The sequence below is a fragment of the Zootoca vivipara genome, chromosome 9 (assembly GCF_965207765.1).
Source record: "Zootoca vivipara chromosome 9, rZooViv2.hap1.1, whole genome shotgun sequence".
In the NCBI taxonomy this organism is placed as follows: Eukaryota; Metazoa; Chordata; class Lepidosauria; order Squamata; family Lacertidae; genus Zootoca; species Zootoca vivipara.
Window position 1 is genome coordinate 29,668,673 of NC_142592.1, and position 72,089 is coordinate 29,740,761.

A 72,089-nucleotide genomic window follows, 5' to 3' on the forward strand; every position below is an offset into this window, starting at 1 on the left:
CTTAAAGCCGGTTGCTGAGAAACACATCTGAGGAGTGTGCTCGCGTTCGGTTTTGGGTTGCTGGACATTTTGGTAAATGGACTATTTAGAAGTGTCCACCTATTCAGAAATCATTGCCTCACTCTGAACCGACTTTGCCCTCTGTGATAGCAGTGTGTAACCAAGTCTGTTTGAGTGTGTGGCGGTTGTGAAATCACATTTGCTGTGTGATATTTGATTGCCTAGCATCATCAAGACAACATTGCCTTCACTATGACTGTGTTTGCCTCAGTGACAGCCGCAACATTAACCAGACCAAATTCACTGCTGAACTTCATGAAAATACAATATGGATGTTTCAGCACAAACATTCTGTGTTGTTTCCAAATGAGCAGCAAATCTGTCCTCATGTAGCATCATGATCCTGTTTGTCTCCTGTGGCAACACTTGAAAGGGACGCAGCAGTCCTGTTTACAGTTATGAACAATTAAACTCATTGATTCCTCTGCTCATTGGCAGAACACAAGGACAACAGGAAGGATAATAAAAACTGAACATGCTGTTCAGTTTGGCTAACGCAAACCAATATCTGTTGAAGCCATTAGTGATTTTAAAATGGAAAACTGTACTCAGAAAATATAAATCTTCAGACATATACTCCCCTATCAAAATAACTGTGTGCAGATAAGTACTGTCCTTAGAGTTAGGGAATAAAGCTGGGGTTTTTTTTGGTCTATTTCTGTTTGAATTTTTCTCCCAAGTAGATTCAAACACATAACAGATACTGCGCTGAAAATCTATGAACACAGAAGTGAGAAAGAAGATGCCAAACATTTAGAAAGGCACAAAGAAAAATGGAACTTAAAAAATGATAAGGTTTAGCTCATTTTTGTGCTCTTTCTCATGTCTTCAGTTATGTCAGTAGTTCCATGACTTCACGTGAATGATATCCCACTAGTATTTTGTTTTCAACCTCTGTCTGTTAGATTTCAGTTTGGAAAGTGCATGCAGAAGGAGGTAGGGAAGCTATTTGTAATTTTATAATAGTTGTGATTGTTCAAGGGTTTATTTTCATGTTCTTTCTGTCAGGATCCCTTCATTTTCATGTGCACAGCTTCTCTCACAACCATTTTGATATTTGCAGTTGTTCTTTGATGTGTGTATAAATCCAGAAATGTGTCATTCTGAGAAAATGCACACTGCAAAACATGGCTTTGTGTGCATTTACCTTAAGCAATGAAGACGGCTTTGAATTCCTTGCTGTTCCCTTGTAGGTAGTTTAATCAGGAGAGCACCTACGTTTTGCGGCTATACATATTCATAGCTTGCTGCTTTTCTTTCAATGACAATTTTTTTTTGTCTGCATAGAATTCTCATTCTATGTTCCTCATCTTATTTTGGTTAGTTCAATAGCCTTTTCTGAATCTTACATTATATTTTCAACCGGAGAGTGTGCAAAACCACCTTGAAATATTCTGTTAGGACTTCTTTTCTCCTTTTAGCCCCTGTCAAATATGAATTATACATCTTCTTCTTTGCCGATCACTCGTAGCTGAGTAAGATTGTCTTCCATGAACATGATCTTAACAGTGAGTCCATAAGTGACTGTGGAAGCCAATTCTGGATCCACACTTCCTTCCACAGTGGGACACAGGTTTCCAGGCAGGACATGATCATGGTGAGGGTTTGCCAAAGGTGCTTTCCTCTTAGCATGTTTCTCCCTTTCATCCTGAGTTTGAGCGTTTTCAAAGTCCATGACACCTTTGGTAAAGGCTGTTCTCCAATTGGAGCTCTCGCAGGCCAGTATTGCCCAGTTGTCGGGGTTTAGACTACATTTTTTATATTTGCCTTGAGAGAGTCTTTAAACCTCTTTTGTTGACCACCAGCATTACGCTTTCCATTTTTAAGTTTGGAATAGAGTAGTTGCGTTCAAAGACAGTCCTCAGGCATCTGCACAACATGACCAGTCCAACGAAGCTGATGTCGAAGAATCATTGCTTCTACACTGGTGATCTTTGCATCTTCCAGTACACTGACCTTAGTTCACCTGTCCTCCCAAGTGATGTGTAAAATTATTCAGAGACACCATTGATGGAATCTTTCAAGGAGATGGAAATGGCATTCATAAGTGGTCCATGTTTCAGAAGCATACAGTAAGGTTGGTAGTACAATAGCTTTGTAAATGAGCATTTTGGTCTCCCTGTGAATGTCCTGTCAGTCATACTGTTTGAGTGACTTTGCCATCACCTCCACACCTGAATTCTTTCAAAATAGCCCAACCTTGATTTGAGCATAACGATTCTTCTTGAGTCCCTTTGAGACCCTAGAAGTCCCAATAAGACCCTAACCATGAAAGCAAAAGTCTATCCTCTGGGCATTCCTACATTTTTGCTGATCCTTTAACATGGGGGAACCTTATACCAAGTCTAATTATTGGTATAATAGTTACTATCTATGCTGCTTGGCATTGGCTCTCCCGGGCTTCAGACAGGAATCTGTCCTGGCTCTACCTGAAGATGCTGGGGGAGGGCTAAACCTGCACACAAAGCAGATGCTTTATATCACTGAGCTACACCTAGATACCTATACAATTCAGACTTCCATTTTTTAGCAGACAGTAACAGAAGCCAAGCAAACTGGCAGTGCAGAGAAGCAAGCTGTCTCTTTCTGCCCTTACCCTTCATACAGAAACAGCTGAGAAAAATAGAGATGATGTATCCTTGGAAGGGACATGGCTATCCTTGGAGAAGGAAGAAGGAGGGCTTGAGGACAAGCATAGTGAGCTGCATCCTGGTTCCTTTCCTTGTTTTAACTTAAACCAGGTGTGGTGCAATATGACACAAGAAGCAAGTCCCACAGAGATCAATAGGGCTTTCTCCTACATAAGTGTACATCCTTAACTTGTGGGATGATAGAATTTGTAATCTGTTAACACAATTTTCTAGTAGAGGGTATTAGTTCTTGTTCCCCAGGCAGGCGCATTATGTGACCCATGAGAGCAGCAAAATAACTAGACCGCACAACACTGATGGGATAAAATCAAGCCAAATCTTTATTGACAGCAGCAGGCAGGGTAAGGGTTGGTGAGACATTAGGGCTGGGATCGGTTCACCATTTCACAAGCCCCCATTGATGGAATTGGTCTGTCAGGTTTGGACCACCCCAAAACGTTTCCATGAGAGTTGTCCGGTGTTGAACCTTGCCATGGGTGACCAGGGTGCAGATTCCAACCTGGCAGATACCCCAACCCAAGTTTTGGGGTGCTACGGTCAATTTTCCCCTCAGGCCCCTTTTGTCCCGTCCCCCCATTGACCTTGCCCAATGCTATTCCTTCAAACAACATTCTTCCACCTAACAAAGAAAGGCCATAATTTCACTGAGGGAAAGGGGTGAACCCAACCAAGTGCCAATCAGGTTGAGAGAGAGAATTCATTTCTGGCCTTGTCAACCAACGTCCCAAAATTGCTCAGTGAAGCCTCTAACCCAAGGGTGGGTGGGAAGGAAGCTCTTGAGGCTAAATTGCCCTGAGCTCAAGGGAAAACAGCCTTCTATAGCCCCCCCCCCTTGTAAGAGCTCATGGGATGGCTTTTTCTCAAAAGCCCATCACACAGACAAGATACTGGGCAAAACCTTGCCCAGCATTTTGCTCCAATCTATGGGCCCCTGCTCTGCCGAGCAAAGGCACCCCATGCTTATTGGACACAGAACGAGGCATATTAAACTGCTCCTCATTCTTGGTGCCTGTTCTTTAACCCAGAAACGTAACAATCTGTTTCAGTGCTTTTGTTTCCTCCCTAAACAACTGCAAAACTGTTATGGGATAAGCAAAGTTACGGAAGGTGTTTCTGCTGCTTTTTTTACACTCTCTATTTTAAACAGTGTTTTGTGAAGATTTCCCACTAGATGTCTCGTGGGATAGCAGAGAATATCTGCTTCTTGTAACACTCAATATTTTTGTAAAGTAGGATACAAAGGCCGTTGACCCCGACAGTGGGACTTGGCTAATGTGTACAAGCAAACAAGCTGGCAGCTTTTGACCTGATTCTGTGTATTAAAAAATTCCTTTTTGACTTTAGAAAACTTGTCCTAGGTACGTAAATACAAAATAAAATAAAATAAGGAAAACCATTGTGGGCAGTGCGACCTGAGTATAAAGTGTATATATAGACCCTACCCAACTCAGTCTGAGACAGATTTGCAGAAGAAATCTCAGAGGTGGAAATGGAGTCTGGGGAGGGAGGTAAAAAAAATAGAGGCTTGTCGGAGAAAGCCAGCAAGATGTCCTCCCTTCTAAACGCTTTGACCTGAATGTTTTGACAGTTGAAATCTCAATTGTAGATTTGCATCTGTGCTTTCAGTATCAAACCCACTATGTTTTAGAAAGGTTAACATATGCTGTGAGACAGCTGCTCCTCCTTAGTGAAATGAGTAAACTTGGGTATGTAAATATGAAGCAACCGTAAAAGGAGGAACATCTAAAAAGGGCTAAAGAAATTGGAAGGGCTGTATAGAAGACAAAACAAAAGCAAAATAAGCTTTTCTCAAGTGGAGCTTTGAGCTGCATATTCAGACTAGAGCCAAGCATAAGAACTTGCATTGTGGCCCAAGACTAAACTGATGCTATTGAAACTATCAGGACTGCTTTCCTAAGGCTTCTCAACAGAGATGAGAGAGCAATTTGCTTCATATTGTATTTGAAGGCAAACTTCCATAAGTCACACTTCCTGAAGCAATATGCAAGCCAAAGTTGCACACTTCTCTGAATTTTGCAAAGCTGTTCCTTGGTTAGTATTTGATTACAAATGCATACATATATTTGTGAAAATAACAAAGAAAAATGCATCACTTTAGGGGAAATCGCTTGCAAAAATTTGCATGGAAATGCTAACGGGTTTTTATTTATTTTTAATTGCAAACGGATGTGAAAATGTGGAGAATCAAACTGGAGAAACTGAAATTCATAGCTTTGCCTGTCCCCATACTCCAATCAACTGAGCTACAAACTATAGGGAGGATAACTGATGGGTGTATACACACCTGTGGGCTGAGGCTCTTTGGACCCCCTCAATGTTTTATTTTTGGAGGGGGCCGGGGCCCCCAATTATTCAAAGCATATACGAATCTGGGCATGAAGTGATGTCAGGACATCACGTTGGGCCCCCTCAATGGTATTTAGAAGATGCCGCCTCTGAATGAGTGGGCTTATATGTGATTCAGAAACCCATAAATATATGTCTATATTTTTATATCATAAAGAATAGTACTTTTCTGTCTTTTACATCCACGTGGCATAAATATATTCATACAGCCAAATGGGCAAGAGTTTGTCAAAACACAAACACAACCGAATAATGCATTAAAACATAAATATTTTAGCAGTAGCTAAAGTTGGGAGAATCTTAAAATGCAATTTTTTCCCTCACAGATGCTGAGCAATCATTCTGGTTTCTTCTCTCCCCACCTACCCCACCCCCACCCCCGCTTACTGCAGTGAAACTGGAGTCCTCAGGGAATGCTCCGCTTTGCTCTGTTGGCAGTTCTTGATCCTTACACACTCAAGTCTGAAATCCTGATCCCCTGAACTACAAGCTCTTCTGGGTATAAATGTTGACAGGCATAGCTGCCAAGTTTTCCCTTTTCTCGCGAGGAAGCCTATTCAGCATAAGGGAAAATCCCTTAAAAAAAGGGATAACTTGGCAGCTATGTTGACAGGCCTGCAGGAAATATGTTACTATCCCACTCTCCAGAACAGGAGAGACCCAACTATTCTGCTCCAACTGCTTTAGCATCCCTTCCTTCCTCTTATGCGTTTCAGTGGCTGGGTGTGTGGACACCCAGTTTCCATACCCATAAGAGCACCAGGCTTCTTTGTCTAATTCTGTCACCCCAAGTGCTGTCTCTAACACTGTTGCCAAAATTAATGGGGACTTGAGGGGGGCAGAAAATTATATTGCATGCCCAGGCAGAGACCCCCCCCCCCAACCCCGAGGGACCACCAAAATGAATGAATAACTCATGACAACGTGTTATGGAATTAAAATTGGCTACAACTTTCAGATGTAGGAAGACCTTGGCTTAGGCATTGGGCATGTATCCCTCCCAGCCCCCCAGCTGGGTGACTGAGGCACATCAGGGTTAATCGGATATGAGGAGGAGGCTGTCACGGTCCAGTCGGCGGGCGGTTGAAGCCCTGACTGAGGACGTCAGGACCAGAGGCAAGATGGTGATTTAGAAGCAGGAACAGGTGCAGGGCTGAGGGTCCAGCAGCAGGCAGTCCTAGGGTCAAGGAGAAAGGCAGAGGCGAAGGTCTGGGAGTCAAGGAGCAAGGCGTTGGCAAGGCAAAGATCCAAGGGTCGAGGATCAAGGCATCGGCAAGGCAAGGGTCCAAGGAGCGAGAGGCCAGAGGCAACCAGGCAGGGGTAGCATTGCTGTGGCAAAGAGCTGAAGGGAAATGCTGAGCTTGTATCCCTCCCAGCTCCTGCCACCAGGTGCAGTGAGGTATCAAGTGGCCTCACCTGAGTGACTACTCCTTGCCTCTCCAGCTGAGGTCTTCGCCTGAGTGGCCACTCCTTGCTTCTCCAGCACAAGCTGAGGCAGGCCCCAGTTCTGCAAAGCACTACAGGCCCCAGAGCCTGACTCCTGCCCATACATAGGCACTGCAAGATGTCTGTTTACGGAGCCCTACACAGGGGAGTTCACTGACAACCTTTCAGTGTATGGCCAGTGACTCCCTTCACACAAACCCCTTTAACGGGGAACCCGGTGGGGTGAGTCACCACTTCACACACACCCCAATTAGGGAAGATAGACTAAAAGTTTTCACCCAAGGCCTAAAACTGCCAAAGTTGTGACAATTGCTACGGGGGAGGCAAAACCTGCGGAGCAGGGAAAATTCCTTCCCAGCTCTTTAAGAGCAACCATCATAAGACCATAGCAATGCCCGCTGACCAGGAAGGAAAATGATTAACCTGCATTCAAGCATTAGACAAAAGGAGAGTTGGGAGGGTGAAGCTCCGGAGCCGACTACATGCTTTGCTGCTGGATCTGCCCCCTTAAATTTACCTCAAGTGGGCCAGAGTGAAGCCTGCCCACTCACGGTCCGCTCGGCTGGCCCTGCCACTACCAAAGGCACTGATTGGATTGAACCTGGGTTTGGCGGGAACCCCCAATGACTGCGACTTCAGAGAGGTGGGCCAGCACAACCAGCTGGTAAGTCTCATGTGGCTCGGGGGTGCTGCGTACAGTCCCGCAAAGGGTGCCCGCAATCGGAGGTGCGAGCATTCATTGGGAGGCAGGTGGGTGGAGCAGGTTCCTGGGGCAGGAATTAGCCACCTCTGGTTTAGTAGCTTAATATCCCTCTCTTAATATCCCTCTGAGAGCCAGTGTGGTGTAGTGGTTAAGAGAGGTAGACTTGTAATCTGGGGAACCAAGTTCACATCTCCACTCCTCCACATGCAGATGCTGGGTGACCTTGGGCTAGTCACACTTCTTTGAAGTCTCTCAGCCCCACCCACCTCACAGAGTGTTTGTTGTGGGGGAGGAAGGGAAAGGAGAATGTTAGCCGCTTTGAGACTCCTTCAGGTAGTGATAAAGCGGGATATCAAATCCAAATTATTATTCTTATTATTCTCTTATTCAACAAGCTGCAGCACTGGAAATAAGCTGGTATGGCTGCCTTATTCTTAAAAGGGGTTCTTTTTCCAATAATTCTTCACATGCAGGGGACACTGCAGGTCTCTTGTGGAGCTTGGAAGAACTAGAGCTCCCCACTTCACCTCTCTTTCCCAACTCAGGCGGCATATAAAAATATGAAAATTCAAAAGTGACAATCTGAATTGGCTCTCACATTGTAATCACCTCCTCACCTGAATGCAGAGAAGATGCCCGTTTGGGGGGTACAGGAAGAAGAAACCCCAATTTAGATGTTGGGGATTGTGTGTGTGTGTGTGTGTGTGTGTGTGTGTGTGTGTGTGTGTGTGTGTGTGTATACGCGGCCCTGGCCCTGTATACCTGAAGGAGCGTCTCCACCCCCATCGTTCAACCCGGACACTAAGGTCCAGTGCCGAGGGCCTTCTCGGTAGTGGCACCTGCCCTGTGGAACGCCCTCCCAGCAGATGTCAAGGAAATAAGCAACTATATGACATTTAGAAGACATCTGAAGGCAGCTCTGTTTAGGGAAGTTTTTAATGACTGATGTTCTAATGTATTTTTAATCTTTTGTTGGAAGCAGCCCAGAGTGGCTGGGGAAACCCAGCCAGATGGGCAGGGTATAAATGAATTATTGTTATTATTATTATTATTATTATTATTATTATTATTATTATTATTATTCGTGTGTGTGTGTATTTGTGACCAATTTCCAATTCGTAAAAGCAAACTGTTTGACTGAGAAATCCATAGGAGACTGTTGACAAGTCTTTAACATTAATTTAAATCTTTGTTGGCAGATGAGTTCCAAATAGATAGAAAAGGAATATTTTTCATTCAATACAAAATTCTGTCATTATACATATACTGCCTTCCATGCATTTCACTTCCCCTTCACAACTACCAGACAATTCCCTGAAAGCAGTTTTGACACTAATTAAAGTTGTGTCTGTATAGCGAGGCAGAGAAGCAGATCTATGTAAATATCATTAATGTGCATAACGGGAGCCAACTTTGCATTTTCTGATTATTGGCTTTTGGGGTTGTTAGCACATTAATCTAGCCTCCTTTTTATGTTTCTATGAATCCAGTTCACTGTTATTTGCATCTATGAAGTATGATTAATTAACTAATGTGTTTGTATAAAGAAATCAAGTCCAAATTAAACACTTACGACCAAATTGCATTTTCAGCTATGAGTTCATCCAGCAGGAATTAAACATATCTAACATAGGGTAGAATGTTTGTACTTCCATAAGCAAAGCAAAACAAAATCAGATTATTTTTGGGTGCTTACGTTAATTTTGTTAATTACTTTTAATTTTCTTAAGCATTATTTAACAAGATAAAAAATACAGGACATAGAATGCTTTTCAGTGAATCCATTGTTATTTATTGGCTCAAAAATAGTGCCATTTTAAAATCTCTCAAAAATGATGGATCCATTTTTGGCAAAATACAATATGCTATAATTTTAGCTCTTTACTTAGGAAATCTTCGTTTACTGAAAGCAACCTTTAAATCAAATGTATCCATTTAACCCATTATAATCTTGTATGACTAGAAGCAGCTTATTCACTGGTGTTTGGTGGCTTATTCCTATTATTAATAATAATTACACTCCTCTGCTTGCTGGTTTGGCACAATTTTGTTCTGTTTTTCAAAACGGGATTCTTCCCGTACTGGAAACAGTAAAATGGCCAAACCTCTGTGTTTACCCAGACATGATTTGGCCTTAAATTCCAAGGCGCTCTATATCCTGTTGGATAGCAACAGCAGAAACAAACTTTGTGTGCTTCTCCTTTGCTTGCTTCTGTCCTTTTGATGATTTATGGGCACTGTAGCCAGCCTCATCAGCCTCTTTTTCTTCCCCTTGGAGTCTTAAGTGGCAGTCTTTTCTCACACTGTATGCCCCAACTTGCCACAACGATAACATGCATTCTTCCTGCAGTGTAGAAGCTGTGGCACATGTACTGCTGTTTAGCAATAGTATACATTCATTCAGCCTTTGGCACAATTTTGCCCTGAAAAATAGGTTACTTTCCACAAATATGAAATCGTGTTATCCCCTTATATATGATATTAATTGGAATGTTGCACTCCTCTGTATAGTGAGCCGGTGTGTATAAATTAGAACTGGAGCGCTGCAGCTTTGAACATTAAAATCCATGTTATTAGCAGGCATTGAAAATACTACCTGAGGCGAAACTTTAGATTCTCAATACTTTGCAAGGGTTAAATAAAACACACAGGCCAATAAAATACTGTATGTGGAAGGGTGGGAGTCATAGGTTGAGTGTTGGTGTGTGGAGGAGCTGCCTCTGACAGCTGGAGGCACAACACATCAGTACTTTGGAAGAGATGGCTCTGATCTCCATCAAACCTGTTGTCAAAATAAAAGGGTTGGTGTTCATAGAGATTGTCCATCATGTTTAACCCAGCAGGGGGTCAGAGTTTTCCAAGGCAGAGAGCCAACTGGAACCAAAACTTGACATAGAAAACAGTAATCAATTTCCCCAGACCCCTTATCACGACAAGCTGTGAAGGATGTAGGCTCTTATTTGTTTCCACCTTCCAGAGGAATCTGGTTAGTGTGGCAGGGGACAGAATTCCACAGCAAGGCTGCCAAGTTCATATAGGTCTGCTTACAAGCAAGCAGTGCATTGCATGATAGGCTGACGTGCGGATCTGTTTGTGCCTAACAAGACCATCTTTCAACCTCTTGAAAGTTGTCTTGAAGGTTTTCCTTCAGACAGCTTTGAGCTAGTTTTGTCCTAGGGATGAATGGAAGAGCTCCAAATAAGGCAGAGTTTTGTTCATTTAGCTTATAAAAAAGGCATTATGGGGCCCATTTTATTAATGCCATCTATGCTTCACCCAAAAAAGGGCAATTTCATATTGTCATACCCAGGTGACCAGGATGATACAGAGTTTCCCCAAGTTGACTTCGCCACTGTTGTTGTTTAGTTAGTCGTTTAGTCGTGTCCGACTCTTTGTGACCCCATGGACCAGAACACACCAGGCATTCCTGTCTTCCACTGCCTCCCGCAGTTTGGTCAGACTCATGTTCATAGCTTCAAGAACGCTGTCCAACCATCTCGTCCTCTGTCGCCCCCTTCTCCTTGTGCCCTTAATCTTTCCCAACATCAGGATCTTTTCCAGCACCATAATTCAAAAGCATCAATTCTTCGGCAATCAGCCTTCTTTGTGGTCCAGCTCTCACTTCCATACATCACTACTGGGAAAACCATAACTTTAACTATACAGACATTAGTTGGCAAAGTGATGGTTACTACCCTGTCCCCAGTTTCCAAAGGGTGACACTGCAACACTACCATCCTAACCTCATGACTGGTCTCATGTTGCCCTGTATTTGGCCTTTTTCACAGTATAAGCAAGACACAAAAAGAAAGGAGGAACAAAACAACAATTAGACTGGTAAATGAGTAACAGGAAAATGATTTGATCATGGCATCACCACAAGATGCAATCCTGTTCTGCCTTGGATTAATGATGCCTCACATTGGGAGAGGTTTTCAAATTGCTATTATTTTGAAATTCAGTGAGCACACACACACACACAGGAAAAGGCAGGTGTCGCAGGCAGACAAAAAACTAAAGTAAATAAGTCATTAGGATCAAAAAGCTAATCCCAAATAAAAAATATTTTTTCAATATTTGGAATTAACAGTATACTATTATAATACACTTTGCCATTAGCAAGTTTGTTCTCTAAGGTGCTACTGGACAATTTTTTAATTTTGTTATTTATTTTGACTGTGTCAGACAAACATGGCTACCTGCCTGAATCTAGAATCATGGTATGACTACCGTTTTAAAACTCTAATTAAACATTAGCCCTGCTTGGGATGCTGTATGTGCAAGACCCCCCTGCTTTGGGCAAAGCATTGAGCTCGGTGACCTTGAAGGTGCTTTTCAACTTTAGTATTCTATGACTATAGGCTGATAGACACAGGACACACAGAGAGTAAGAGGGTGGGAGAGAATTGTGCGCAAATAGGGGGGGTTATATAAATCTACCACAGCTTGCATTTTATTTTGTTTTCCTACAGAATCTCTCCCCCCCCCCCCGACATGGAAGCCAATATTTTTTTAGCATGAAAAACATCTTGTATGTCAGTGAAATATAAAACTAGTTTTTGAACTCCTGCAAGAGCCAATTCAGACAGAAGGTGAGGTGGACTGCTTGGGATCATAGCATTCGTATGGCTCACAGAATTCTGCATTAGCTACAGCCAACTCTCGTGCCTCGAATGGTTAAAAAAGAAGAAGAAGAAGAGAGAGAGAGAGCACTCTCCGGTAATCATAAGACACGCTTTCTGATCTGGACAGCATCGTTTCCTTGGAATAAGGCAAGGCCAGGCACAGCCTTGGCAACTCAAAGGAAATGCTTCATTGGAGATATTCTATTCTCTACAAAGCAGAAAAGGGAAAGAATTTCGAAAATATCTCCCAAGCCAAAATGTCAGTCGCAAACATTAATACCAATGTGCTTCATCCAAACTAGGTCTGGACACATTATATCCTGATTTCACTTTTGTGACTCCATGAATGTGCGGCTGTGGTTTGGGGCTGGCTAGCTGTTCTAATTTGTGTTCAACTGACCATAGCCTTAAGGGATTTTCTGATAGATGGAGGTTGCTGGAGCACAGAATCTCCATTTATTTCCTCCCTCTTGCCTTGCCAAGCAGCCTATAAAGGAGGGGATGGCAAAGAGCTCGTTGCGTCATTCAAAACACTTCTCTGTGCAACACAAGCTACTTGAAGCTTTTCCCGTGAACGTGCAGGTTAAAAAAAGAAAAAGTCTTTCTACTGCTGTCAAGGATTCTGCTCCTTATTTACTTTGTAGTATAATAATAATAATACTAAAGTTCAAACTGTTTAGGTCTCTTCAGACTACAAGACCTATATGCCTCTCTTTTGTTTTTGCCTCAGGTCTACTGAGCTGGAAAACAGGCATCAGCACAGCGCAAGAGAAGCAAGGAGCTGGTTGAGCTCCTCTCAAAGGCATGCCAGAAAACCTACAGCCTTTGCCACCTTTTCTTCAAGTGTTTGTTTCCAGCATAGTGAAATTCTAATGCCTGGGTGTCCCCTATCAACAGATATTCTCGATGTCTCATGTGCTGCTCTCAATGTCTGTTGCCATTCACACCATACATCCCAAGCACATGATTTCCCCCAAAGAATTGTGGGAACTGCTTCTCAGGGCTAAAATGCCCAGCACTCTTAAGAAACTACACTTCCCAACGTCTGTTTTTGAAAACTGTTGTGTCCCCGAGTATATTTCTACTTCAGAGAAAATGTCCATCCAAGTCCCTCAAGTCTATTATCTTGTTATAGCTGTGTTTAGCATAGATGATAGATGATAGATAGATAGATAGATAGATAGATAGATGATAGATAGATAGATAGATGATAGATAGATAGATAGATAGATAGATAGATAGATAGATAGATAGATTTTATATAAATGGAAACCATCATATTAGCCAATAGGTCCTGATATGCTACTCCTACTACTAGGTATTGTTTATGAAAACCCTGTTCCAAATTTATATTTATTTATATTCATGCTTATATGAATGTTTATATACCACCCTTCACCCCATGGTTGCAGGGCTGTGTACAGAAATAAAACAAGCTTAATTCAGAAAAAAATGCCAAACTTTAGTTATAACTGCATTAAAAAAGCAACATCACAAAACAACAGTACTGTTCATTTATTTAATACTGCTAGTAATTAAGTGTTTGCAATCCAGCTCTCCATGTTGGGGCAGAGGACAGTGTCCTTTTATATTCAAGGAGAGATAAATGCTCCTTCTCCTTAAAATATAAGGAGAGATAAATGTTCCAGTTCCATAATGGAATCAGCTTTCCCTTTCCTGAGAAATATACTAGGAACAGTCAAGGACAACTATTAAAAGCTGTTAGATTGCAAAGAGAGCTAACATTCTATTTAAGTCCTCTCTCCAAGTTTCCTGTCGAGAATTAAATGGGGTCAATAAATGATTAGGCAACTTGTGGATGCCTGGAAGCAGGTAACTGTTCAGGTTGAGCTGCAACGGCCATCATCCCCGAACAGTACTGGCCATGGTGGCTGGAACTGCTGGGAATTAGGGCCCACAATGCACCTTTTGCATCCCTGCCATACGGAGTGGAAAAGCCCACTCGTTTATCCATATTGGTCCATGATTTTGTTATGGTTTCAACTTGTATTGAGGGGCTAGAAACTTGATAAATAGAAAGTCTGGACCAGTCCCATAGGTGTGGGGCTGTGAGTGTGAGACATGCCTAAGACCTTCCGGTCTGACAATGGTAATGTTCCCATGATAAATAGTGGCAGAGAGTTAGACCTCGCCATTGGTATCTGGGCTTTGGCACATGCCTGCCTGTTGTAACTGATATCCATTTGAAAGCTGCTTTGAATTCCTAAAAATGTGCATTGTGTGGGGGCAAATAACTCCATTCGCACTGCTGATTGCCCTTCTGCCTTGCTATCCCTAGGATTAAGGGGCGGGGGAGGCAGGATTTAAATACATTTCTGAAGTGGCCACAGAACATCTGCATGCCACCACTGATGGCAATTTGGTCAGTTTGGTTTCCATCCAGTTAGGCAAGCCAAGCCACCGAGGTGCCAGAAATTTGCAAGTGTGTGGTTCCCAAACCAATATTTCAACACATTCTGCAAAAACTATTGTACAGGATGAGAATATAAATTCAGCATCGCACAGTGATGGTGATTCATTATTACAGTGTTGCTTTCTCTTTTTTGTACAAAAAGAGTTACATTTTGCAAAACCGCAGCAGCATACAGAACATATTATCTAGACCTCTACAGTCTATGCCTAATGTTCGTGCATTGTTGAGAAGTTTAGAAGACTGTATTATGCATGCAGATGTGACACAGCTCATTAAAGATCAAAAGGTTTTGGGTTATTAAGTCAATTTGCTGGTACAAAAACTACCAGGCAGTTTTGCATTCAGAACTGAACTTTCGCAATACACCATTCGGAAGCAAGAGGTGAGACTAGTTGCTGCCTATAAATAGTTGAGCTTTGCAGTCTTACAGCACTGCTCTCTTGTGTGCTGCCAGCACAATCGTGTACATCCAAGCACTGATTAACATGAGCAACCTGACTAAAACATGCCTATATATTAGGAAATGTGGGTGCCAAGCATCAGTGCTTAATTCTGATTTTATTCCGGTTGAAATTTCCATTTAAAGCCTATCTGGGACAGATAATTTAACATGATTTATAAATATTGCCCAATATATATGTGGAAATTCTATATTTTACTGCAACACTCAACCCTGCATTTTTATTTTTTTAAAAAAGGTTTTAGGGAATGAAATTGGGGGAGCGAAGGGAGGTAAAAAAAAAATCACATTAAACAGGTAGTAGCAGATAGATTTAGCAACCTTTTGTAAAGTGCATAAAGCACATTTCTAAAATGCATTTCACAGGACATCTTTAGACTTTCCAATGAAAAATTCATGAACTTGGTAGATGAATGAATACTGCACTTCACCGCCAGACATTCAAGAATTACAATTATGGGGCACGTATACAAAACTAGGTAGATACTGTAGGCAAGTTACTTACATTCTCTATGTGCCTTTGGACAAATGAACGGTTGGGACCTAATTCACACTTAAATCCAGCAACGTTTAGGTTCCTAACTGGTATTTACGTCTTTGAAAGCACAGCAAATACTCTATTATCTGACATTTGCTTATCTAGATGTTGACATTAAGCAGCAGCAATCCCACACCAAAGTTATTTAGGTATTATTGGATATGACTAAACATAAATACTAGCTCTCTGTATACCCCAAATTATGAGACAAATCGGGGTTATTGGGGGAAGGTTCTCACATTTCCAAGTTGGATCACACTATTAACAAGCTTCCCTGAGTCCAGTCTGAGACTCCTTGCACTTCTCAGTGGCTCTGTAGCCAAATGTAACTGGTTACTTCTTCTGAGAAATGAGACCAAGCTGACTACAGAAATGCCTAGAGCTCATGAGGTGAGGCTATCTTTTATTTTGACAGACAGGTCCAATCGGAGTTAGTTATTTTCCTAATATTGGATGTGGACAGGTATCTATGCCTTCCTCTATGCAATGACCTTAGGACTACAGGGTCCTTTGCAAGCTACAACTGCAAGTCAGGTGGGTATCAGATGTTCTATATTACAATGGTTCCATCGCAAACTACCGGGCCAAGTCCAGACAGCATCACTGGTGGAGTGTTCTTTGGGCCATTGGCACCCGAACTACAGGGATCCAGGGGCACTGTTCTGTCACCAATGTTATTTAGCAGCTATATGAAACCTTTGGGAGTGGTCTTCAGGAGTTTTGGAGTGAGGTGTCATCGGGACATACCATCTAAATGGGGGCTGGCTGTTCAAGCCCTGGATACAGTGGTGAACTGGATGAGGGCTAGGCCTGGGCAATTTAGTGATATATCACTGAGAACCGTTCTGAAATCTACATTGTGATAACCGGTTCAAAATATCTGCCCCGGTGATAGCCTGCACGAGGCCAATGCTTTTGTCTGTTGCCCTGCTGCTCAGCTCTCTCCTGTCTCCTGCAGGGAGCAGCAAACCACAGAGTAGGTGCAGATTTGGAACTTTTCTCTGTCAACACTGCTATGCAGGCGGTAGCAAAAATCACATGAGAAAAACCAGCTGATGCCTGGCACGGCGTGGGGTGGGAGAAGCAAGGAGGAAAAAGAGAGTGGTAGAGCCTGCAGGGCTGATTTAAAGGGACGTTCATTGCATCTCAATTAATTAGGAGGAAGAGGAAGAGGAGGCGGGGGGGCATGAAAAAATGGTAAAGGACCCCTGGACAAATTCGACTATGGGGTGAGGCACTCATTTTCACTTTCAGGCCGAGGGACCTGGCGTTTGTCCACAGACAGCTTTTCTGGGTCATGTGGCGAGCATGACTAAACAGCTTCTGGCGCAATAGAACACCGTGACGAGTGCCAGAGCGCATAGAAATGCTGTTTATCTCCCCGCTGTGGCGGTGCCTATTTATCTATTTGCACTGGAGTGCTTTCAAACTGCTAGGGACAGAACAACAGGAGCTCAACCCCCCCCCCCCCGGATTCGAACTGCTGACTTTACGATTGGGAAACCCAAGAGACTCAGTGATTTAGACCACAGCACACGCCCCTTGGGGGGCATGAAGCAAGATGTGAGAAGCAAGATCAGTTGTGCATAGGAGAGGCAGGAAAAGCAGCAACACCGCAAGCCATAGTAGGGTCTCTCTCTCTCTCTCTCTCTCTCTCTCTCTCTCTCTCTCTCTCTTAGCTAGGTGGGTGCAGTAGGTGCGGTCTGCCCCAGGTGTCCCCACTGAGGGGGTGACAAAATGGTGGGCGGCACTCACCACAGGGCCTGCAGCATGCCCGAGCCACTCCTCTCTCCTGGGAGTGACGCAGTGGCTTGAGCGCCCACAGGCTCCACACTGTCCCAAACAGTCCACCTGTTGTCTCCCCCTCAGCTGTAGGGTGGCTGAGTGGGAGGAGACAGGCAGACTCCTCAGAGGCCCCACGGTGCCCCCATGGGCAGCTGGCCCTGCCCCCGGGCACAGGGCACACCCGCTACCACCCCAGATGCCCAATCGACTTGCTCCATCGCTGTAGCTAGCTAGCTATTTAAATGCCTTTCCTTTTGCTGAATGAAAGAAAGGCATCAAAAAGATTTAATTGGAGCGTTATTCTCTCCAGAAGAGGGGAGAAGTGAAAGGCAATGCTTGATCTGGCATAGTGATTAGGGAGGTTCATTCAGGGATTCATTAACAGAAAAAGAGGAGGGAGTTCCTAATAGCCCGGGCGCTAGGAAGCGGAGGCATGGCTGCACCCTGCGAGTTCCTATGGCTGGAGCACCAGCAGTAAGGAGGAACAGAGCCCGCTTTCCATGCCTTGCGCAGGCGGGAGCCAATGCTTCGGAGGGTGGCTCCTCATAGCCGCCATTTGCATGACAAGAGGCAATCGTCAATGTGAGCTGGAGCTGGTGGCTTTCAGAAGCGCCCCGGGCCTCCTTGTTTGCGTTTGTTTGCTGCTGTTTGATGCATTTCTCCTCAAACCAAATCCATCCAATTCGAAAACGTACACTCATGTGATGTGATGTAACCATTCAACAGGTGAAGATGGCAGAAGTTGTCCACATTACTGCCCTGACCTGCACTACTAGCTGAACTTGAGCTCTCTGGAGAAATGACAGAGTCCTTTGGGAAGACGGGCATGATACAAATGCAAGAAGCAAATAAATGGATGCAACAAATGAGTAAAACAATAAAAAATATAATTAAAACCATTTAAAGAAGTGCCCCTTAAATCAGGGCTTTTTTGTATGCGTTATTGGCAGCATTGACAGAAATATACATATGTTTCAAGATGCTTGTCTTCCACTTTCTGTTGCATATTAACCTTCATAAAGGATGCAGTTCCAGACAATATCTGTGTCACTAATGAAAATGATCTGAATATCTGGGGGGTTCCCCCCCCTAATGCCATGCTGCTAAATAACTATTATAAGTCCAAACAGATTTTTTAGTACTAAACTTCTGTTTGCCTTGCAGTCAGGATTGAACACAATTGAATCTAGTTGCAGTATTCCCCAAAGCTCTCTCTGAAGGCTGCTACAATTTCTACTCCCCCCTTTTTTATTATCAAAAGCCTCTTTAAACTGAACATTTCATTGATAATACAAGAGTCAGACATGTATTGTTAGGTCAGAATTGGGCTGATTTTGCCATTCCATGCCGCACAGATATCCGTACTAATTAAGGAAGTCTCAAGTGGTTCCAATTGGAAAGTACTGTGATTCTCAATTAAAGCAGAAGAAAAGCAAATAACTCTTCACTCACTGAGGGATGAAATGGGTCCTGGGAAAATTAAAATTTCAGAATTGCAATATCCTGTCACTCATGAAGAAAGCTAATTCTCCTATCAGTTGTATTTTATTGTGGCTCTCATCTGAAACGAGGAAAGAATGCATTTTTTGATAATAACTAATATCAATCAGGAATAATTACAAAGAAGTATGAGTACATTAGCATTGCCTCCTGCCAGCACTGAAGTGAGAAATTGCTACATAGGAAGGGTGGGGGGGAAGGATGGCGTTTATGTGTCTGTGTGAGTACAACAGTAGCAAGCTCGATATGTACAGGGGAACAAGACTGCAGGGAAAGTTTTAAAAAATCAATTTGCTTTTGTTTCCAGTTCCAAACTGTTCTTCTGCTGGCAAACATGAAGGAACAAACATGTCCTTTAGGAGGAAACTTCATTTACACTTGACAATGTGAGTTCGGCAAAACACCACTTGGTTTAAGTCTTTGCTACTGGTTTATAGAAGTTGGCTCTGGGGACTCAAATAAAAGGACTTCAACTTGCTTCATATCTGTAGGCAGTTGGCTAAAGTAACTCTCTTTTTCAGGGAACCTTTGGGGCTCTCTGATTGTTGTTTGGGGAAGCGTTCGCCGCAGTCTCAGCTGTATTTTTCAGCTCATTTTTATTTGATGCCCTGTATTGTTTCTTCGGGCTTTATATTACTGTTTTCACTTGTATTTTTAAATGCAGATTGCAAGCTGCCTTGTAGATCTGCCAGGACAAAAGGTGGTGTGAATAATACCCAGTGGATGAATCCCCTAACAAGAACACATATACAAAATTGGCACTTCTTTAGCCAGCAGTGAAGCAATATAGGAGGACTGTTGTCTTTTGAAAAAGAAATAAAAGCTTCTCCTGCCACTGTGATTATGCTCAGCTATCTGCAGGCAAATATCTTTATCAGGCATCTAGGTTTGCTGCTACCAAAAACAAACACTGGATCTACTCCTGTGCATTTAATAGCAACCTAACACAGATAAATTTAACAGGCAATTATTATTTTCTGGCACGGAAAGAAAATGGTAAGAAAAGCTTCACCTGCTGGAGTTGTTTGTGTTGTGAAAAAGGAAGGTCAGGAAAAATCTGGACAGAACTATACAACACACACCAGTTGACTGGAGTTATATTTACTATGAATCATAGCCACAATCTTTCCTACTGTGGTGAAATGCATTGTCTTCCTATTTAAAATATAGTATTTATTTCTGAATTTGCACCTGTAAGTATAAATTAGCATAGGCAATTTTTGCCCCGATAGGTGGTACCTTTTTGTGCTCTTTTTTCATGGTGTGTTTCTTCTTTTTTGGAATTGCTTAAGTAGTGACCTTAAGTAGTGAGAAGGTGCTTAAGAGAGCCACCATGTCTGCTACCCATGGCTCCACCAACAGATGTTGCAGGGAACAGTGGAGAACTTATTTTACATCTAGCTCCCTCCATACGACGAAGGGATAACTCAGCTCCTAGGTGATCTGATTGTCCCAAATGAGTGCCCTTGCAGATTTCCATGTAATCAGTTATGACCATTACTGGTCTTAATCACTAGCATGTTTTGCAATTTGATTTAAATAAACTTGTCATCTGTTTAATCACAGTTATCGAAGACAGCCTCTATATTTATTTCTGCCTTCAACTTGATCTTGTAAAACTGAGTAGGCAGGTCATGAGTCAGTGGACAGAATCATTTGCATCGTTTCTTCTGCTTGCACCTCCAAACCTGCAAAATTGTCTTTATGTGGTTGTTGGGATTTGATGGGCTCTGGAAATCATAAAATGTGAACCTTTTATCCTACCCATTTTTACATGCAAAGCAAAATGTAAGCAGGAAACTGCATTAAAGCAGGAAAACATCACACAGACTAAATATTTGGCAAGACTGAAGAATAGCAGAAGGAGAAACAGGTTGGAGTGTGGCTGGATGTGGGAATCCAAGTATTCGAGCATGTATGTGATATTCATGGATTACAGAAGAGCAAACATTTTTTTAAAAAAATGAAACAGGAAAGGTAAGCAACTTATAATTATTCTTTGGTGCAATGGTGACATCTCCAACCAGTCAAAGTGCCATGCTCCTTGTTAATTATGCTGTCATTGGAGCCCCTATCAACGTATTTATAGCTTTGCACTTTACTGTCACTGTACTGATGAATTATTCATTGCACCTTGAACATATTGTTCTTTGATTCATCAGACTGTGCTAAAAAGGTGCAAGAGTCAAACACAAGTCTGGGTTTCCCCAGACTCCACTCACCTGGTGGCACTAAAAGAGCTCACTTCCCAAAGAAGCAGGTGGTTGTTCACCCCGCAAAATGGCATGAGCTCTGGAGGCCAAGACCGATCACCTTTTACCTCTGGAATACTTTCTCTGTGAAATCACACAATATTCAACTCTAGAATCAATGGAAACTGAATACTTTTGGGTTCGTCGCCCCCCCCCAATAAACAAGCTAGAACTATTGCATATGCACCTGAAAACTTTCTTGAGAAACTGGTTTCGCTATAAAAATAAAATCTCATTGAAGATTTACTCCACAGTGTGTTTGTTCATTTGAAAACAGATGTAGGTGGTTGCTGCTAAGTGATGTTGTGGGTGGACATTTAAACAAGATTGCAATCACTACTTCCTTCATCATTCACCCGGGACATGCACAAGGAGAAAAATGTATGGATGACCTAATCAAGTGCGTGTCAAGTGATCACCCTTGTATATAGCAGGATCTAGACTCAATCAACATTGACAGCAGCTTGTTGAGGATGAAAATGAAGGCTCCTGAATCAAGAAAAACTACATTTTTGTGCTACAAATGGATTGGGGTATGTTCAGCCTATGTCTGTTGTATCAGATATGGGAGTACCCAGCATAGCTGAAGGTAAATAGATTGAACCTGATCACTGCCTGCATGGGAGGCTATTGGAAGGGTGCCACACATATATTCCCCTTTCCTTTTGGAAATGAACCTAAGTGCAATAAATAAAATAAACAGAATAACTAAACCTCTTGGCTTTCCTGTCATTTTCCAAATATTTGGAAGCCTGCTGAGTCAGAGGGCCTGTGTTGCAAAATGGTTGCGTCTCTGAGGTAAAGTTTTTATGTTAAAAATGTATACGTGGTTGGATGTAAAGGGTTAACTGTCTGTAAACTGTCATGAGTGTCTGCTGGGATTATGGTGGGTCAGCGGTGGGGCCTGTATGATAGTTAAGCTGTCACTGTTTCCAATGTGTCATACTAGACAGAGGTTTCTTTCTACTTCAGTAGGAACCAAGGCTTCAAAAACTGGTAGACTGGAATAAATCAGGCTGAAGCAGAATGTTCACTAACTATTGGATCATAATTATGGGTCGATGTGGAGGCAGAATTTCATGCAAATTAAAATTATTGGGCTCCATATTGAGTGGGAGTTTGTGTGGCTGTTGGTCGCCCGAAGGAAAAGCTGGAAGGAGACAATGAGGAATCTAAGAAGTACAGCTCACAGCCCAGAGTCAGCAGGATTGTTGAGAACCTGAAGCAATGGTGGTTGCAAAGGGGAAAAGCCTGCAAGACTGCAGAGGAAAAAGGCTGTGGACCTGAGTGAAGACTCCAAGTATAGTTTTCAGTGCTTGGTTGGTGAATGCTGGTTGAGAAGGAGCGATATAGCCAAGTTGGGTTGTAGGTTTGAGTAGGGGGAGGCACTCATAACTATCCTCTTCTGTTGAGACTAATGGTATACAGGCGACTCACAGCTTTAGTGCATTTAACATGTGCAAATTCAGCTTTATGTGCCTGAAAAGATTTTAAAAATGGGCAGGCATCCAGGGGTGGACAGAACTGGCAATCCCCTTTTGCCACTACACTCACCATGGGAGAGCATTCGGAGGTGCAGGGAGGGCGTACTTTGACTATAAGCAGATTTTGGCTTTATGAACTATCCCTGGAATATAACCCCCATGTAAGTTGAGAGTTGTGTTTGCTGTATTGTATTTGCTGTACTGCTGTATTGTATTTGTTTAAAGGGACAGTAACTGTATAATGTAAACACTCTTATTCAAAGCAACTGTAACAAAGTGAGGCATACCTACAAACATCACCATCTGTTTATATTAATAATTACATTTAGATCAATAACTTTTAAATATAATATGATTATTTTGTTTTTGCCTTCTGTCTGGATCTCTGTGTTGTTTTGTCCTGTGCTTAACCATGGCTACTGATGGATAGACTGAAACAGAAAATAGATGGTTTTGAGAATCATGGTGGCAGCAGTAACAAATTAATAAGAAAAAAAATGGTAGGTCATAGCTAAGGAAAAGCTTAAGTGTGAGACACTAATCCATAACAATAAATAAAGAAGGAGTGGAGGGGTTCTTCACAGACTGTCATGAAAACAGATATTCATGTAACAAATCTTATCTGCATAATATACTAAAATAAATTTTGGTACAGCTGTGACCTATAAGGTCCAACTCATGTGCCATGATAGGAATTGCCTTTAATGCTTTAATTCCAAATATCAGTTTGCTGTTTATTACAAAGCGTGTGAAGGGCAAATGCTTGTTTCCATTCAGTTTAATCAATCCCTGACCCCAAATAATGCAACCGCTTCACTAGATTAAACATTTCAAATGATTTGCACTGCAGACATGAGCAGAAAAGAGATTGCTTGCATCACATTGAATTTCCATGGCACAGTGTTGAGATTATCTTCTTTATCTGTCTCTATGTACAATGAAAATTCAGTAAGGACACTAATACGTTCTCTGTAAACATGAAGCTATTCGTTTAGGAAAGAGCTGAGGAGAAAATGAAGAGGGTGAGATTTGTCAACATACCAGTCTTGAATTATTAAATTTCAGTGTAGGTACTTTCTATTTTTTATTTTATAATAAAACTCAGTCTCATGATGCAAGTAACCACAAATACAGTCATGTGCATCCAATAAACTTCGATGTTTCCTTTTCCTTGCATGTAGCAATGAGCTGCAAAAGGATTGACCAAGTGAAGTCTAGCAGTGCCTGCACTGAGCAGATTCACACCCATCCTCCAGCCTAGCCAGCATTACAAATGGGATGGCATCGCTCCTTTTGGAAAGGTAATATGTGTGGCAGATGACACCATCTGGTTGTATGAACCTTGCCCAACATACTTGACCAAAGCCCTTTTTGAACAGTAAACCAAGAAGAAATTGAACCTGCATGGACATCATTGTGGTGGCCAGGCAGGGCCATCTTAAGCATATCCAGCGCCGTGGCACAAAGGTCCCTCCGGTGCCCCCTCCCTTTCCCAAAATTTAGCCTGGGGTGGAGGCCGCCGTTGGGCCTGCCTGACTACAGCCCACTGCCGGAGCTCTCGCTGCTGCCCAGTGGCCCAAGGAGCAGGAGGCAGTTGCCACGCCACCGCGGGCACTGGTGATGTGGACGAGGCCCCTCGGGAGCCGCTGCCGCCACCAACGCTCCCGCCGCTCCCTCAGGCGACAGTGGCTCGGTGGGCAAGGGATTCCCATGGCCGAGGGAGAGGAGGAGGCGGTGGCGGAGGAGCCATAGGGCTTAGTGGCTCATTGCACCCCGCCAATGCTGGGGCGCCCCTGAGAGGCTGGCACCCTGGCGCAACGAGCCAATAGCTCCTATGGGAAGGATGTCTCTGTGGCCAGGCCCACCACAACCTACATTAATTGAGTAGTGCCATTGAAATCAGTGGGTTTAAGTTAGTCATGGTGAACTTAAGGGCATTGACTATAATGGGTCTCTTCTAGTAGTGTGACTTCACTGAATGCAACTCATTTGTTTTAAGGTTGCAATAGAGGCTATGCATCCAGCATATGGCACTCTTCTCACAATCAGGAACTCTGCCCTGGCTTTGCAGACCTAGCAATTGAATGTGGAGAACCTATGCATATATACTTGTATGTAAACAAACTCTCTTAATAAGCAGACACCAAGTTGCATAGGCTACACGTATGCTATGATGCCACCCCTCTGCCCTGTACACATTCGTTTCCTTCAGGTATAACATTTGAAAAGGGTGTTGAAAAAGGACAGTTGAAACAATGCACACACTTGGAGGGCAGATTAGAATTACAGCTCCAAATTTCAGCCAAGCCCCTGTGTAAATGGTAATTTCCAGTTAACAGATGAAAAGATTTATATTATTACAGTGGTACCTCGGTTTAAGTACACAATTGGTTCCGGAAGTCTGTACTTAACCTGAAGCGTACTTAACCTGAAGCGAACTTTCCCATTGAAAGTAATGGAAAGTGGATTAATCCGTTCCAGACAGGTCCGCGGAGTACTTAAACTGAAAGTACTCAAACCGAAGCTTACTTAAACCGAGGTATGACTGTAATTCATTTTAGTTCCTTTACCTATTGTCTTAGGCAGTATATATTTGATAGGCTATCAATATGCACATAGCACATAGCTGCCAAGTATCCCGTATCCGCCAGGAAAATCCATTTTTTCTTACCGTTTCCCGGCGGTCTCTCATTTAGCGAAAAATCTCGGTATTGTCCCTTAAATCGGGATACTTGGCAGCTATGAGTGGAGGAGAATTACCCGGCCATTTTTCTGGTGCCGCTTGCCCTTCTATGGGCACCATAAAATGGCGGCGCCGGCGCCGGCAGTCGCTTCCGCGCATGACCTGAAGTTGCGTGACGCGACTTCCAGTGGCGCTTTGCCCTTCTATGGGCATCAGAAAATGGCGGCACCAGCGCCGGAAGTCACTTTTACGTGTTTCCGGTCATGCGCGGAAGCGACTTCCGGCGCTGGCGCCACCATTGGCTGATTCTGCTTCCTCCTGGAGCCTGATTGGTCTTTTCCTACAGGCCAATCAGTTGTTGTACCAGCCTAATAGGCTGATTAGCTTCTTCCTGGAGCCTGATTGGTCTTCTCCTGCAAGCCAAACAGTTGTTGCATTCTAGGATCCTACTTGCCTATTGTTCTAGGATCCAAGCTTAGTACATAACAGTATCCATCTGCCATGTCCTGACATACCCCCTAAAGAGAAAAAATGTCTAGGCCTCAGACACAGCAGCCGGAATAAGGTAGCTATGAAGATATGAAGAGCCTCCAATTTGGTCACGGGAATGATGTGAGGAACTTTAAATCAGCTCCTTAAAATAGATGAAATAGACTAGCATAAGATAGGAGAGATGCAATGGAGACTGTAGGAGAGGTTTTTTGGGGTTTTTTTTTTTTAACCAAGTCCCTCTATGGAACCAACCCTTGGTAATTTCGATAAATAATGAGCTGTGAATTTATGGAAGAAAATACAGGCTGAAGAGCCATAAGGTATCCTGATATCATAAGATATTCCATAAATCTATTCCACTGCCTTCATGCTTTTCTCATAAAGCTTCAAATTTATGACTCTCCCTTTTGCTCCAGAGGACTCCTACCCTCGTACCCTGGAGCAGGGAAAATGCTTTGAAAACGGAAATGGTCCTTTACACGACTTTACTAGGGTGCACAAATCTGAAAGCATGCAAAGTACTCCTCGGGATACAATAACTTAAATTATCTACCATAATTTTTCCTAATCTTAATGAATCCCCTAGATGTCAAGGTGTCCGCTGTTAAACTAGCAAGACATATTTATCTAATGTGTAAATATGACTGTGTGTGATATTCAGCAATTAACTCATTTGGTGGCCTTGGGAAACTCATAATTTCATTCACCTGGTTAGGTTTATTGTCTCGTTTCAGCTGCAAAGGCCCTCAAAGCAGTTTACTATAAAAGCATCATAAAAATAATTTAAAAAGTGTATCATAGCCGCCACCCCCAACCTACCTGTAATACAATAATTAATAGGCCTACCTCATGAGAGCTGAGCAGAAGCAAAATACACCTCAAACTGAAGAATCCAAGTCTGTGCTCTGGAACGCAGAGCATTAAATCAGACTAAGAAGTCCATCTTCGCATCGCAGCAGCCATGAAAGCCATTAAGTGGATTGTGACAAGGCTCCCCAAAACACATTCTTCTCCCGTATGTGAATATCAAGATCCTCTTTGGACAAGATGTTTGCTCCTGTTAAATGAAGTGAGGTGTGCAGCTACCATGAAGAGGGCCTTTTTGGTATTGGCATACCGGTTATGGAATGGCTTTCCCTGAGAAGCTTCCCTGGTGCTTGCTGTGTGGTCTTTTGTGTGCCACTCAAAAGTATTTTTGTTTACCCAAAACTTTTAAACAAAATATGTAGTCTGGGTATCTATTTTTTTTTCAAATTGGTTTTTAATTTTTGGGATGCAGTGAGTTCTCTCCTTTAGGGTGTGTATATGTTGATAGATAGATAGATAGATAGATAGATAGATAGATAGATAGATATAGAGATATATGCCCACACAGAGCGTATAAAGTCTTTTTTTAATTGTACACAGCACAAAAAACATTGCCATGTTATAAATATACAAACACTTATCTGATGAAGTGGACTGTATACTTCAAATCCAAGGGCTGCTGCCTCTTGGATTTGGGTGACTGTTCAGGCTTGTGTGGGTGTTTGTTTCTGGCTGTGACCTTGTTTGTTTCTGGCTGTGACCTTTCACCTAGAAGTGTGAGTCAGGAAGTTCAGGTGATTAGCTGTGGGCGGAGCTAGTCAGAGCTTGGAGTGCAGCGACTGAGGAAGGAGCAGAAGGGCTGCTGCCTCTTGGATTTGGGTGACTGTTCAGGCTTGTGTGGGTGTTTGTTTCTGGCTGTGACCTTGTTTGTTTCTGGCTGTGACCTTTCACCTAGAAGTGTGAGTCAGGAAGTTCAGGTGATTAGCTGTGGGCGGAGCTAGTCAGAGCTTGGAGTGCAGCGACTGAGGAAGGAGCAGAAGGGCTGCTGCCTCTTGGATTTGGGTGACTGTTTAGGCTTGTGAGGGTGTTTGTTTCTGGCTGTGACCTTGTTTGTTTCTGGCTGTGACCTTTCACCTAGAAGTGTGAGTCAGGAAGTTCAGGTGATTAGCTGTGGGCGGAGCTAGTCAGAGCTTGGAGTGCAGCGACTGAGGAAGGAGCAGAAGGGCTGCTGCCTCTTGGATTTGGGTGACTGTTCAGGCTTGTGTGGGTGTTTGTTTCTGGCTGTGACCTTGTTTGTTTCTGGCTGTGACCTTTCACCTAGAAGTGTGAGTCAGGAAGTTCAGGTGATTAGCTGTGGGCGGAGCTAGTCAGAGCTTGGAGTGCAGCGACTGAGGAAGGAGCAGAAGGGCTGCTGCCTCTTGGATTTGGGTGACTGTTCAGGCTTGTGTGGGTGTTTGTTTCTGGCTGTGACCTTGTTTGTTTCTGGCTGTGACCTTTCACCTAGAAGTGTGAGTCAGGAAGTTCAGGTGATTAGCTGTGGGCGGAGCTAGTCAGAGCTTGGAGTGCAGCGACTGAGGAAGGAGCAGAAGGGCTGCTGCCTCTTGGATTTGGGTGACTGTTTAGGCTTGTGAGGGTGTTTGTTTCTGGCTGTGACCTTGTTTGTTTCTGGCTGTGACCTTTCACCTAGAAGTGTGAGTCAGGAAGTTCAGGTGATTAGCTGTGGGCGGAGCTAGTCAGAGCTTGGAGTGCAGCGACTGAGGAAGGAGCAGAAGGGCTGCTGCCTCTTGGATTTGGGTGACTGTTCAGGCTTGTGTGGGTGTTTGTTTCTGGCTGTGACCTTGTTTGTTTCTGGCTGTGACCTTTCACCTAGAAGTGTGAGTCAGGAAGTTCAGGTGATTAGCTGTGGGCGGAGCTAGTCAGAGCTTGGAGTGCAGCGACTGAGGAAGGAGCAGAAGGGCTGCTGCCTCTTGGATTTGGGTGACTGTTCAGGCTTGTGTGGGTGTTTGTTTCTGGCTGTGACCTTTCACCTAGAAGTGTGAGTCAGGAAGAGCTTGAAGTGCTCATGGAAGACGAGAAACTGACTCCACCTGAGGATCTCTCCCTCATCACAGTTGATGAGGAATATGAAGACGAGCAACCAAGTCAGTCCTCTGGGAATATGCAGGTAACCTTGGAAGGGACAGCACATGGAAGAATCCCAACCAAGCCTATGAAGAGGCGAGTAGTGGTGATTGGGGATTCCCTACTGAGGGGTACAGAAGCAGTAATCTGTGGGCCTGACAAGATGTCTCGAGAGGTGTGCTGTCTACCTGGGGCCAAGATCAAAGATGTAACAGAACGGCTGCAAGGAATCATAAAACCCACCGACAAATACCCCTTCCTTTTGGTGCATGTGGGAACCAACGACATGGCCCAGGGAGAGAGGGAAAAATAGGGGAAGTGAACAACTGGCTTCGCAAATGGTGCAAACAGGAACGGTTTGGATTCCTAGATCACGGTCTGCAGTTTCTTGAAGATGGACTTCTGGCAAGTGATGGACTGCACCTCACAAAAGTTGGGAGGAATGTTTTTGCCACGAAACTCAAAAACCTCATCAGGAGGGCTTTAAACTGACTTATGTGGGGGAGGGAGACAGTGGTCCTGAAGGTAGGAGTCTATCAAATGCTGAAGATGATCATCCGAATGTCAAGGACCAAATGGAGCAAGCAGCATGCAGACCTAGTGGTGGGACGAAAATATCCTTAAATAAGAGACATGGGGGAATGATCAACGGTCTTCAATGTCTGTATACTAATGCACAGAGCATGGGAAATAAACAAGATGAACTTGAGCTCTTGGTACAGCAAACTAAATATGACATAATAGGCATCACTGAAACCTGGTGGGATGAGTCTCATGACTGGAATGTAGTAATAGAGGGATACAATCTATTTAAGAGAAATAGACCAAACAGGAAAGGAGGAGGAGTAGCTTTATATGTTAGGGATATGTATACCTGTGAAGAGATCCAGGATTTAAAACTTCAAAGCCAAATTGAGAGTATCTGGGTCAAAATTAAGGGAGAGAAAAACAACAGTGATCTCATTGTGGGAGTTTACTATAGATCCCCAAGCCAAACTGAGGACACAGATGATGCCTTCCTGGAACAGATGGCCAAGCATTCCAAAGGAAGTGAGATAGTAGTAATGGGGGATTTCAACTATCCTGATATTTGTTGGATGTCAAACTCAGCCAAGAGCATAAGGTCGAACAGATTCCTCACTGGCCTTGCAGACAACTTCATTGTCCAGAAAGTGGGAGAAGCAACAAGAGGATCAGCCATTTTAGATCTGGTCCTAACCAATAGTGATGACTTGGTTAGTGGGGTAGAAGTGGCAGGATCATTAGGTGGGAGTGACCATGCTCTTCTGGAGTTTATTATCCAGCGGAAAGGAGCAACCAAGCATACTAAGGTCCAAATTCTAGACTTTAAGAAAGCCGACTTCAGAAAACTTAGGGAAACGCTGGGTGAAATCCCATGGACAGTAATACTAAAAGGGAAGGGAGTTCATGATGGTTGGGAGTTTGTTAAAAGGGAGATATTAAAAGCACAACTTCAGGCAATACCAATGAGACGGAAACATGGAAGGTGCCTAAAGAAGCCAGGCTGGCTATCTAAAGAACTTTTGACTGAGTTAAGATTTAAAAGGGATATGTACAAAAAATGGAAAAGGGGGGAAATCTCCAGAGAGGAATTCAAACATATAGCCAGCACGTGTAGAGACAAAGTCAGAAAAGCTAAAGCACAGAATGAACTCAGGCTCGCCAGAGAGGTTAAAAGCAACAAAAAGGGCTTTTATGGGTATGTCCGTAGCAAAAGGAAAAACAAGGAAACAGTGGGGTCACTCAGAGGAGAAGATGGTGAAATGCAAACAGGGGACAGAGAAAGGGCAGAACTCCTCAATGCCTTCTTTGCCTCAGTCTTCTCCAAGAAAGAAAAAAACGCCCGACCTGAAGAATATGGAGCAGATGATTCAGCAGGGGAAACACAGCCCAGAATAAGTAAGGAGGTAGTACAAGAATACTTGGCTAGTTTAGATGTATTCAAGTCTCCAGGGCCAGATGAACTACATCCAAGAGTATTAAAAGAACTGGCAGAGGTGATTTCAGAACCACTGGCAATAATCTTTGAAAATTCCTGGAGAACAGGCGAAGTTCCAGCAGACTGGAGGAGGGCAAATGTTGTCCCTATTTTCAAAAAGGGGAAAAGAGAGGACCCAAACAATTACCGCCCAGTCAGCCTGACATCAATACCAGGAAAGATTCTAGAGCAGATCATTAAGCAAACAGTCTGTGAGCACCTAGAAAGAAACTCTGTGATCACTAAAAGTCAGCATGGGTTCCTGAAAAATAAGTCATGTCAGACTAATCTGATCTCATTTTTTGACAGAATTACAAGCCTGGTAGATGAAGGGAACGCTGTGGATGTAGCTTATCTTGATTTCAGCAAGGCCTTTGACAAAGTGCCCCATGGTATTCTTGTAAAGAAGCTGGTAAAATGTGGGCTAGACAATGCTACCATTCAGTGGATTTGTAGCTGGCTTACTGACCGAACCCAAAGGGTGCTCATCAATGGCTCCTCCTCATCCTGGAGAGTAGTGACTAGTGGGGTGCCACAGGGTTCTGTCTTGGGCCCAGTCTTGTTCAACATCTTTATCAATGACTTGGATGATGGGCTTGAGGACATCCTAAGCAAGTTTGCAGATGACACCAAATTGGGAGGGGTGGCTAATACCCCAGAGGACAGGATCACACTTCAAAATGACCTGAACAGATTAGACAACTGGGTCAAAGCAAACAAGATGAATTTTAACAAGGAGAAATGTAAAGTACTACACTTGGGCAAAAAAAATGAAAGGCACAAATACAGGATGGGAGACACCTGGCTTGAGAGCAGTACATGTGAAAAGGATCTAGGAGTTTTGGTTGACCACAAACTTGACATGAGTCAGCAGTGTGATGCAGCAGCTAAAAAAGCCAATGCAATTCTGGGCTGCATCAATAGGAGTATAGCATCTAGATCAAGGGAAGTAATAGTACCACTGTATTCTGCTCTGGTCAGACCTCACCTGGAGTATTGTGTCCAGTTCTGGGCACCACAGTTCAAGAAGGATACTGATAAGCTGGAACGTGTCCAGAAGAGGGCAACCAAAATGGTTAAAGGCCTGGAAACGATGCCTTATGAGGAACGGCTTAGGGAGCTGGGTATGTTTAGCCTGGAGAAGAGAAGGTTAAGGGGTGATATGATAACCATGTTCAAATATATAAAAGGATGTCATATAGAGGAGGGAGAACGGTTGTTTTCTGCTGCTCCAGAGAAGCGGACACGGAGCAACGGATTCAAACTACAAGAAAGAAAATTCCACCTAAACATTAGGAAGAACTTCCTGACAGTAAGAGCTGTTCGGCAGTGGAATTTGCTGCCAAGGAGTGTGGTGGAGTCTCCTTCTTTGGAGGTCTTTAAGCAGAGGCTTGACAGCCATCTGTCAGGAATGCTTTGATGGTGTTTCCTGCTTGGCAGGGGGTTGGACTGGATGGCCCTTGTGGTCTCTTCCAACTCTATGATTCTATGATTCTACCATAATAAATGTTAGCCGAGCTTGGAAAGATCCGTTTTAAAAAGGAACTAGTTCTCATGTCCAAAAAGGAAGAAAAAAAACTCAAGTTCTTGTTTGTCCATTTGCAAAGAAATTGAGTTTGGTTCAGGTTCAGCTCAGTTCAATTTAAGTTCATCCAAATAATCCTCTGCCATATAAAATGTACTGAAGAAGACCAAGAAACATAATAACACACACAGTGGAATGTGAATTATTTATTTATTCCCCCCAACATTTGTGATCTTTAAGCTTAAACCACAAAGAGTTTAGACACTTTGTAAAGAGAAAGAACCTAAAGATCACCTAGAAATCAAATTTCTTCCCCAAAATGAACTTAATTCATGTTCAGTTCATTCAGCAATTATGGGAAATACTTTGAGGTATAGTTCAGAGATTTTTTGAATTAATTCAGTAAGCCTAGGTATACTAAACTAGTTCATTCCAAGTAGGTGACATACTCTTTGTTGCTTTTGCTACAATGGACTGACTCAGCTTCCCCCTGAAACTGAATAAATAATGTTTTTGCCTCAGTATAAAAAGGAAACTCTTGTAAAGTTCAAGAGTAAAAGGCTCTAGTGATTTCTGTTTGGTTTTAAAGTCAAGTGGGGTGAAGTTATCCAGCTCTGCTTGTTTTCTACTGCACAAGAATATTATTGTAGGCAGCACAACACACTGTTTTACTGAAACAGTCACAGAAAGGTATAGGACAGGCATCCCCAAACTTCGGCCCTCCATATGTTTTGGACTACAATTCCCATTATCCCTGACCACTGGTCCTGTTAGCTAGGGATCATGGGAGCTGTAGGCCAAAACATCTGGAGGGCCGCAGTTTGGGGATGCCTGGTATAGGATCAGGATATAAAAGTGTTCTATATGTAAATGGTTTGTATTTGCACAAGTTAAACATGCTTAAGTGGTGAGTTGACTGTACCATGGAACCATAGGACTCTTTCATTGGTCTATGGCAGGCACGTCCAACAGGTAGATCGTGATCTACCGGTAGATCACTGGACATTTTGGTAGATCACTGGTAGATCACTGGTTCCCCTAAAAAAGCTCAACAACTTTGGCTCCCCTAAAAAATGCTCAACATTTTAGCCCTTCACCCCCCCCCCCAAAAGAGGGCTTTCCTCCCACCTCAGAAAAGCTCAACAACTCTGACCTGAACCCCTAAAAATGGCCTTCCTCCTTCCTAAAAAATCTCAACAACGGGCTTTCCTCCTCCCTAAAGAAAGCTTAACAACTTTGACCTGAACCCCCCCCCCCAAAAAGGGGGTTGATCACTGCCAGTTTTTAACTCTGTGAGTAGATCGCAGTCTCTTTGGAGTTGGCCACCCCTGGTCTATGGGGACTCTGACCACATGCGCTTCTCAAACAGCAGCACCCCTTGCCCCCATGCCTCTGTCAGGGACTGGACAGAGGAGGAATGGTGGAGACCACCTCCTCAGCCTGACCCTTCCAGAGAAGAAGAATACAGTTCTGAATTACAACAGGGGTTTGAGGGAGGTCACAGCTCTGAGGAAGAAGAGGGGAAAGTTGGGAAATAATGGGAGAGGAGGAGGAGTCAGAGACGGAGCAGCTGGCTGACACATTGTCACTAGAAACCATTCCAGACCCATCATCTCCCAGAACCCAGCAAACCTTAAAAGTAAAATGGCAAAGGGCTCAGAGACAGATGGTCCTAAGCGGCAACGTGGGCTTTAGACTTCCCATCACTTCCAATCACTACAGATGTACTGTAGACTTCGACTAGGGCTTTTCAGACAAAGCCTTTGTTTGTTTATTTGTTTGTTTGTTTGTTTGTTACATCACATCCCATAAAATATCCCAAAGCAGTTTTGCAATTTAAAAACAAAATTCAGGTCCAATACATAGGCAGACTGGGACAAAAAATGCTCAATTTAGAAGAAAAAAGGAAAGGTCTTCAACAGACACTGAAAAGACAACAGAGCCGACATCCCTCTTTCCAGTAATGGGAATGATTTTCAAGAGGCAGGTGCTATCACACCAAAGTCCCAATTTCTGTATTCTACCAAACGGTTGTCCTAATAAGATGGTGCTCCCTGTTCATTAATATTAGGCATGTGACTTCACTGTATTGTTTTCTGCACCTGCTAATAACTTTTATTACAGTTGTTGATTAAATCTGTATACCACCCTTCACCCGAAGATTGCAGGGCGGTTCGCAACATAAAAATACAAAAGTAAGAACACAAAATACATTCATCTAGAGCTTCCACAGGAAAGCCAACAAGCAATAAGCGCTGTTGATTACAGTTAGCTACACAGCTACGCAGTCTTCTGTCTGCTGCTTGCTGCTTTTCCAAGACGCAAAGTGGTTTGATTTAAAACCAAATAAAAGGGTAAAACTAAATTTAAAAGCTTAAAAAGCTGCTGCGCTGTAAATCTAGCTGCTGATTCTGTCCTCAACCAGAACCATCATCTGGTCCAACTCCTCTGATGTTTAAACTGCTATAATACAGTGGTACTTCCAGCTGCAGATAGGATCCGTTCCAGAGCTCCAGTCGGATCCCGAGGTTTCCGCAACCAGAGGAACCGCTTCTGCGCAAGCGCACGGCACAATATAGTGATTCTGCACATGCGCGCACGGAGAAACACTTCCGGGTTTGCACCTTTTGCAACCCAAAGTTTACGTTACCCGAGGGTAACGTAAGCCGAGGTGCTACTGTATTACTTTAAATGTGTAGTGCAGAGTTCCGCTTCCGCTTGCAGGAATGGCTGACCCTTGTTTCATCCCTCCGACCTTCATGGGGAATTTGGCGGTTGCTAGGGGAGTAAATGGCCGCCGAACTCCCCATGAATAGTGCAGTTTGGACTGTAGTGCAGTTGGGACTTCAGAGCAGACAATGCTGGAACAAATATTTTACAGCAGATTCATATCTTCCTACACCACTTTCAGCTATACTGTAGAAATTCTTTAGCCAGAGTAGATTTTATTTGCCCGCCCGTGCCATGTTGCTTTGGCATGAGCCCTGAGGCATATAACATTTATCTCATGAATTCTACAGCTGCTTACATATTGTGAGGGGGTTGAAAATGTAAGGATTTGGTACTCAGTTGAATAAACAAGTTCTTGTTTTCTCTCCTTCTTTAATGTGGCACATCAGTACCTTATTTTACCCTTTCCCTGCTATTGAATGTGTTATTGCAGCATTTAGAGTAAACTTGGAAGCATTTAGAGTAAACTTGGAAGTATCCTCACCTGGAGTACTGTGTCCAGTTCTGGGCACCACAGTTCAAGAAGGATACTGGCAAGCTGGAACATGTCTAGAGGAGGGCAACCAAAATGGTCAAAGGCCTGGAAATGATGCCTTATGAGGAACGGCTTAGGGAGCTGGGTATGTTTAGCCTGGAGAAGAGAAGGTTAAGGGGTGATATGATAGCCATGTTCAAATATATTAAAGGATGCCATATAGAGGAGGGAGAAAGGTTGTTTTCTGCTGCTCCAGAGAAGCGGACACGGAGCAATGGATTCAAACTACAAGAAAGAAGATTCCACCTAAACATTAGGAAGAACTTCCTGACAGTAAGAGCTGTTCGGCAGTGGAATTTGCTGCCAAGGCGTGTGGTGGAGTCTCCTTCTTTGGAGGTCTTTAAGTGGAGGCTTGAAGGCCCTATGTCAAGAATGCTTTGATGGTGTTTGCTGCTTGGCAGGGGGTTGGACTGGATGGCCCTTGTGGTTTCTTCCAACTCTATAATTCTATGATTTCTGAAATGATTAAGACAGAAAAACATGACTGAATGGTCGCATTTTCTAGTGCCTTTTTCCTCTTCTACATGACCGCCAGAGATTCCTTTTTTTCTCACTCCTGATAGAAACAATGGTTCTTAGAAACACAGATTATGCCTTCAGAATGCTGCTCAGGCCATAGGTGAAGACATTTTTTTTTAAAAGTCATATGGAATTTTTCACAGAGACATCAAAGCTATTTCACAGCAAAGACTTCAGAAAAAGCTTTTGTTTAAGGTATGATGCTCATTGTCACAAGGGCAGAAGTGTTTGAATAGAGATCTGCCTGATATAAACGTGATATACTGTTCCCTCGCCCCCAGTCCTGAGCACACAATAAGTTTGCTTCCAGGATCATGGTGCTAGGCTGCACTTACAAAAAGATCCATGCGTGGTTTAATTTATTGCAGCTGTGCGAAAGATCGCATAGATTATAATTATTATCTTTTCACATCCTTTCATGTGGCTGTGATGATCTGCAACCTTTCAGGTAAGCATTTATTTCAACAAATGTCACTTGGTTCATAAGACAAAGATGCTAAACTCTCAAGAGGAGGGATCCAGGCTACTCTCCTGCCTTTATGGGGGATGCATTTTCATTTAGTTACGGATACAGTGAATAAACTTCTGTTTCTCCACGTAACATTTACCGGGAGACCACCAATGTACAAAAACTATGAACTATGAGCCATTGGCGGAGGAAGAGGGCGGGGGGACCGCACTGCCCCCAGCACCATGATCCCGGTGAGATGCCATCGCAGTTCAAAAGACAAAGATGTGCTGGGTGCCACGCCCCTGCAGGCAACACAACGTGCCACGCCCCCCAGGACGCTCGCCACCCACGCCCCTGCCTGCTCTCCGCCCCTGGTGCCACAGCATGAAGCTCCACTACTGCTATGAGCAATATGTAATGGAGCTGACATTATCTTAAAGGTAAAGGTAAAGGGGCCCCTGACCATCAGGTCCAGTCGTGTCCGACTCTGGGGTTGCGGCGCTCATCTCGCTCTATAGGCCGAATCCCATTGCAGGGATTCGAACCGCCGACCTTCTGATCAGCAAGCCCTAGACTCTGTGGTTTAACCCACAGCGCCACATTATCTTAGGACAACATAATAAAATGTTTTGGCTAAGAAATCAAGTTGCACTTTGCATCCAGGGAAGAACATTAATGGGCATTCTGTTTTAACAGCCAGGCTATACATTTAAAGCACATGGCTTTAGCACTCACAGAGCTATGATTCTTAGAACCCTTAACAAACTACAGTTCCCAGGACTCTTTGGAGGGAAGCCAAGTGCGTTAAATGTGCTTTAAATATATGGCATGGATGTGATCAAAGTGCCATCCACATCCAACATCAACTTCTTAGACTGCAATTCTATATTCACTTGTTCAAGAGTAATTCCCATTGGACCCAGTGGAACTCATTTTTGAGTACACGTGTATAGGATTGCACAGAGTGAATCACTTGTGGATATTAAACAGGGATCCGCAGACAGGGAGCAGACTTCTCCAACCCCACCCCAACCACCTTCAACCACAATGGTAAGGTAAAGGTTAAAGGTAAGTTAAAGGACCCCTGGATGGTTTGTTGTTGTTTAGTCGTTTAGTCGTGTCCGACTCTTCGTGACCCCATGGACCATAGCACGCCAGGCACTCCTGTCTTCCCTGGATGGTTAAGTCCAGTCAAAGGCGACTATGGGGTTGTGGTGCTCATCTTGCTTTCAGCCTGAGGGAGCTGGTATTTGTCCACAGACAGCTTTCTGGGTCATGTGGCCAGCATGACTAAACCGCTTCTGGCGCAACAGAACACCGTGACGGAAACCAGAGCACACAGAAATGCCATTTACCTTCCCGCCACAGCGGTACTTGCACTGGCATGCTTTCGAACTACTAGGTTGGCAGGAGCTGGGAAAGAGCAATGGGAGCTCACCCCATTGTGTGGATTCAAACCACTGACCTTCTGATCGGCAAGCCCAAGAGGCTCAGTGGTTTAGACCACAGCGCCACCCATGTTCCTAACCACAATGGTAGACAATGGAAATATAGATGCCAGGTAGTAGAGATTGCTCACAGTAGAACAACTTTATCCAATGCTGGATAATTGGATGCAAGCCACAGCAGCCTTATCCTGGGTTGGCTACGATTTCTCAAAAGCAAGTTAGTCTTGGAGTTAGACATTTGTTTGCAAGTGAGAGCCTGGGCCTCGGACGCCAATCAGCTTTTGCAAACTAGAATCTAGATAGTGATATAAAGAAATTTTGAAGATAAGGTGGAAAACAAGATGTGTTTGTTTGCATTATTTTGTAAATCATATCAAATGACAAAGTTCTCAATCACTAATTATATAACAAATTAAAGATTATGGAAGGATGAAGGAGTTTAAACTAAATTACAACTAATCCATCTGGTCATTATGGGATTTGGAATACCAAAAGATTTTCAGATTAGACTGTAAAGGCAATATATTTGTAAAGAGACAAAAGCAGGTATTAAATACTTAGAAATAAGTGTATTACCATTGTTAGGGATTTAGTAGTAAGCCAACTGTACACCATTGCTTATAATACACAAATCGGCTTTGTCACCCCAGAATAAGATACCAATCTTTTATGAAGGTAGAATGCCATGTATTAAATAATATTGTTCTAAGCAGTCAAATATTTATTTGCCAAGGTATCATTTAAATTATCCAAACAAGCATTTTGAAAGCTAAGAGACCTGTGGCAATATATGCAGAGTTCATAAGAAGGAAAGGTTCTATGGGAGTTTGAAAGCAAACACTTGTTTAGCCATCAAAATATTCTAAACAAATCTGGTAGCTGCAGTGTAGAGAATCACAAACTTGCAAAGCTTAGAGGAGGCCAGAGAAGATCTTGGCCTCAGAACATACTGTTACACGCCATCCCAATCTCTGAGTGTTACGAGATCCCAGGGGTTCCAGTCAGTTTGCTTTCTTCAGAAGGAGAGAGAGTGGAAACCGTAGTGTCTTTATGATATATGGTTTATTTATACATATATACAACCTGAGCCTATGATGGAAGTGCGTACAGAAGGTCTTGTTTCTCCCATAGTCAAAGCCTTGGAATCAAGCAGAAATCAAGCACGGTGCTCACTCCCTGGATTCTGCCTGCTTCTAGCCCAGTTCACACAACTCTGCCCTTTGTCTTTCTCACTACAAGTCGGGGGGGAACCCATTTGCCCTCTAGCACAGAGCCTCTTCTTTTGTCAGACAACAACCATACTTAGGCAGTAACTTTGGCCCTTGCATGGCTAATTCAAAAATTGAGTCCTCTATTGGATTTTTACCCTTACTGGATCCAGGACCCAAAGGGTTAGAAGGGACTCGGGTATCATACAGAATAACACACACACACATACACACCGAAAAAGAAAAAAAAACATCTCACAACACAGCTTACCACACGTTCTAAGTGAATCTGTAGCTACCGGGGGAAATCATGAACTTGCAAAGCTAGAGGAGTTGAAAAAGAAAGTCTTGCCCCCAGAACATACTTTTGTTCTCTTGAATTGCATTTTGTATTTTTTTAAAAAAACAAGCAACCCACTTGCTTCAGTAAACTGTGAAATAAAAATCAGTGTAAACCTGTTACTAGCAACCAGCCTGAATCAATGAATTGGCTGTAGTACCACAGCAGTCTCTTCTGAGCCAGAAAAAAAAACATGTCCTAATTCTGGCAGGTAGAGCAGAGAGCAATATCTTTTCCTAATCCAAGGTACATCAGAGTTATCACTGGGACAAAATTGCTTCCCGTGGCTGCATAGTAACATTCTGGGAACCTAGAATATCCACATGGCTGAGCCAACAGCACTCTTCCTTGCGTTTTTGTGTGTGTTTACCTTTATATTGTTTACTGTTCTTGACAGATACCTTGAGCATTCTTTAAAAAAAATGTGTGCAATGGGAATTCATCTTTCTTTCTCTCCCCCCCCCAACACACTATCAAAATCAGCTGCATGGGGTTGGGAGACCCTTTAGAGAAGATTTTGTGTGTGAACAATAGAGGAAATGGAAGTTTCATTGCACCAGTTGAGCTATGTGTGCGGAGTATTGAATACAATCCAATGGCTATGATCCTCCCAGACAGGAAGGTCCTATACAATTGTCCTCAGTCACATAGGTTTGGCTTCCAACTCTTAATGGGATGATGTAGGAATAAACCACGGGGATTCAGTTCCCATACTATTGTGGCAAGTTTCCTAGGAGCCCCAAAATGCATTTAAATATATTGCTAGTAAGGGAAAGTCTTCATGCTAAAAAATATTCTGAACAGCCACAGAGCTCAGCTTAAAAAACCAACACTGCCAGTCTCTGAAAAGGGCCTTTGCAGTACCCAGGAAATGTGGAATTCTCAAGAGTGTTGATAGAACCGTTCCAATGTAGCCTGAATGAGTTTGAAGAACATGACATGACTGTCCCACCAGTGGTACCTCTGGTTAAGAACTTGATTTGTTCCAGGGGTCCGTTCTTAATCTGAAACTGTTCTTAACCTGAGACACCACTTTAGCTAATGGGGGCTCCTGCTGCCGCTGCGCCGCCGGATCATGATTTCTGTTCTCATCCTGAAGCAAAGTTCTTAACCCGAGGTACTATTTCTAGGTTAGCGGAGTCTGTAACCTGAAGCGTTTGTAACCTGAAGTGTTTGTAACCCGAGGTACCACTGTAATAAGAATAAGAATAAGTGGACTCCTGGAAATCACTAAAGAAATTCCGTGGAATATGAAGAAATGGCAAAACTTAACGGAAGTTAAATAGATAACAAACTTTTTACAAAAGAATGGAAATGGTTTATTGAATATTTACAGGTACATTGCAAACAGATAAAAATGTTGGCAAGATTATTGTAAAACCTGAAGTTTCATAAGAATATATTTTTAAAGTAGATAATTAAATGTGCAAATTAAATGAATTTGGATATGCAGAAGATATTAAAAAATAAATTTAAGGAACCGCAGAAAGTGGGGGGGGGAGTCAAACTTTGAAATGTTAAAATGATTGTTAAAATTAATAAAATGTATAAATTTGAAAAGTATAATTAAAAACTTTAAAAATGAAAAGAAAGAAATTCAAACAATTCTGAGTGATTCACTAAAGGTGTCAAAATGAGAAGTCCTGGCTCATCTTAATGAACTAAAACCAGGGCTGGATTAGACGCCTCAAGCACTTAAAAGATGTTGGTGCCCCCATACACAGTATATCCAATTCAAAATATAAAGAATAATAAACTGTCAAATATGAATTTATTTTTTCAAAATGGCAGAAAAAACCTACAGTAAGATTGAAAATAATGTATTGATAATGTTTATTTTTGTTCAGCTGCACCATGGTCCATGGTAAATCCGGCAATTGACAATTTCTGTGGTGCCCCCCCTTGATGCACTGAGCATGTGTTTATTTTGCTTAATGGTTCATTCAGCCCTGACAAAAACATGAAGCCTCAATATTGCAAACACAATGCAGTGTGCAACACAAATGGCAATTCTGAGTGAGCACATAACCGTATCTGCATGTCGTTGTTGTTGCTTTTTTATTACCAGGCCCTCACTCTAAGGTCTTTTTAAGTTTCATGATGATTTGATAGTAAGCTACTTTGAGGGCCTTCACAAATGAAAAGAGCTGTTAAATGGTCAAAGCAAAAAGGACTCTTTTATAGCCACATGCTTCAACTTTATTGATAACACAAATCGGAGGGAACACGGCAGGTCTCCACTCTTAGTGAACATGCAGTTATGGATATTGTGGATTTCTTTGTTTCTCACCCTGCATGTTTTTCGTAATAGTTACCTGCAAAATCTTGGCAAGTGTCATGTTTTCCTGTCAATAAGTGACATAAGGCCGTAGTAAGTGATAGACTTGTCATTGCTTTATAACTCTGCAGCCCACCCTCCCATGGTTTCCTTTATTTTGTGTGTGTTAAGTTATGTCGTGTGTGTGTGTGTGTGTGTTTCGTTATATAATAACCTGAAATCCTAACTTAAAAATATTGTTACTATTGCTGGATAACAGGGACCCTGAGATCTCCATCCAGGTATGGGTGTAGCTGTCATGACAGCCAAAGCTGATAAAAAGACACTTCAAATCACAGAATACATTTGATCTTCTAATTACAATGCTGGAGCACAAAGTCTTCAAACTTCATCTTTCAGGAGGAGTGAAACATCATATAGAATGGGCTGAATATCTTCATCTGAGTGGATGGACAACCAGCCAACAGTACTTCAGACAAAGCAAACTTATCCTGATGTCACGGTCTGGGCTGCTTATGAGCAAAGTCCCAGCAAGGAGCGTCGGGACCGGGGGCAAGATGGTAGGCACAAGCGTCCGAAGAGCAAAGGTCCAAGGGTCAAGAAGCACAAGGGAAGAAGTCGCAGTCCGAAGGTCAAAACACGAAGTCACAGCCCGAGTGTCAAAGCAAAAGTCACAGTCCAGGGGTCAAGGCACGAGTCACAGTCAAAAGGTAAGGAGGCACACGGTGAGGCAGAATGTGCATTGCTGTGGCAAAGAGCTGAGGGAAAATGCTGGCCTTATATCCCCTGCCGGCTCTTGCCACCAAGTGCAGCGAGTACCAAGTGGCCTCACCTGTGCAGCCGCGCCCTACCTTTCTGGAACAAGCCGAAGAGGATCCCAGTCCTGCAAAGCCCTGCTGGTCCCAGGGCCCGGCTCCTGCACAAACTCCTGACACCTGATATATGTATGTATATTTTTATTAAACGCAGGAAGAACCAGCCTCACAAATTTAAAATGGGAGGCACCTGGATTGCCAGAAGTACATGTGAAAAGGATCTAGGGGTCTTAGCAGACCACAACTTAACATGAGTCAACAGTGTGGTGCAAAAAAACCTAATGCTATTTTAGGTTGCATCTTCTTAGTATCTCCTCCTCCTCCTCCTCCTCCTCCTCCTCCTCCTCCTCCTCCTCCTCCTCCACTCATAGCCAAGTAAGATTGTCTTCCATAAACACAGTTTTAACAATGAGTCCGTAAGTGACTGTGGAAGCCAATTCTGGATCCACATGTCCTTCCACAGTGTGGACATTGGTTTCCAGCCGGGAGTTGATCACTGTGTGGCTCTGCCAAGCGTGCCGTCCTCTTAGCATGTTTTTCCCTTGCATCCTGAGATCGAGTGTCTTCAAAGCCCATGACACCTTTGGTAAAGGCTGTTCTCCAACTGGAGCACTCGCAGGCCAGTGTTTCCCAGTATAGAGTCCAGGTGAAGGGAAAGAATAGCACTGCTCTATTCTGCCATACTCAGACCGCACCTAATGTAGTGCGCCCAGTTCTGGGCACCATAATTTAAGAAGGATATTGACAAACTAGAATGTGTGCAGAGGAGGGCAACCAAGATGATCAAGGGTCTGGAAAGCCAGCCTTATGAGGAATGGTTCAAGGAATTGGGTATGTTTAGCCTGGGAAAGAGGAGACTGAGAGGCGATAGGATAACCATCTTCAAATATCTAAAAGGCTGTCACATGGAAGATGGAGCAAGCTTGTTCTCTAGTGCTCCAGAGCCATAACTAAGGGCTTCAAATGACAAGAAATGAGATTCCAGCTAAGCATCAAGAAGAACTTTCTGACAGTAAGATCTGTTTGGCAGTGGAACAGACTTCCACGGGAAGTGGTAGACTCTCCTTCCTTGGAGGTTTTTAAGCGGAGGTTGGATGGCCATCTGCCATGGATGGTTTAGTTGAGATTTCTGCATTGCTGGGGGTTGGACTACAATACATGATCCTCAGGGTCCCTTCCAACTCTACAATTCTGTGATTCTATAACACAGAGATGTCATGCACACACAGAGGCATACCTAGAGGATGGCAAAACCTGGCCCCACACCTGCTTTGCCCACAGACGGAATCCACTATGCTCTCAATCAGGAAAAGCTGCCGCTGCTGCTATAGGAGGGAACAGGAAAGGGTCTTCAGAGCAGCTTCCAAACAGAGAGCAGAACAGGTGCTCCGCCCAGTTCCAAGGAGGTGCATTCCTCCTGTCCCGGCAACCTCACCTGCTTCTCAGAATTTGCAGGGAAGCGGTCGCCCATATAGCTCCTTGCCAAGGTGCAACATTCAACGAGACTTGGTGTTTGATTGTCACCAGCTGTTAAGTGGTACAATGGATTAAGAGCAGAAGTGAAAGATGAAATGTGATGCAGGCAAGGGAGAACCAGGTTCTCAAAAAAGTGCCATTTTTTTAATTTTCTTAATTTTTATTGAGCCCGAGTGGTGCTTTTGGACAATGTTTATTACCACAGTGCTGCCATCTGTTGTTTTCTTCCCGAAGCTCATCGCACAGACTTAAGACTCGTAAATCGATGGAGAATGATTTATGCCAACTGATTGACTCCTGTTTTTGTACACCCCTATGAAAGAGTTGTGGGATCAGGCATTTTATCTTCGGATTGGAGTGAGCGGTGTATAACAAATCTCTGCAGGCTATCAGAAGCCATTGCACGAGGGGAGAAAGAATGGCTTCTTATTCAAATGTCTCCTATTCCACCCCCAAGTTATATTTCTAGGTGATTTCTAGATCACCCCCAGAACTGAATGTCCCTGTATGTTTCTCGGTCAGAAGATCTCAAGGACAGGAGTTCACCCCCCAAAAAACCATTATTGAGATCAATGGGATACTATATGTTTTAATTGGTGCAGGATTGAACTTTTTAATTTTTCTCTTATTCTCCATACTGTCATTACCTTATTTTTTTAAAGTAACTCTTAAATAAGGAATGCCAAAGGTAAGACTTTCTGATCATAATAAAAATGTTACAATAACAAGGAACTACTGTACTTTGGGAATTAGGTAATGGGCACCAATGCCATGTAGGACAGCATTATTATTGCCAGCCACAAATTTCCTTTAAAATGGATCTTGACTGTTCCTTAAATTTACCCACACCAAACCACATTCACCACCTTCCCTAGCAAAACATGCATCAGCATCCACTTTGACTTACAAGGTCTCTACACCTTCTTATCTTTCACAGATCCTCCTGTTTTACCTGGAGATTTCTTCATTTGGGCCACAACATGCTTCCCTTTCCCTCTTCCATAACTTCTTCAAAGAGCATTGCTGAGCAAAATGGTCCATTTCCGAGTGTAGGCACATATGTTAATTCAGACTGCATGCTGTCAAGTCTTTGTTTTCAAGCATGGTGCATTGAGCTTGCATATGGCACATGCAGGAGCCTGGGGTTTCATGGCACATGATCATTCCTGTAGTCCAGGAAACCATCACTTCACATGAATTTATTTCCCCTGCCTATTCAATCTGCACCCTACCAGAAACAGTCAGATCTGCTTATTCACTTGTCTATGTTTTGGCCAGCGGGATTGTAACCAAATGGATATCCAATTTGGAAGGTGCTCATTAAAAGAAAAAAAAGAAAAAGCACAGCTATTTATTTTGCCTCTTGCTTGAAATGCCTTGACACAATGAATATTTTATTTGCATTCCATTTAAGCTTGCAGATAAACTGGACAAACTATATCTTTGTATTTGCTTCCCATTAGACTCCACTCAACTCAATTAGCTGAGTGAAGCTGTATTGTTTGCTTGCCACAACAGCAGAAACTGCAGAAGGCATGTCAATTAACTTTAATGGGAGAAAATTAAAAGCCCAGTCAGCTTCCAATAGAGAAATGGCGACACTGTGATGTGCAGCAAATGTAAACTGCGGTGGAGAATTACTACAAATGGACGCAAGTGTTTCAACCTCAAACCAAATCTACTGAAGAGCGTTTACTGACCTCTATTAAATGTTTTGAGGGATCTGTTTCCTTTTTATCCAAGGTAATAGCACCTTTATAGCTTGCTGTGGTAGCCAACCTTTGCTTAAATTGAACTGGATATAGATATACCTGCTGGGTGCAATGGCAATTGAACTCAAACCTTAAATTACTGTTTGAACTATTAAAATATATTCCATACATTTTGTTAAGAGTAGGGTGACTATGGTAAGATGACAAAGATGGACTTTATGTAGGTCACCTCTGGACTGTCAGTACTTCGCAGGAGGAATTCAAGCCCATGCTAGAAATTTAAGTTTGTGCTATGAAAGTGGGTTAAAGAGTTTCTGACAGCCTAGCAAACCCACATTTCCAAATGAAATGTACTTTTTTTGCGGTTAGGAGAACAGAAGGGAACTGTGCTGAAAAGTGTGGGGTGAACAAATGATGCATTTGACCACCACACAAGCAAATCAGGATGAATTTAGGGTGAATGCTCATTGTTCTGTGACCTCTTGAGATAACGTTGACAAACTTGGCATGAGAGTTTCCATCTCAGAGAAGGTAGGGGTTTTACATTTATTTAAATTGAATTGCATCTGCCACTTTGTTTTCCATTCACCCAGTTTGATAATACACTTTTGGAAATTCTTCACAGTCTCTTTTATTTTCATCTGTAGAATGACTATCACAATGACTATCAGGTATTCTAGATTTTGAACCGTACAGCTAAATTCTGGCACAGTTTTGGAAAATGTCAGCTGGACTGCTTTAGTTGAGATTCCTGCATTGCAGGGGATAGGACTAGATGGCCCTTGGGCTCCCTTTCCGCTATACAGTTCTATGATTCTATGAGTTAACTAAGCTAAGTTGACCTAGGTTTTAGGCTTTATTAGGTGATCATCAAGAGAAGGGCTCATTCATAATTCGAACACTGCATAGGCACTCAGGAGTCTTACAATTGAATGAGTGCCTGAAGGATCTCAGAAACCCAAACTCACAGGCATACTAAACATAGCTTTGATTCAATTTACTATCTTCAGAATATTGGAAAGTGTGTACTGTTCCCTCGTAACCACCACTGTGTTCTAATCGTTTTGCCTTTGCAGAAAAGATGCATTTGCATGAGCAAAAAATACTGAGAAGCCAGAATGAGGTTTGGGAGCCCATAGGATGATGGTTCACGAGATGGCAGAGTCTCAAATTCCACCGGGGTTCATGTCATCCATCTACTGCCGCATACCTTTCAGATGGCCAGGCACAAATATCATCACCCCCATTTTGCTACATGACATTTCAGATATAATATGCCGCAAGTAAACGTGCACTGCTGACTTCGAGGGTTTGCAACTGAGTACCTTAGAGCATAAACAGATTATTCTGAAGTGCTGCACTGAATTAATTTTGCTTACACTGATCTTGCCCTGGAATCCCTAATTTACAGTTTGCTGGAAGGTGCTAATTCCCTAATCTAACTAAATAAGAATGTATCACTGCAAATAAATTAGAGCCCCAAATGAAGAACATGGTCTTTTGACTTAGAATTAGAATATCTCAGCATCTTTGTTTGTTCGTGGCCTTAAGGTTACAGATTCCTAAGTGACTGCCGCAGACAATAGCTCAGATCTGGAAAACACAACCGAAATGAGCTGGCTCTTTAAAAAGTGATTGGCAGGGAGAATATGTAGCTTTGAAGAGGCAATACCTGTTACATTGGTACCAAGAGAATGAATGATAAGATATAATGTAATTATTTTAATTGGACCAACTTCTGTTGACTACAGGTTTTTGTGTATGAAGAAATTTGAATACTCCTACATCAGGTCTTATTATAATTATTGTTATTATGAATCATTTATTATGCGGTTCCTAGAAATATATTCGGTACTTTGCAGAAATAAAACAAAAAGATCCCAGATCAAAAGACCCTACAGCTGAAAACACAAACACAGAAGAATAGCAAATAAAAAATGGGAAACTAGATCGCTGCTTGGTTATATCAGGAGGTATCACCCCGTATAATATATTTTCCATATAGGTAAAGCAAGCGGTAAAGGCAAAATATATAGCAATTTAAGCTATGTATTACTCCTGAGTAATAAGCATGCATAGGACTGCTTTCTGACTAGGCAATTTGCTTTACAACCTTTGCCTGGCTTACCACCCTCGCAACAGTTCCATAAAGTAGGTAGGTCCACTGGAAACCTACTTTTATAGATGGGTGGAGTTGAAGCAGGCAGTTAAATAGATAGATCCACCCAAGGTTAGGCTGAGCCTATTGCTAAAATTGGATTGAATCACATCCACTAGACCAGGCATGAGGCATCCCCAAACTGCGGCCCTCCAGAAATTTTGGCCTACAACTCCCATCATCCCTAGCTAACAGGACCAGTGGTTGGGGAAGATGGGAATTGTAGTCTCAAAACATCAGGAGGGCCGAAGTTTTGGGATGCCTGCACTGGACAAAACATATGGCCTCTCTTGCATGCACTGCAATACAAATAGGAACCCCTTCTGTTAAGTCAGTAGTTTTCAACCAGTGTGCTGTGGCACCCTAGGGTGCCTTGATTGATGGTCAGGGGTGCCTGCCCTCCCTCTTTCCCTCCTGCCCTCCCTCTTTCCCCCCTCCCTCCTCTGATGCCCTCTTGCATCTCTGCCTCACAAAGGCTTGCATAGCTGTTTGTTGCAGCAGCCCTGGCTACAGGCTCCCCAGGCGGATGGTGCCTCTGGGGCTGACCAGGAGTTTCTTCCCAGGCCCCTGTGGGGCAGTGTGAAGAGGCACCTCTCTTGGGGGCAGGGGCGGCAGCTCAGAGACCAGAGGCAGCAGCTGGGGCTGCATGGAGGACTCCCAAGGAGAGGGAAGAGGAGAGGAGGCTGAGGGAATGCTCCACAAGGGAGGGTGTTTGAAAAAGGGTGAGAGGCTGGCAGCTCTGCAGGCAAGGGGTGACATAACTGGGCTCCTGAGCCCCACAGTAGTGCCGCAGAAAGAATGTAGTTGGCCAAGGGAGCCATGGACTCAAAAAGGTTGAAAACCTCTGTGTTAAGGAACAAAACCTAGCCAAGAATAGCTTCTCCGTTGCCCTTGTGGCTCTAAGGTTTTTTCTTGGACAAGCACACATCTCTCATATTTCTATTTCTTCCATCAAGCTATAGGAATGTCAGGTGTCCTTTCCTGCATGCTTATTATTCAGATACTCTGTTGGGGGATGGGGGACGGGGGCGTTGTGTGAGAGAGATAATCCTGTCTGCATCACTTAGCGCCTGTCTCTTTGTCATGTTTTGAGACCCTTCTGCCTGCCTGCCTGCCTGCCTAGGCATCAGACTTCCAGTTCAGGCTCCAGTGCAGAATACCTTAGCAAATAAACTAATTTTTCATGCAGTATCACAGACAAGCAGGACATGCAAATGTCAGTCTCTAGATGCCGGTGATTCAGACCTAGAGGATATTACATCTGTTTAAGCCTTTGTAGATTCTTGAATTCTCTTTGAACGCTGTTCCTCAGAGCGCATTTATTCTCACAACATTCCAGCATTTCACTGAAGGTTGAGAAAGAAAAGCCCGTGCAACCTTTCCTCCAGATCATTTTTATTTAGAGTTTCAAAATAGCAGAAACCAAAATGCTTAAAATTAATGGAATTATACGCCTTCCCCCCTTCCACACACACAACATTCAGGTTTATTTATCTTGTTTCCTTCTGCCACTGGCTGTTCTTTCATCCTCCATTTGTTTTTGGAATATATATATATATATATATATATATATATATATATATATATATACCTTTCCCATTCCTTCGGATCAAAGCGGAGGCAGTACTTGAGCTGCTGGCATCAACTTCTCTTTCTGTGATTTGTACTTGTGCTCCACTGCTGGCAGCAAGCCGAAATTGCTGTCTCCATTTCCTTTAAGTCCACCAGCCTCCCCCCCCCCCCCCCGGGTGATTCCCTACAGTGCTGAACTGCTGATGTCAATCCCAGCTTTTGCAGGAGCCTCCCGTACAGCCTGCCAGGTCTGCTCCTTTCAAAGTCTTAACAAGCTTGAAACATTTGGGTAAACTTTATGGGGAATTTTGATGGAACAGCTGCATGGGGACTGAGCAGATAGCACTCATTAGGAGCAAGGCGAGGTGGACAGCAGCCAGCTGGCTGAGTTCTCATTTTACAGGCTGCTGCTTGGACAGCTAGATCTGGAGGAACTGCTATCCTGTGCCCCACCAAAAGCCGACTAGCTTTTCAAGGCCTGAACCTAATCCCACTGGCATTTTGGCATTCGCTTCATTGTGTTTTGGAGCAGGTCCTTTCAACAGAGTTCTGTGATTTGCTTGTGCTTATAGCTTGCTTCAGATAACAGGACTTCCGCAAGATAGCAACTATTTTAAAATTATCACTGAGATTCTTACTAAGCCCCTGTTAATTTGGAAGCACAATCAGATTTTAAAAATAAACAAATAGAGCCATTTGGGTATGCTTGGATTACTTTTTCGTGGTTGGCAAAACACCTTGGAAAAAACCCTCTGCGATTTTGAAATACATGTAGAATTATTGAACAGAACTCCTTGAAAGTTACATTGAAAACTACAGACTGTGAAAGGTGGTTATTGTTATGGTTTTGTTGAGCCACCTTCTCTTGGAGAAAGAACACAGCAGCTTTTGATGCTCACCAAACAGTCTGATGAGGAAGCCTGGCAAAAAAACTCTTTGCAGTATTGACAAGGATCTTTCAGTGATGGAACTTGAGCAAATGAAAGACATCAATCAGCTTTTGCCTGGTTTGTAGCCTTCCTTTTTCTCTCAGTTTCAATCTTTGCGAGGAAGACATTTGCTCTCCCAATGCTTGTTTGTGAAACACTGGCTCTGTTCTTGCCGAGCACATTGTTGTCTGACTTGCGTGGGTTCATCAGTGGTGAGGCTTCTGGGAATGTAGTACTGCCTTTGACTGTATTATTGTGTCTGAGGCAAACATGGCGTTAAAACTATACAAAAATAATTACTTTTAAAAGGTCAGCTAAAATAGGAGCAAAGAGAGGAGCAGGCAGCATTGTACTCGGCATGTCCATATTAACCTCTTGCATAGAAATTTAAGGCTAGTCTCTTATCATCTCATCCATAGGCAATGCGTATGGCTGGCTTTGATTCCTGAGAAAGACATCCATTAGCACCAGGACAAAGTTAACATGATTGGTTTAATGTAGGAAGTTGCCTCCACCGTCTAAGGCCTGGGAAAAGTATAATATGAATCAACCTTTTGCAACCTATACATTTCTGGACTAATTTGGGGGCCTAAGTAGAAGCATTTTCAATCTGGAGCAATTGTGTTTCCTATGGAATGGTGGAAATGCAGGATGTTTGTTAAAATAAAACAGAAAAAACGGTCACGGCAGAATTCTTACAAAAATAATTTTCTGCTGCCACCTTGTGGTATTGATGACTTATGAAGTTTTAGAAATTGAATTCCTGTTATCATAGATCAAAATAAAATAACAACCTATAACATCAGTAGCTATTATCTTTTGAGGATGGTTGGGATTCTTGCTTAACCTTCATTCTTCATATACAGTTGAAATATGTAACTTAGGCGTTTTTTAATCTTATCATTTAGAGAAGAGTCCTCTGGATGCCTGCTAGACAAGAACTCCTGTAATTGCTAACCATAGGCAATGTTGCTGGGGCTGATGAGAACTGGAGTCCAATGACCTCTGGAGGGTACCATGTTGACTACTCCTGATTTAGAGGGGTCATATTATATTGCCCACTGGATGACAAATGAAGGTCAATGGGCATTCCATGTTGCTGACCCTTCCATAATGGTAAAGGTACCCCTGGCCATTAGGTTCAGTTGTGGTCGACTCTGGGGTTGCGGCGCTCATCTCGCTCTATAGGCCGAGGAGCCGGCGTTTGTCCACAGACAGCTTCTGGGTCATGTGGCCAGCATGACTAAGCAGCTTCTGGCGAACAAGAGCAGCGCACGGAAACGCCGTTTACCTTCCCACTGGAGCAGTACCTATTTATCTACTTGGACTTTTTTGGTGTGCTTTTGAACTGCTAGGTTGGCAGGAGCTGGGACCAAGCAACGGGAGCTCACCCCGTCACAGGGATTTGAACCGCCAACCTTCTGATCGGCAAGCCCTAGGCTCTAACATCAAAGAAGCATAAATACAAAGGGGTCCTTCACTGGTTTACTATCAGAATAGCAAATGCTCTTGACTGAATTCAGTGAAAACACCTGGTGTTGCTGTAGAACATGGAGTTGCTAATCTGTGATCCTCCATAAACTGATGGACAACAGCTCTCATCCTCCTTGCCCATTGGCCATACTGGGCGGGGGCTGATGGGAGCTGGGAGTCCAACATTTGGCAAGCCAAAGTTTCTGTAGAACTTATAGCAAAGGGGGAAATGCAGAATTGTTTTAAAAACATGCTTCTAAAAAGAATGGGAAATGGTTATTTCTAAATCCTCCTTCTGCTTCCCTACTTTCTGCTTCCACAAGAAGCTCATTGCACTGCAAACATTCTCAGAAGTCACTTCTTAATATATGTGAAATTGTAGCGCAGCAGCAAATTGAAAGCTGCCATGCTGCAGCCACTTGGCAAGCGATTCCCCCACACCATTGCTACCAGTTCCTTTTTATGCAACAAAGCATCCCTCCATCACAGCATGCCCAAGACAGGAGAAGACTGCAATGGTGGGGCATTTTTCTTCTGAGCAGCAGCAAGAGGAGGAGACTTTGGAATCAGCCACAGTGAGAGAGTTCCTTGTGTGGAAGGGGAGGGGTGGACCAGTTTATTGGTGTGTGGGGTGGTGGTCTGCATCCTTGCTATTATCACTGCCAGCTCCTGCTGCTGAGAAAGAAAAGTGTCTCAGAAATTTGAAGTTGTAAGCTCCTCGGGACAGGGATCTGCCTCTTTCTTTGTGAAGCCTTGTGCACATTGAGAGCACTGTGGTGGTGGTAGTAGTAAATTAAAAAATGATAACAAGTCAAGGTAAAGCCATTATCGTGAATGGAAAGTTAAAACATTATTTCTATGGTCCTTCCTGTTTTGGGTTAGCTGCGGATTCTTTAGGTCTGCCATGGTCTAAACAACATACTCTGAAGTTTCACATAGTAATTGGCTGCTGTGGGAGTGAGCTTAGAGTGAGGCATGTGCCTGAGGAATTGTAGACTTGTGCTGTTGGAATAACTTAATCTAGGGCTTTACAGAGATCATAAAGCATTTCAGATGACTGAAACTCTCCATGATATTTCAGACAAGTCATGTTTGCTTTTGCCTCTGGCACATTTTGCTCAACTTTTGTCATTAGAACTAACAAGTACATCTCCACAATGCCTGGGAGGGTGAATCGGTACTTGGTGTTCTCATATTATTGAGCTATGGTCATTTTCTCAGGTTACAAATCTGAATTCAAATCCTATTGAGTAATCAGTGATGCCCAGCCCTGCAACAGTTCACTGATATGGTTTCTTTTCAGGAAGAAGACCAAGGTGAATAGCCTATCCTGGTGGGATGAATGCTTCTTTCTTGGTTTATATCAGGTGTGGTAACGTTTTTGGTTGAATGGGCCCATTCACCCTTGGCCAACCTTCTGGAGGTCATAGGCCAGAAGGGTGTGGCCAAAAGTGGACCAAAAGTTGCTTCAAAACAAATTATACACAGAGAGACATAGCTAGTGCTCCTCCCTCTCATCAAATGATCGGCCTGATGACCAAGGACATTGGGCACTGAGCTGGGCCACAGAGAGGCTTAACTTTATTTAAAATGTCTATTTTGTTTCTTTTTGCAACAGTCTCCCAAACTGGTGGATTCTTGGGGGGGGGGGTGTCAGTTCAGTTATTTGTACCATGGATTAGCCCCCTCCCCACCTCCTTTGTATTGTTGTGCCCCATGGCCACTGGCTTAAAAGATTTCACAATTGCTATTTGCAATCTACATGAAACTGACTTTGAATTGGGCTCAGATGTAAATAGGCAGCCAGCATAGCTGTAGAATCTGGCCCTTCAGAAGTAGTACAGTCTCATCCAACAGAACCAGTTAAAGTCTCTTGTCAAGAGTAAACAGTCTCCCCCTTTCAGCCTTGTCTAGGGAAGTTTCACTTTGCTCATCTTCATATTAAAACTGTTTCCAAAAACCCTTTCAAGAGTTCCACAGCCTCTCTGGGATTAGTAGGTGCAAATGTGAGTTGTGTATCATCCCTATACAGTTGACATTGCAATCTAAAGCTCTGAATGACTTCACCCAGCGGCTCCCCAGAAACCACCTAGTGATTTCACATGCATCTGATGCAGTGGGCTCTAATCCACAAAAGTTTGCACCATAATAAAATGCGTCAGTCTTTTTGGGTGCAACCAGGCTTTTTTTGTTGCTGTTAAATATTCAGTATGATTTAAATGTTTAATTACTGGGCTCTTGGGGTCATTATGATTTTCTTATTCATCAATAATGTATTATAAATGGTCATATAATACACTGACGGTTTTGTGATTAGAATATCTACAGGATAAATTTGCTATGCTAATCCTTGGCAGGCTTTTCCAACAAGTGATGAGCCTTACCGTTGAAGTGTGTGGCTTTTTCTAATCCTTCACATTTGTCTTCTCTACAGCTTGGCCTTAAGCCATTTTTCAAACGCCTATTCCATTTGTGTCCCTCATTTACAATATTATGATCATCTTAGGATCTATTCTTTGACTCGTGGAGAAAGCTACGCAAGCTTTGGTCTGTTGTTCCCAAGCATTTGGGTGAATGCATCGTGGTTTAAACTGAGTAGGTGCTGTGGGGGGCACGCATGCCCCACATCCCCATTGTACTGCAGCACCAGCCCTTCCCCCTCCTGATCTTTGTGCATGTGGCAAAGGTCTGAAGGAATATTTCCTTGGAATCCTCTTTGCAACCAGAACTCTGTGTGATCAGGGTTTCCAGCTCAAGGGAGTGTTCTAATCCCGTTTAGCTGAACACGGTTAGAATTGCTCTTGCAGACCTTCATGCTCAATACGTTAAGGTCAGGAGAAGAGGCAGCAGGGCTGCTACAAATGTGTACCTGCACTCACATGTGTGCATCCAGCATTCGTCTAGGTCTTACCTTCCAAGTCCTGGACTGCAGAATCTGGGACCGGCAGCCGTGTGACACCGGAAGTTGTGTCGACGTAACTTCCGGTGTCGCTTTGCCCTTCTATGGGCACCAAAAATGGCCACCGCCAGCTTCGAAAGTCACTTGTACGCATGTCAGGAAGTGCGTCGACGCAACTTCCGGTGCCCCTCCACCATAGCTGCCAAGTTTTCCCTTTTCTCACGAGGAAGCCTATTCAGCATAAGGGAAAATCCCTTTAAAAAAGGGATAACTTGGCAGCTATGCCCTCCACCCATCTATGGGCGCCAAAAATAGCCGCCGCCGACACCGGAAGTCGCGTCTATGCACTTCTGGACATGCGTAGATGCGACTTTTGAAGCCGGCGGCAGCCATTTTTTATGCCCATAGAAGGGCAAATCGGAAAGAAAAAAAATGGCCACCAGCAGGAGAAAATAACGGAGAAAAACGGGAGACAAAGTGATACGGGGACCACCGGGAAAAGGTAAGTAAAATCGGGGTTTTCCTGGAGAAAACGGGGCACGTGGTAGCTATGGTCTAGGTTCATATAAAAGGTAAGGGACGCCTGGAAGGTTATTTCCAGTCAAAGGCGACTATGGGGTTATGGCGCCCATCTCACCTTCAGGCCGAGGGAGCCGACGTTTTTCCACAGACAGCTTTCCGGGTCATGTGTCCAGCATGACTAAACCGCTTCTGGCACAACGGAACACCGTGACAGAAACCAGAGCACACAGAAATGGTATTTACCTTCCCACCACAGCGGTACCTAATTTTCTACTTGCACTGGTGTGCTTTTGAGCTGCTAGGTTGTCAGGAGCTGGGACAGAGCAAAGGGAGCTCACCCCGTCGTGGGGATTCAAACCGTTGAACTTCTGATCGGCAAGCCCAAGAGGCTCTGTGGTTTAGACCACAGCACCACCCAGTTCATATATGCACTGCTGAGAGGCTTAGGATCTTTTGCTGGAGTTAGAACATACACTTGTCTAGGAGTATGTGTTAACCTTATGCCCACAAGAACTTCTCATGTTTATTTATATGAAATAGAAGTGACAGTATATATTCCCCACCACACTTCTCCCCCAACCTTATACTGTATACAACATTAAAGTCTCACATTGAATATAAATTACAGGTAGGTAGCCATGTTGGTCTGCCGTAGTCGAAAGAAATTTTTTAAAAAATCATTCCAGTAGCACCTTAGAGACCAACTAAGTTTGTTATTGGTATGAGATCTATCTGAAGAAGTGTGCATGCACACGAAAGCTCATACTGGAGTGGTTTGCCAGTTCCTTCTCCAGGTCAAGAAGATCAAACCTATCCATTCTTAAGGAAATCAGCCCTGAGTGCTCACTGGAAGGACAGATCCTGAAGCTGAGGCTCCAATACTTTGGCCACCTCATGAGAAGAGAAGACTCCCTGGAAAGAATGTTGGTAAAGAATGAGGGCACAAGGAGAAGGGGACGACAGAGGATGAGATGGTTGGACACTGTTCTTGAAGCTACCAACATGAGTTTGACCAAACTGCGGGAAGCAATGGAAGACAGGAGTGCCTGACATGCTCTGGTCCATGGGGTCATGAAGAGTCGGACATGACTAAACAACTAAACAACAACAGTAGATAGGTTAGGATATCCCTGAATGCCTTACAGGGGTGAGGCTGGACTCAGGCTTGTCCCATGGTCACCCAACTTCATCATGGATGGTCTCCTGTCATATTAGAGTTATATCAACCTTATTATTAATGCCGTAATCTACAGTGATTAATGTTTGGATTGATGCACACCTATTACAGGTCTGTTACATATGACTTCCTCAAATGAGCCCTGGGAACTGAAGTTTTTTTAAAGGATGCTGGGAACAAGGAATAAGGATGCTGTAAGGGATAAACTACAGTATTATTTGGGGGAAGACATGTACTTTAAATATATGGTGTGTATGCAGTCTGAGACACATTATTTTAATGACCCGTTAATTCTCTCCTGTTTTTTGTATAATCTTGGCTAATGTGGAGCTAATCATTCATTTTGTGTTTGCTTTAACCAATTGCAAAACGAAAAATATCCCCAAAACGTTCGATATAGATAGCTATTCTGCATACAATAGAAATGGAGCCCACTGCATTTCCAGCAATCAGCCTCACAAGGACATGCAATGCTATTATGGAAATTGTACTGCTTTTTTAAAAATGGAAAGCATTAAAACTAAGAGCAACCATTTTAAGCATCTTTTCTTCTTTTAAAGGAACACTCTAAAAGGAGTTATTTTGTATTGTGGATGTTAACTCCACTGCTAGCCTTTACTTGGATCAAGCAAAGAGTTATTGTCATGGTGTAGAGTTGCTGAAGGCAAATTTGAAGATGACACAGGAACAGGAATTGAAAAAGCAGGAATTGCATCACATTTCCGAATTCCTGCTTCTAATATAACATGTTGAACAAGGAGATGGACCTTACTAACATTGAAACCCTATGCTTCAGAAATTATATTTCCCAGTACATTTCCGAGCACAATTCAAAGTGTTGGTGCTGACCTTTAAAGCCCTAAATGGCCTCGGTCCTGTATACCTGAAGGAGCGTCTCCACCCCCATTGTTCAGCCCGGACACTGAGATCCAGCGCAGAGGGCCTTCTGGCAGTTCCCTCACTGCAAGAAGCAAAGGGAACCAGGCAGAGGTCCTTTTCGGTAGTGGTGCCCTCCCATCGGAGGTCAAGGAGATAAACAACTGCTATAGAAGTAATGGAGAAATTTGGTCAATTGGCAGGATTCAAATTAAATAGACAAAAAACCAAGGTTATGGCAATGAATATGTCGAAAGAAGAAAAACAGGAATTACAGTTAAAACATGGACTCGACGTGGCTAAAAAGGTAAAATATTTGGGAATATGGATGACAGCAAAGAATATTAATCTTTACAGTGATAATTACGAACAAGTATGGAAGGAAATAAAGAAAGACCTGGAAAGATGGACTAATATGAAAATGTCATTCTTAGGAAGAATTGCAACAATAAAAATGAATGTATTACCTAAGATGTTATTCCTATTTCAAACTATACCTGTGGTTAAAGGTACGAGGCAATTCCAAGAGTGGCAAAAGATTTTATCAAGATTTGTCTGGCAGGGGAGAAAACCTAGAATAAAACATAAGATTTTGGTAGATAAGAAAGAAAGAGGTGGATTCGCCCTGCCAGACTTGAGACTTTATTACGAAGCGTCCTGTATCTGTTGGATAAAAGAATGGATAACTCTAGAGAATACGGACTTGTTAGATTTGGAAGGTTTTAACAATAGATTTGGATGGCATGCATATTTATGTTATGACAAAAAGAAATCACATACCGGGTTTACGAATCATGTGATAAGAAGATCTCTGTACGAGGTGTGGGAAAGAAATAAAAGGCTGTTAGAGACTAAAACACCCTGGTGGGTCTCACCAGCAGAGGTATTAACAGTTAAGAAAGTAAATATGGAAAAGAGGCGGGCCACGTATGAGGAAATCTTGACGAAAACTGAAAAAGGATGGAGTTTAAAACCTTTTGAGGACATTAAAGGAGTGTTAACAGGATGGATAGAATACCATCAAATAAATGATGTGCTTAAAGAAGATAGAAAAATAGGTTTTGAGGATAAAAGATCCAAATTTCAAATAGAAGTGCTAGAAGGCAAAACAAAGCTTTTGACAAAGATGTATGATCTGTTGTTGGAGTGGTATACAAAAGATGAGTTGACAAAAGAAGTGATGATTAAATGGGCAAAAGATTTGGGGCATAATATTGAATATGATGCGTGGTTGAAACTATGGAATCAAACTTTAAGATTTACAGCATGTACTGCCTTGAAAGAAAATGTATATAAGATGATGTACAGATGGTATTTAACTCCAGTTAAGTTAGCTAAAATGTATAGAATGAGTGATAAAAGTTGCTGGAAATGTAAAGAGAAAGATGGTGAATTTTATCATATGTGGTGGACATGCGAAAAAGTTAAAAGATTTTGGGAAAGTTTATATAATGAATTGAAAAAGATGTTTAGATATACCTTCCCAAAAAAACCAGAAGCATTTTTGTTAGGAATAATAGGAGGAGAGATTAGAAAAGAAGATCAAACACTGTTTATGTATGCAACAACCGCGGCTAGGACTTTGTTAGCCCAAAAATGGAAACTACAGGAATTACCTACAATTGTGGAGTGGCAGATAAAAATGATGGACTATGCTGAACTTGCTAGATTGACATGCAAGATTCGTGACCAGGGGGAGACAAGGTTTCAAAAGGACTGGAGTAAATATGTGGACTATATGGAGAAAAACTGTAGATCATTAAAAACTCTCGCAGGATTAAAATAAACCTTACGAATTGACCAATATGTTAAAAAAGGAACTGCAAAAAAGGGAATTAACAAGAAAACCGCATGAAGGGAGGGGGGGAAGTCATAGCTCGGCGGAGCAAGGTAAAAGATGTGAATATAAGATTTTGTATAAAAGATTGGTTTTGTTAATTTGTTGAATTTGGAAAATCGGAATAAAATGTATTTAAAAAAAAAAAAAAGGAGATAAACAACTACCTGACATTTAAGGTAAAGGTAAAGGGACCCCTGACCATTAGGTCCAGTCGTGACCGACTCTGGGGTTGCACGCTCATCTCGCATTATTGGCCGAGGGAGCCGGCGTATAGCTTCCAGGTCATGTGGCCAGCATGACAAAGCCACTTCTGGCAAACCAGAGCAGCACATGGAAACGCCGTTTACCTTCCCGCTGTAGCGGTTCCTATTTATCTACTTGCATTTTTGACATGCTTTCGAACTGCTAGGTTGGCAGGAGCTGGGACCAAGCAACGGGAGCTCACCCCGTCACAGGGATTCGAACCGCCGACCTTCTGATCAGCAAGCCCTAGGCTCAGTGGTTTAACCACAGCGCCACCTGGGTCCCTACCTGACATTTAGAAAACACCTAAAGGCAGCCCTGTTTAGGGAAGTTTTTAATCTGTGATATTTTAATGTATTTTGGTATTTGTTGGAAGCCGCCCAGAGTGGCGGGGGAAACCCAGCCAGATGGGCAGGGTATAAATAATAATAATAATAATAATAATAATAATAATAATAATAATAATAAATACGCAGAAATCCACTGAAGTGAAACCGCATTTTGTTCAGGGTTGGCCTTGGGGTGGGTGAGACGGGCAGTTGCCTGGGGTGCCAAGCTGAGTTCAGTGGCTGTTGTTTTTTAATGTAGTCTCTGCTGTGTGCTTTGGTGACAAAAAGCAAGTGTCTATAACCTCCCCCAACCCCCACCCTGGTTCTGTGTTTGGGTACTAACTAGGAAAATGACTGTCCTTCATTAGCTTTAAAGTATGTTCCCTTTTCAATTTTCCCTTTGATGTCGTTTGTGCTAGGTAAAAATCAATGAACACAGGCTTTACTTTGAGCAGCATTACCCAGCACTTAGCACTTCAAATACTATTTTTTTTAAAAAAAAACCTATAAGCATTATATAAATAATCATAAAATAAAGCTATGAACTTTTCTTCCTTTCTTTTTTAAGATTAAAAATATGGTTATTCTAAAATAAAGAAGGCTTATCAAGAAACTGCTACAAAACAAAACATATTAAAATGTTTTGTGATAGTTCTGCTGTGACGCCTAGTGCCACTGCTCAGAATGTGGCTTTTGAAGCTTTGCCTTCTGCAAACTTTGATGGAAAAATGAAGGTTTTGTGCAATGTCATTCTCAGTGGGTAGGGTAAGCAATGATGTGAGCCTCTCATCCATCACGGTAGATCTCAAGTACATCTTGATGAGCCTCAATTTTGAGAAGTTCCACTAGGCAGTAGGAACTGGAGCTGGAAGTGCCAGGAGAATTTGTAATGGGAAGACATTGGTAATTTGAGTATCATGAATGTATCACAGGACATCTCATGGTGAGCCTTTTTCAGAAGGTAGCATGTGGTGGAGATGGCCTAACCCAACACAAAGATCTGCACCATCTCTGTCAGGGTGGTTGCCATCATTGAGGGATCTGTGTAGATCCATACAGTGGATGGCGAATGTCTCTTCCAGTAGCTTTTCAAGGTTGTCAAGGAATCCCCATGAGATTTGAACTGCTCAAGTTGCTCTTCAGTTTGAACACAGTGTTGAGAAAAGTGTAGAACTTCTTTTTTTTTTTGGACTGCCACACTTGTCATCAAGAGTCAGACCCACATTTTCAAACTGCTTCTTCTTGCAGCACTTACCGTACGTGAGTGCTCCTTGAAAGTGGCATCAGCATCAAGGGTTTCTGAGAGCTCTTTAGCTGTGATAACCACCTCTGCAAAACCACTTATCCTATATGAGGCAATAAACTCCGCACATTTCTTCATGAGGGGAGGCAGTAGTTACTCTGACAGGCATGAGCAAACTCGGCCCTCCAGATGTTTTGGGACTACAACTCCCATCATCTCTGACTACTGGTCCTGTTAGCTAGGGATGGTGGGAGTTGTAGTCCCAAAACATCTGGAGGGCCGAGTTTGCCTATGCCTGCACTATGTCCTTTGTAAGGCATTGCATAGCCTTACTTACAATATTCACATGAAATAGACTGTCATACCATAATATGATTGATATCAAGAACTTGAAGTCTGTTATTTGGTCCACTGGGCATTGTGCTTCATAGCAAAGATCTGCATCTGCTTAACCGGGGTGCCCAAACTTTTTTCAAAGAGGGCCAGATTTGATGAAGTGAAAATGTGTGAGGGCCAACCCAAGTTGTTGAGCTCTTTTTTTTTTTAGAATTGCAGTTGTTAAGCTTTTTTTTTAGGATTTTTGCCAGATTAAATCGACTGGCAGGCCAGATTATGCCTCCGAAACAGACTTTGGACATGCCTGGTTTAAGGCAACTCTGCCACTTCCATCGAAGCAACATAACCTTACAGTATTTTGTTCGATATTGAATAGGCTTCACACTGCCTACACAACTTTCCCAATGTGGGCCATTCAGTGGCTTCATAGTGAGGTTGAAGTCATTGTCTTTTAGAATCTGCCACTATAGAACACAAGCAGAGAATAGCATAAACATGCACTGCAGCATGCCAAAAGGGGTAATGGATTATTTAATTATGAAGCTGCATCTGAAACTACCAGATTGAGAGAATCACAGCCACAGGGTATGAACGAATCTTATCAGTTCAGTGTAAGGAGGCCTTGCCTTGACACTACCCCTCTCTGCTCTCTCTTGGCACCATTATCATAGCCTTTGCCATGCCAGTTCTTAGTGTTAATATTGTTTTCCCTCAAGGTCTTAAGCAAGAGTTCATGAACTGTGCTGAATTCGACGAAGCGTTTCTTTACACAAATCTTTCCCCTGTTTTCATCAACACATCTCACTGTGAGTGACATCTTCTCAGAGTGACTTACATCAGGCATGCAATCCAGTATGGCAGAGTAATACTTAGCTTTGTCCAACCTGCTCTGTATGTTTTTATTAATGTATCGATGTAATATTTTTGCCTGCAACTGTATATTTTTTGTAATATTTTGTTGAAGTTGTCTGAAGGAGCATCACCACTCCCATCCTTCAGCCCAGACACTGAGGTCCAGCTCCAAGGGCCTTCTGGCGGTTCCCTCACTATGGGAAGTGAAGTTACAGGGAACCAGGCAGAGGGCCTTCTTGGTAGTGGCACCCGCCCTGTGGAACGCCCTACCATCAGATGTCAAGGAAATAAACAAATGAATTTTAGAAGACAACTTAATGCAGCCCTGTTTAGGGAAGTTTTTAATGTTTGATGTTTTATTGTATTTTTAATATTTTGTTGGAAGCCACCAAGAGTGGCTGGGTAAACCCAGTCAGATGGGTGGGGTATAAATATGTTGTTGTTGTTGTTAATTATTATTATTTTTCTTCAGTTTTCTGTACACCACTTAGATATATTTTTAAATATATTTGCGTGTTCAGACCTAGAGACCTCCCCCCTAAATAAATTCACACTTGACTCAAATTTTAGTTTGGTTTCTGGCAGAATTTAGGCCACAACTATTGATTACAGAAAGTGAGTGGTTGCATAGGCTCTGGTTCAACTAGCTCCCTGCACCCTTGCAGGTAGCGCTGACGCAGGGCACCAGCATAGATCAGCCAAGGGTGAACACCTGGATAGGCGAAAAGCCAGGAACAGACTATGTTTGCCACCCAGATGTCCCCCTGGACTCAGGCGCGGGCACAACCTGCTCTCAGGGGTTGACCAAACCATTTGAATCCCTGGATTCCTTTAACGGAATACCTTTCACATAGGGATGGCGAGAGCATTCTCCCATCCCTATCACCTGAACCAGTGCCTATCCGCAACCTTACAAGTTGTGACAATTTGCTACATGGCAGGCGAAACCCAAATGGCAACAGCCAAGCAGCCAAGAGGGGAAAATTCCTGCCGTGCCCCTGTCCCAACGACAGATGACACATGACGGCATAGCAAGATCAAGTGCACAAAAGCCCTAAATGTAAGGAGAGGTGGGCGGGTGTTCCGAATGCACACACCGAAAGAGGAAGCTCTGTGTCACATGCATGGATATATACAGCTCCCTCGATCCATTTGGACTGTGCCCCATTGGCCAGATTGGGACCTACCAATCAGGTGTTGCGGCTGACCAATCTTACCCACCCACAACACAGGAGGTCGGTCTCCAGGTCTCACTGCAACACGTGCCCTCTTTTAGGGAGGACATGATTTAGCAGGATAGAAAATCAATAATCAATGTTCTCTAATACTTCCTTGGCCATGAAGACCAAGGTCAGTTCATTCTGAATGGTTTTCCCACAGTAGGGAGAATTACATTGCTCCCCCATTACCTCATCATAATCTTCAAGCAGCTGTACAAGTACCAGAAAATGTCCATTGTTGTCTGTACATTCCCAGAATGCTGAGTTCTGGGCCACCAGGAGCAGTGCAATATCCATTAGGTTTTTCAACACGCCCCTCCGATGCTGAGTGTTTCAGCTGATGTTCTGCATCAATACACTCAAAACCTATATTCTGTTTCTATCCACTTGCAGTATGCAGTGAAATGCCTGGGTGACTTTTCATGCAGTTTCAGAATACACAACAAATGTTTCCAGTCATTTGTCCTGGTACTCCCAAGTGACAAACTGTCAATGGCAGAGCCACCACTAGGAAATGTTTTGCAGAAGGGGGGGGGGGAACCTTGTTGGTACTCTTAGAACCTGAAGTGTGAGTAATAGGAACTTGTAAAATACCATGCAAAGGAAGAACCTGCTGATTTCCACATCTTCCTGAACTTCAGTATCCCACCCCAGGGAAGTGTACAAGCCCTCTGTGTACAAGTTCAGAGGCTTACAACCCACCACATGCAGCAACAGCATTGTGCTGAGGGTTTGCTTTTGCTAATACTGTGCAGAATCCATGCAAGAAAATTACTTCTGGGCAGAGGAAACTTTCCCCTGCATCACAAGGGCAGCAAAGGTGTGGCAACCGTAAGTCACAGGAAAGGAAGGAATAGGTCTTCCTCAGTATTGGGTCAAACAGACATTGTTCTGCACTGCATTTCAGAAATCAGAAAAAGGCTCAGTGTTCAGAGACCATGGTGCACGTTTGATTTGTGCCACTGAATTTTAAGCCAACCTATAGAATTGGGCTGTCAGAAACAATATCCCGTCTAACTACAGATCTGTTCTAACATACAAAAAGCAACCTGGAGCTACTGATTATCATGACTGACAATATCTCAGAAGACATGATATCAGGAAGATGGATATGTGAAGGGTCTCGGAAAGTCAAATATTATATTTTTAAAAAATGCAGGACAAAATATACATAACAATCCTATATATATATAAAGAACAGAATTACTGAAATATAGAAAACAGTGTAAACCAAACACCATGAATTTCACCGGTGAAGTGAAAGTGAGCAGGGGGTGAAATCTGTAAAGGTTCCAACATGTTTGTGCTGCCAAAAATGAAATTATTGCAGTTTGAACCCTAATGCCTTGGCCATCAGCAAATGTACTGTGAAAGGGAACAATAAAGTGCTAGCAATGTGAATGTACATCTGTTGTGCCAGGCAGATTCAAAAGCATCTGAAACAAGAGGGGAAGCGCCATGACACTCACCCACATTTATTCATTTAGTTAAATGGAAAAGTGTTGGACTGTGAAGCAGCGCTGCAGACAATTTCAGTGCCTGTCAGCGTATATTAGAGAGACATTTACAAATTTGACAAAAATGAATATACTTCAGTTGGGGTCATCCATAACTCACAGGCAGACAAGTCAGTCACTAGGATTTTGAATGACAGTTTGCTCTGCTTCTTCCAAATAGAAAACCAGATGGCAGAGGGGAAGCCATGCACTTATTCTGCTTTCTCAAAGAGACAAATTACAAGTCTCTTCTCTTGAGTCACATTAGTTTTTGTTTCTTTTAATGGTAAGAGCCCTATCTTTCTGATACCATGTCCAGTAATATGGGTGATCTGCATTGGCAGGTGGGACCGCCAAGATACATCACTTGCTGCAGGACAGTAGAGTTTTTCTTGGTCCAGATGTAATATAATCCTGTGTATGAATGGGAATGTGTGGAACAAATTCTGTTCTGGCCAGATGGTATATAGGTTCTGACTCTGGAATATAGAAGCAGCAGAGGTTTATTGGAGGGCTGTACATTAGTCCTTCATGTGTATATTGTAATAGAGGGGTAGGGACCTCTGGCCTTCCAGATGTTGCTAGCAACTTCCACCCAGAACATTATCTATGCTAGCAGGGGCTGATGGAAGCCGGAGTCCAACAACATCTGGAAGGCTACAGATTGCCCACCCAAGCTTCAAATGCACAGGTTTTCCAAGCTTGGCCTAATGTGTGAAAAGCCCTCTTCATGCAGTACATAGTTAAACTATGGGAGTCACTGCCACAGGAGGTAGTGATGACCATCAACCTGAAAAGGCTTTAAAAGAGGATTAGATTATTTCATTAGAGTGGCCTTTCTAAGCCTTGGGTACCCAGATGTTGTTGTTCTTCATCTCCCTTCGTCCCTAGCTGGTTGTGGTCAGGGACATTGTCAACTGGTGCCAGCCGAACCTCCCTGGGGAGAACATTCCACAAACAAGGAGCCACTGCAGAATAGGCCCATTCTCATGTTGCCACCCTCTGGAGCTCTCATGGAGAAGGCACGTGAAAAAGGGCCTCAGATGATGATCTTAGGGTTTGGGTAGGTTCATATGGAGAGAGGTGGTCCTTGAAGTTCTGCGGTCCTGAGGGTAGACAAAGCCATGGGGGTTAAGGCTATCAATGGCTACTTGATGGCCATTTACTTCCTTCAGAAGCAGAAGTGGCAAGCCTCCGAATACTAGTTATTGGGGAACTTACAATCTTATGGCCTTGGGTCTGATCCAGCAGGAGTCATGTTCCTGTGAGAAGGAGAAGGAGAGGCTTGAAAATAAAGGAGTAATAATAGCGGCCTAAATTACAGTACTCCTGTAAGGATTGCTGGGATAATATATGTGAAGTACTTTGAACACTTGAAATGTGCTATATAAATGCTAAGTATTATTATTATCACTCCTGCAACCGCACAAATAATCCCATGAATATTCACAGCAAAGCAAAAAAATTAATAAATAAAGCCACTCCAAGAATAGCGTTGCTGTATCTGCAAGCTTCTGAAATGTTTGTGTTTGTGATGACCTGTAATTTCCTACTGCATTAATCTTGAAGGCCACCACATTTTGAGTAGCCTGTTCTTAATCAGAACAGGGAGATGTATCATGTCTAAAATAAACTTTATATATTCTTCCACACAGTAGATGGAGATGAATTATCCCGTGGCTACAATATCTTTCTCTAGTTGGCACTTAAACATCTTGAATATATGATGGATGGAAAAATAAATGTATAACTGTTATTTCCAAAATAGATTATTCTAACTAACGTAGCTAACAGTCTTCTGTGTGCGTTTTAATGAACATTTCCTTTACATTCAGGATGATAATTACATTTTTTTTCTAATATATTATGGAAAACCCGCCGTTTCAAGAAGCTTGGTCTCTCTGGCATGTACGTGACAGAATTTTAATTGGTACTAAGAGCATGCTTGAGTTTCCCGTTTACTAAGTTACATCAGGGCTGGCTCTAGGTAGAGTCCTGGTGGTGCGGGGCGCTAGGGCGCCGGGCCAGTAGGCAGGGCGCTGCGCCCTGTGAGGGCGGGGGAGCTGGAGCGATCTCCGCCCCTCAGCGCCAGGGCGCGTGACCTGCTCGAGACTGCCCTGAGTTACATTCACATTGCTTCACTTTCAAGTGTGCTATTCTGTGTAAGGGAAAATAATTTCCATTCAGCTTCACTGGTATGTTATTAATGAAAGTATAACAGTGCTTTCTCTTAAAAGTTAAAGTGAAACTGACCCAAAAAAGGGAGATGTGTTTGCAGTAATTCTGCATCTTACATTTTTGTGAGGTGAAGAATGTAACATTAGGTTGTAAATCGATGTGATGGGCTGTTCGTAACACTTTGATGCTTAGTGATTAAGTGTTTTATACGTTGCTAAATAGCCCTAAGAACATTAACATTGATAATGCAACAATTTGGTCCAATTAATGTTTGTGGAAACCTTCAATGATGGCTCCATTTTCGAGCTGAGGAAAGAGGGAGATGTTATCATTTATTACAAACCTTTTCAGCAGCATCAAAAAGCACTAAGGCTCTTTGGGTGTGTTTGTTTGTTTGTTTGTTACAGTGATTGCTGTGAAAGGGCCTGGAAGTATTTGCCAGTTCAGGAAACTTAATTTTCACCCTATATTGGCTTCCATGGTGATGTTTTCATGTAGCTAAATCTTATTGGCTGAGAACCATACTGTTAATGGTAAACTTTGTCACTTGTGCACACAAACCCAAAATATTCACCTCATGCCAGAATTTGTGCTTTTGTAAAATAAAAAGTCTGTATCAGTTTCTAAGTTGCTCTTTGCTCTCTCCACTTCAATCTGTGTTGCAGGTGGTTAGGGATCAGTTTCTCGTTTTGCATGTTCAGACCCAGAGACCTCCCCCCTAAATAAATTCACACTTGACTCAAATTTTAGTTTTAGTTTTTGGCATAATTTAGGCCACAACTTTATTGATTACAGAAAGTGAGTGGTTGCATAGGCTCTGGTTCGACTAGCTCCCTGCACCCTTGCAGGCAGCGCTGACCCAGGGCACCAGCATAGGTCAGCCAAGGGTGAACACCTGGATAGGTGAAAAGCCAGGAACAGACTATGTTCGCCACCCAGATGTCCCCCTGGACTCAGGCACGGGAACAACCCACTCTCAGGGGTTGACCAAACCATTTGAGTCCCTGAATTCCTTTAATGGAATACCCTTCACATAGGGATGGTGAGACCGTTCTCCCATCCCTATCACCTGAACCAGTGCCTATCCACAACCTTACAAGTTGTGACGATTTGCTACGCGGCAGGCAAAACGCAAATGGCAACAGCCAATCAGCCAAGTGGGGGAAATTCCTTCCGTGCCCCTGTCCCAACGACAGACGACACACAACGGCATAGCAAGGTCAATCACAAAATGCCCTAAAAGTAGGGAGAGGTGGGCGGGTGTTCCAAATGCACGAGCCAAAAGAGGAAGCTCTGGGTCATGTGCATGGGTCCCTCGATCCGTTTGTACTGTGCCCCATTGGCCAGATTGAACCCAACATTGAGGGACCTACCAATCGGGTGTTGCGGCTGACCAATCTTACCCACCCACACCACACCAGGTCAGTCTCCAGGTCTCACCATAACACGTGCCCTTTTTAGGGAGGACACGATTTTCCAGTCTTAAGTTCAGTTCCCCACATTTACAGATCGATTTTCAATTATTTATTTTTTCAAGTCCTCGTGAAAACCCACCAGCAATTTGGTGCAAGTTTATCCCGATACACACATTATTTTACCCAATATACACATTTTGCCAAAACATATTTTCCCTAGCATGCCTCCATGCCATTTTCAGTGAAATATGCTGAACTCCAGTGATTGTTAAAGTTTCAGACAAAATTATGAATGAGTCAACAAAAGCATACCTACAGAGGCACTCCTATAAAACAATAGTAACTTATAGTGGGGTGTGCTTTTTTTTCATTACTAGTTTTAAACCACTACAGAGTTGCTGTTTTTCTATAACCTCAGAGGGCTCACTCTTCAGTTACACTAAAAAGTGGACCATCTAGTCGTAACTGAATAAACTTTACCCATGTAATAGTCAGTGATTTGGCAGTGGCGATTTTTTTCTTCTTCTTCTTCCCACGATGGCATTTTATCAATTGCTGTCTGGCTATCCTGCATCTTCAGATACAGAAAGGTAGTAGAAAGTACTGAAGTGATACATGTGGCAGATGCCCTGCAGCATTGATTAAGGAACCCATCCAAGTCAGTGTCTTTCCACCCACACAGTTAATCTCTGTAGTGGATTTTGAAGGGAAATTTTTCTTCCCACTTGAATGTTTCTTAAATATCACCTCCGTTATCTCCCCAGTATACCAACCAGTATTTGAAGCACCCTGCCATTAAAAGGTGATTGTGCATATGCACTTACTTTCTTTGGTATACACCAAGATATACATAGTATTTATTACTGCTGAATTTTAAGTATTTGCCAAATGATTTCCATGGGAACGTTATGCTATAGGAAAAAGTCACTCTGGGAGCAGAGGCAGATGTTACAATGGCACAGGCACAAGCCATTAATTTACACCTGAGAGAATTCTCTTCTGGCAACATTTGGCCTCAAATTAAGAACCAGCGAGATGGTCAGAGATAATGACAAAACAAGACTGAACAGAGACAAGGAGCAGAGGCTGTGGTCATCCATCAACCCTTTAGCTGCTTCTGGTGTTTTGCTGCAAAGTCCATGGACATTGCTAATGGAAGGCCAGCCAATAAGGTTCAGACCTGCTGGTTCCTGTGAGGAATTGATGCTCTGAGATCAGTTGAATATGAGGGCTGAGATACATCATGGTAAGGCGCAATGGAAGCAGAATGACTGTTGTTTCTATAATCAAACCACTTCCTTTTTTTAAAAAAGGTAAAAGACCCCTAGACCAGGCATGGCCAAACTTGGCCTTCCAGCTGTTTGGGGACTACAATTCCCATCATCCCTGACCACTGGTCCTATTAGATACGGATTATGGAAGCTGTAGTCCCAAAACAGCTGGAGGGCCAAGTTTGGCCGTGCCTGCCCCTACCTATTTATCTACTTGCACTGGTGTGCTTTCAAACTGCTAGGTTGGCAGGACCTAGGACGGAGCAACGGGAGCTCACCCCGCCATGGGGATTTCAACTGCCAACCTTCTGATTGGCAAGCCCAAGAGGCTCAGTGGTTTAGACCACAGCGCCTTAAAGGTCTGCCAGCATGTTCATTCCCATGCCTTCAGATTGGTAGTGCTTGTCTCTGTCCCATCTTTAAGGGATATGACTACCATTTGTGTTTTGAATCATACCTCCTCTGTGGTTACTTCCTCTGCATAATCTTCTGGTAACAGAAACACACATGTGGTTTCTTTGCTGCCGAATGGGTTAGTGGCCAACAGTGCCAAATTTATGTATATAGGCTAAATAGGCTGAAGCCTAGGGCCTCTAAATCTAGGGGGCCTCACCAGCCTACCCGCTCCCCAGTGGACAGTCTCCCCTCTCCCAAAATTGCAAACCAAAGAAGCCAAGAATAGCAGCAAATAAAATCTGCTCATACGTCAGCGACTGATAAGATTTGTCAACCAGTTCTTCCAAAGTCTTCCTAAATTATAAAGCTCCAAAATACAGGCCCAACGAGAACAGGTCTGGGAAGAGTGAGGCATACAACGGGCACCACCAGTGAAAAGGCCCTGCTCCGTGTAGCTCCTGCCCTGTCATTTGATAGGGTGCCCACTTGCCCTCCTTCTTGACATGGAATGCTCTCTATTGGAGTCTCCAGGTCCAGTACAAAGAGCATAAGAAGAGAGAGCAGGGACACATGCAACTGCTGGGTGACCTTGGGCTAGTCACACTTCTCTGAAGTCTCTCAGCCCCACCCACCTCACAGGGTGTCTGTTGTGGGGGAGGGGGGAAGGAGATTGTTAGCCGCTTTGAGACTCCTTCGGGTAGTGATAAAGCGGGATATCAAATCCAAACTCTTCTTAATAACACTCTTCCATTTTCTTCTAGTTGTGAGGGTGGGGGATGGGGGAGTGGCTTCATCTAAATCCGGCCCTGGTGGCCAAGGACCTACGTTTTGCTGTTTTATTGCTGTTGTTACATTCAATTTAACTGTGACAGTGCTGATTTTAAGCTTAGTTTTAACATGCTGTGATGACTTCAGAATGGCACTACACAGATAATAGCTGGGTCAAATAAATAAATAATTTTGGAAGAATTACAACATAAGGCCTCAACTTCATTTTTGATAACATTTCCAATGCAGTTGCCATGTCCTGAATATGTAAATCAATGTACATTTGTGCCACGTCAGAAATGTGTAGAGGCAGTAATTGAGTTCATAAATGCTAGACCATAATTGCTTAGCATTTAAGTGACCTTTTAAGTAACAGAAGCTCCCCTACTGTTATTTAAATTTCTCAGGTTTGGGGGGGGGGGGTTGACATATTTATTGCAAAAGAAATCTTTGACTTGGTTCCTTTTATTAATGATGTCAACCGGGCCCCGTGTGCATTCTGAAGCACTATCTGAGGAAATGCTATCAGCAGATTTAAAAGCAAACAAAAGCATTGTGCTCAAATTTAAGAAGAAAAATGACCCATCATTATGACTGTACACGAAGAAACAAGAGGTTATTTATTTCATAACAGACTATGAAGAAGATAAGTTTTAGAACTTAACCAGATGTCCTTGGGAAGGGTTATAGCACAATATAGCAAAGTTTGATCAGTTATTTGACTGCCCCTTGGGTTGATACATAGGTTTGGATTAAATATTATTTGGGCTAAAGTTGGGCCAAATTTCACTTGCCTTTACGGATGAACATTCCCCTCTGCAAAACAATGGGCAAGAAACTTTTCTGTACTTTAAACTGCATGTGGTTGCCCCATACCTCTCTCTATACCTCCAAGCTGCTTTTTTTTTAATCACAGAAAGAAGCACTGACGGAGGAAGAGGGGGGCGGGGGGAGCGTACCACCCCCAGCAGTGTGATCCTGGTGGGGTGCCATTGTGACTGCCCCCCCACCCGGCATAGCTGCCAAGTTCTCCCTTTTTTTAAGGGAAATTCCATTATGCTGAATAGGCTTCCTCGCGAGAAAAGGGAAAACTTGGCAGCTATGCCCCACCCACGCTGGGCACCATGCACCTGCAGGCAGCATGCCACGCCCCTGGGACACACGCCACGCCACTGCGGGCGGTGTGCCATGCCCCCGTGACGCACGCCACCTGCTCTGCACCATAGCTGCCAAGTTATCCCTTTTTTACAGGGATTTTCCCTTATGCTGAATAGGCTTCCTTGCGAGAAAAGGGAAAACCTGGCAGCTATGCTCTGCACACACACACACCCCGATGCCGGAGCACGAAGCTCCGCCACTGGAAATAAGTACAGGCAGGTGACTGTAACATGAACTGTGAGGCCACTGTTTGAGGGCTTTTAAAAAAAACAGCTCAGCTGAATGACCAAGAAA